This window comes from Jaculus jaculus, chromosome 14 (assembly GCF_020740685.1).
Source record: "Jaculus jaculus isolate mJacJac1 chromosome 14, mJacJac1.mat.Y.cur, whole genome shotgun sequence".
NCBI classification, from domain to species: Eukaryota; Metazoa; Chordata; class Mammalia; order Rodentia; family Dipodidae; genus Jaculus; species Jaculus jaculus.
Window position 1 is genome coordinate 21,882,154 of NC_059115.1, and position 55,415 is coordinate 21,937,568.

General features: G+C 46.7%; 2 protein-coding genes across 3 annotated transcripts in view; both read right to left on the reverse strand.

Annotated features, from left to right (window-relative positions):
- Positions 1–1,719: 1,719 nt before the first annotated feature.
- On the reverse strand, positions 1,720–29,598 carry Fut2 (fucosyltransferase 2). The gene is made up of 2 exons (XM_004672267.2): positions 29,524–29,598; positions 1,720–2,996 (listed from the first exon to the last, which is right to left on the reverse strand). The coding sequence occupies exon 2, from the start codon at positions 2,989–2,991 to the stop codon at positions 1,957–1,959; it is 1,035 nt and encodes a 344-aa protein (XP_004672324.1). The 5' UTR covers positions 2,992–2,996; positions 29,524–29,598; the 3' UTR covers positions 1,720–1,956.
- A 15,716-nt stretch (positions 29,599–45,314) lies between these two features.
- The window catches only part of LOC101596593 (galactoside alpha-(1,2)-fucosyltransferase 2-like), a 15,182-nt gene continuing 5,081 nt past the window's right edge, over positions 45,315–55,415 (reverse strand). The window contains exons 1-2 of one of the 2 annotated variants that reach the window (XM_004672268.3): positions 49,863–49,907; positions 45,315–47,423 (exon numbers count right to left, since the gene is read on the reverse strand). In XM_004672268.3, the coding sequence (XP_004672325.2) occupies positions 46,420–47,358 (939 nt within the window). In that variant the 5' untranslated portion in view covers positions 47,359–47,423; positions 49,863–49,907 and the 3' untranslated portion in view covers positions 45,315–46,419. Of the gene's footprint in view, positions 47,424–49,862; positions 49,908–55,415 lie in introns of those variants that run through there. The other variant, XM_045134551.1, reaches the window with a different exon arrangement.

Genomic DNA, 55,415 nt, shown 5'->3' on the forward strand with positions numbered 1-55,415 from the left:
TTCCCAGCATTCTCGTTCACCTGCTTCTTAATGGACCACATGAGCATGAGACACAATTCTTGCCAAGTGGACATGGGTGTTAGACACTGGAGGGTCTGGAGCGGTTTAACCCTGATACAAGGATATCTCTCAAGCATCATGTGATTGGACATTGGTCTTCACTGTGGGATGGGGGAACCCTAAGGGTATATCCAAGTGGAGAGTTCTTCTATCATTGGAGACACAGCCCTTAAGTGTTTGACCAAGTTCTGTCATGGGACCCTAAGACTGTTCTTGTACACAGGTTGTTGTAGAAAGAGCCCAGGCCCTTCCCTTGCTTTAGGTTTCTATCTGGCCATATGCCTGCTGCCTGTCACGTGCTCTACCACCATTGAGTTGCTATCACTATAAGAGCCTCATCCAACCTTTATAAGTTACCCAGGGTCAAAAGCCAGGCGTGGTGGTGCATGCCTTTAATCCCAGCACTAGGGAGGCAGAGGTAGGAGGATCGCTGTGAGTTCAAGACCACCCTGAGACTCCATAGTGAATTCCAGGTCAGCTTAGGCTAGAGTGAGACCCTACCTAGAAAAAAAAAAAAAAAAGAAGAAGTTACCCAGGGTCTTTTGATATTTTATTTATCTATTTATGAGAGAGAGAGAGGGAGGGAGGGAGAATGGGCAGGCTAGGGCCTCTAGCCACTGCAAACAAACTATAGATGCATGTGCTACCATGTGCATCTGGCTTATGTGGGTCCTGAGGAATGGAATCTGGGTCCTTGGGCTTCAAAGGCAGCTTTAACCGATAAGCAATCTCTCCAGCCCTTCATCTCTTTTTTAGCTTTTTTTTTTCTTTTTAGGTTTTATAAGGTGGGGTCTCACTCTAGCTCAGGCTGACCTGGAATTCACTATGTAATCTCAGGCTGGCCTCAAACTCACAGTGATATTCCTACCTCTGCCTCCTGAGGGCTGGGATTTAAAGGTGCCACCACACTGGGCTGCTCAGGTATTTTGTTATAGTTATGGTATAGTCATGTAAGTTTGTACTCACCCTTCAAAAAGGACCTAAGAGGCTGGAGGGGATGGTTTAGTGGGTCAGGCATTTGCCTGCAAAGCAAAGGACCTAGGTTCGATTCCCCTGGACCCACATAAGCCAGATGCACAAGGGCGTGCATGCATCTGGAGTTCATTTACAGTGACTTGAGGCCCTGGAGTGCCCATTCTCTCTCTCTCCCTCTCAAATAAATAAATAAAAATAAAGTATTCTTTAAAAGGACCTAAAGCAAGGAGAAGCCTCTCCTTATTGCTTCTGGAAGTGGTTGTCAGCACTCTTGGCACCATTAGGCAACTGTGCTAAAAAGCATTAATGGCACAGGAAGAAAACTGACAGGAAGCTAGGGACACTGATGATTTTTTGTTTTGTTTTTCAAGGTAGGGTTTCACTTTAGCCCAGGCTGACCTGGAATTCACTGTATAGTCTCAGGGTGGTCTTGAACTCATGGTGATCCTCCCACTTCAGCCTCCTAAGTGCTGGGATTAAAGGCGTGCACCACCACGTCCGGTTACTGATGATGACTTTTTATTTTAAGCTGTTTAGTTAACAGATGCTGTAGCTGGACTACCTCAGGGCTGGTAGTGCCTAGCATGTGATATGTTGTTTCTTTAATATTTTATTTATTTGAGAGAGAGAGAGAGAGATGGCCGAGAGAGAAGGAGAATGGGTATACGAGGACCTCCTGCCACTGCAAACAAACTCCAGATGCACGTGCCACCCTGTGTTCTGGCTGTACTTGGTTACTGGGGAATTGAAGCCAGATCCTTAAGCGCCTTAACTGCTGAGCCATCTCTCCAGCCCTGTGAATATGTTCTTTGAACATGTAAATTGGGACTAATCTTGTGTACAGCCCAAGGCACACTTGTACAAAAGGGAAAGCTGTCAGTGTGCATGTGACAATGATGAGCAGTCAGGGACAGGCTGTCCTTAGTGTTTGAGGAGTGGGGACAGATCTGCAGGAATGCCCACCCACTCAGGCAGGAAGGCTGCCTCTGGCTTAAAGATTTTGAGGAAGGGAGAGTTTGGAAGGGTGTAGTTGGCCAGGTAGATGGTGTCTCCACCTGCCAAGTAGGCAGCCCAGATCCCAAAGGTCCCTATAGTCATGATGGTGTGGTTGCACTGTGTGAGCAGTGCAAAGTCCTTGGCTGGTGAGCCTTCAGCACCATTGCCTGCAAACACCACGTCCCCTTGGGAGGCATTGATATTTTCCCGGCACCAGGCCATACCGTTGCTAGTGACCACAAAAACTGGTGAGGAGTAGCGTGCCCGGAACCAGTCCAGAGCCTTCTCCAGGTAGCCCCGATCGGCCACCACGCCTTTCCACACATTGGGCATGACATGTACATAGTCCCCCCTGCGTACATGGACACCCACAAAAGTGACCGGCTTGCTCCCGTTTATCCGCAGACCTCTCAGGAAGGCCTGGGCCTCCTCCCGCACGTGGTCATGTAGGCTGAACTCACGTAGGATCTCGGGGCGCAGGTGGTGGTAGAAGGTCCAGGAGCATGGGTACCCTGTGAGACGCACATAGCGCCCTGGAATGTGGCTGTAGCGCTCCTCCATCCAGTCATTGAGGTGGTAGTTCTTCCATGGGATCCTGCTAGCCGTGGAGCTGTGTAGCACAGGGAGGCTGATCCTGAAGATGGGTGCCAGTGTGCTGTGCATGGATGCGGGGATGAAGGCTGGCTGCCCATTCATCCTGGCCAGGGCAAACAGTGTGGCATACTCTCCCATCTGGTTCCCCAGGCGGCCGATGGCATTGATGGTGAACATACCCTGTGGCTGGCTGTCCACTTGCCTCTCTGAGACTGCTGCTGATGCTCCAGTCGTCGGAAGCATCTCCTCCAAAGGGAACTGAATTTTCACAAGTCGCTGCTTGAGGTGGAAGATGGTGGAGGCCATGAAGACAAAGAGGAGAAAGTGGGCCAGGGGGAAGGAGAAAGGCACCGCAGTGCTTGCCATGCTGTCTGGGAGAAAGAGAAGGAAGGGTGCTTTAGCTGGGGACTCTGCTAGGCGTGTGAATGCAGACCTGATAGTGTGTGTGTATAAATATTTGGTAGTTTGACTAGCAGCTCTGAATCCCAGTCTAAAGATATGTCAAGTGCTAGGGCTCTGCCTGGGGTTCCAGAACTTGCTTATGCTGGTGTTGGTTGCTTTTTCTCTCGGCATGGAGCTGTGAAAGGGGGCCAGCTTCTTCCATTAGTATGGAACTTCCCCTGGATCTGTAAGCTTCAAATAGATCCCTTCCTCCCTGGTTTGGAAGTTCATCCCAGCAACATAAAGCTGACTGTGACAGAACCCAAGCCAGGCATTGTGGTACTTGGCTTTAATCCCAGCATCGGGAAGAAGAGGTCAGAGGATTGCTGTCAGTGCAAGGCCAGCCTGAGACTACAGAGTGAGTGTCTGGGCTAGACTGAGACCCTACCTTGAAAAACAAAACAAAAATAATAATGATATAATAATAATACTTTGGTACCCACTTGGCTCCATGCATAGAGAGGACTGTGTATGTGTATTTTCAGACTGGATCTCACATAGTACAAGCTTGTCAAGAGTTTGAACACATGGCCAGCTTCTCATTCATGACCATTCATTTGAACTTGATTTTTGTTTTCAAGGTAAAGTCTCACTCTAGCCCAGGCAAACCTGGAATTCACTATGTAGTCCCACGCTGGCCTCAAACTCACAGGGATCCTCCTACCTCTCAGCCTGGGATTAAAGATGTGCAGCACCACACCTGGCTTCATTTGAACTTGAGACAAGCACATTTCTGCATGATGACCATGGTTTATGCCCACTGTAGGCTGCCTTTAAAAGGTGAACTGGGGCTGGAGAGATGGCTTAGCGGTTAAGCGCTTGCCTGTGAAGCCTAAGGACTCCGGTTCGAGGCTCGGTTCCCAAGGTCCCACGTTAGCCAGATGCACAAGGGGGCGCACACATCTGGAGTTCGTTTGCAGAGGCTGGAAGCCCTGGTGCGCCCATTCCCTCTCTCTCCCTCTATCTGTCTTTCTCTCTGTGTCTGTCGCTCTCAAAAAAAAAAAAAAAAAAAAAAAAAAGGTGAACTGACCCAATCCAATTCTCTCTAAGGTACTCATCAATTAGGCTTGGTGGTGTTACTTGGGAGGCTAAGGCATGAGAATCACTATTTCAAGCTAGCCTGGACAATTTAGCAAGACCCCATCTTAAAAGAAAAATATTAGAGAGCTGGAGAGATGGCTTAGCAGTTAAGGCACTTGGCCAGTAAAGCCAAGGGACCAAGGTTCGATTCCCCAGGATGCAGCTGAAATTTGTTTGCAGTGCTGGAGGCCCTGGAAAAACCATTCTCATCCTCTCTCTGTGTCCATAAATGAATAAAAATAAAATATTTTTTAAAAAAGAATAGCCAGTTGTGGTGGCACACACCTTTAATCCTAGCACTTGGGAGGCAAAGGTAGGAGGATCACCATGAGTTCAAGGCCACCCTGAGGCTACATAGTAAATTCCAGGCCTGCGCTGCAGTGAGACCCTACCCTGAATGAAAAAACAAATATGTATATATAATTAAACATTAAAAGAGATCTGGGATGACAGCTCAGTTGTTGAGCTCCTGCCTAGACTTCACAGTGAGAGGTTGGGGGCATGGCTCAGTGTTAGAGAGCCTGCCTAGAATATGTGAGCTCTTGAGTTCAACTTCCAGTAACCCAAAATGAAGAAAAAAGAAAGGAAGGTCCTGGTGTGGTGGTAGATGACTTTAACCCTAGCACTTTGGGAGGTGAGGCCAGCCTGGGACTATAAAGAATTCCAGGTCAGCCTGGGCTAGAATAAGACCATACCTCAAAATAAAAGGGGGGGGGTGGAGAGATTGCTTAGTGGTTAAGGCATTTGCCTGCAAAGCCAAAGGATCCTGGTTCAATTCCCCAGAACCCATGTAAGCTAGATGAAAAAAAAAAAGAAGGAAGAAAGGAAGGGGAAAAAAGGAATGAAAGGTGAAAAAAGAAAATTAGTTCCAGGAGTGGGGTTGTTATAATCAACACCTCTTCTGAAATATAAGACTCTTTCCTGTAATACCGTTGGAAGTGGAAGGCAGTAACAATTTCACAGGTTGGGACAGAACTTGACCTGATGGGGTGGGTTGTGAAACAGTTCATTAAGCCATTGCTTCAGTTGTCATGGGGCATATCAAAGACTCTAGAGGATGTATTTGGGCAGATGTGGCTGTTATCATTAAGAAACAGAATGTGTAGGCTAGGCTAGAGAGATAGCTCAGCGGTTAAGGCACTTGCATACAAGGCCAAATGACCCAGGTTCAATTCCCCAGAACCCATGTAAAGCCAGATGCACAAAGTGCAGCATGTGTCTGGAGTTCATTTGCAGAGGCTAGAGACTCTGGCATACTCTCTCTCTTTCTGTCTTCAATAAATAAATAAAAATAAACAGGGCTGGAGAGATGTCTCAGTGGTTAAGTACATGTCCTGTACCAGCATGAGGGCCTGAGACTACCCCAGTTCAAATCTCCAAATCCCATATAAACCGTTTCACAGTTTGAGCAGAGATACAAGAATTGACAGAGACCTAAAAGCTTCAGAAAGAGTAAAAAGAGAGCCTGTGGCTTTAAAACAAGATCAGGGGAACTGGCACACACAACCCTGCTGGCAAGTGAGCATATGGGGTGCTGTAAGGGCACATACTCATACATAGACTGCACTACCATACCACATTACCCATGTACACACACAAGCAAAAATTAAGTTAAAAAAAAGTTAATAAGGGCTAGAGAGATGGCTCTGCAGTTAAGGTGTTTTCCTGTAAAGCATAAGGACCCAGGTTCAATTCCCCAGTACCCATGTAAGCCAGATGCACATGGTGGTACATGATCTGAATTCCATTTGCAGTGGCTGGAGGCCCTGGTGCACCCATTCTTCCCATTCCCTCTCTCTCTCTCTCTGTCTTTCTCTCTGTGTGTATAAAATGAAATATTAAAAAATAAAGGGACCTGAAACTCTGAAACTGCTAGAGGAAAAAGTAGGGGAAACCCTTCAACATATTGGTCTTGGCAAAGACTTTCTGAATACAACCCCAGTTGCTCAGGCAATAAAACCACAGATTAATCGCTGGGACCTCATGAAATTACAAAGATTTTGCACTGTAAAGGACACAGTGACAAAAGCAAAGAGGCAACCTACAGAATGGTAAAAAAACCTTCGCCAGCTATATAGAGGATTAATATCTAGGATATACAAAGAACTCAAAAAGTTAAATAATAAGGAATCAAACAAGCCAATCAAAAAATGGGCTTTGGAGCTAAATAGAGTATTCTCAAAGGAAGAAATACAAATGGCATATAAGCATCTAAAAAAATGTTCTACGTCACTAGTCATCAGGGAAATGCAGATTAAAACTACATTGAGATTCCATCTCACTCCTGTCAGATTGGCCACCATCATGAAAACAAATGATCATAAATATTAGCAGGGATGTGGAAAAAGAGGAACCCTTCTACACTGCTGGTGGGAATGCAATCTGGTCCAGCCATTGTGGAAATCAGTATGGAGGTTCCTAAAACAGCTAAAGATTGATCTACCATATGACCCAGCTATAGCACTCCTAGGCATATATCCTAAGGACTCATCTCATTTCCTTAGAAGTACATGCTCAACCATGTTTATTGCTGCTCAATTTATAATAGCTCGGAAATGGAACCAGCCTAGATGTCTCTCAACTGATGAGTGGATAATGAAGACATTTACACAATGGAGTTCTACTCAGCAGTAAAGAAAAATGAAGTTATGAAATTTGCAGATAAATGGATGGATCTGGAAAGGATTATACTAAGTTAGGTAACCCAGGCCCAGAAAGCCAAGCACCACATGTTCTCCCTCATATGTGGATCCTAGCTACAGATGATTGGGCTTCTGCGTGAGAAGGAAAATACTTAGTAGCAAAGGCCAGTAAGTTAAAAAGGAGATATAAAGGGAAGAGAAAGGAAGGTTAGAAGGGCACTTAATAGGTTGATATTGTATATATGTAAGTACAATGATTGAGATGGGGAGGGGATATGATGGAGAATGGAATTTCAAAGGGGAAAGTGTGTGGGGAGAGGGAGGTTATTACTATGGGTTTTTTTTTTTATAATCATGGAAAATGTTAATAAAAATTAAATAAATAAATAAATAAATAAAAGGGCTAGAGCTTGGAGAGATGGCTTAGTGGTTAGGCACTTGCCTGTGAATCCTAAGGACCCTGGTATGGACTTGATTCCCCAAACCCACATAAGCCAGATGCACAAGGTGACGCATGCATCTGGAGTTCGTTTGCAGTGGCTGGAGGCCCTGTGCACCCATTCTCTCTCTCTAACTGCCTCTTTCTCCCTCTGTCTGTCACTCTCAAATAAATAAATAAAAATAAACAAAAAACTAAATTTTATAAAAAAGGGCTTGAGAGATAGCTTAGCAGTTAAGGTGCTTGCCTGTGAAAACTAAGTACACATGTTTGAATGTCCAGGTCTCACATAGCCAGATGCAGTTATGTAGGTATGCAGTGTCACACATGCACACAAGGGGCACATGCATCTGGAGTTCGTTTACAGTGGCTAAAAGGCTCTGGTGCATCCATTCTCTCTCTCTCTCTCTCTCTCTCAAAATTAAAATAATAAAAAAGTTAATAAATAGCGGATTCCTGGTAAGATGGCAGAGTAGGGTAAAAAAAGAGGCAGGAAAACAAACAATGCAGTCTTCTACAAAAAAGTGAAGGTATGTAAGGAATTATTAACTCGACCACAGAAGCAGAAGAGACCTTAGTTCTTAGCTTCTAGCAACCACATAAGCAGTCAGCCAGCAGCAGCTCCAGCATTTTTGCTGGTAAGAGATACATGCCCAGCCCTGCTGGAACCTACAGAAACAGAACCATGGTGAGGAGATTCTCCACTCAGACTAGCTTCCTTTCAAAGTCAAGAAACCTAAAGGAACTGAGTGATGGTACACACCTTTAATCCTATCAGTCGGGAGGCAGAGGTAGGAAGATTGCTGTGAGTTTGAGGCCAGCTTGAGACTACATAGTGAATACCAAGTCAGCCTGGGCAAGAATAAGACCCAAACTCAAAAATTCAAAAAGAAAGAAAGAAAAAAAGACCTCCAGGGAGTCTGATCTAGATGAATGAAATGACAAAGATTCAAAGAAATCAAGAAAGAAGAGCTGCAGAAATGGCTTAGCAGTTAAAGGTGGTTGCCTGCAAAGCTAAAGGACCCAGGTTTGATTCCCAGAACCCACATAAGTCAGATGCATAAGGTGGTGCATGTGTCTGGAGTTTGTTTGCAGTGGCTGGGTGCCCTGGTGTGCTCTCCTCTTTCTCTCCCTGTCTCTTTCTGTCTTAAATCAGGAAGAAAACAAAGGAATCAAAGTAGACAAACTCCTGAAGGAGAACATGGTAAACCAACTTAACAGAATAAGGTAGTCAAAACAAGACATGATAAGGAACTAGAAATACTTAAGAAATACCAATCATAACTACTATAAATGGGCTGTAGAGATGGCTTAATGGTTAAGGCACTTGCCTGCAAAGCCAAAGGACCCAGGTTTGATTCCCAAGGACCCATTTAAAGCTAGATGCACAAAGGGTACATGCATCTGAAGTTCATTTGCAGTGGTTAGAGGCCCTAGTACACCCATTCTCTCTGTATCTGCCCCTTTCTCTTTCTCTCTCTCTCTTTCAAATAAATAAAAATAAAACTCTAAAAAAGAAATAATAGAAATGAAAAACCCAGTAAGTCAAATTATAAAAAAAATCTGTAAAGCTGGGCGTGGTGGCACACATCTTTTTTTTAAAGTAATTTTATTTTTATTTTTATTTATTAGGAAGGAGAGAATGAGAGAGAGGAAATGGGTCCACCAGGGCCTCCTGTCACTGCAAATAAACTCCAGATGCATGTGCCACTTTGTGCATCTTGCTTAATGTGGGTACTGGGGAGTCAAACCTGGGCCATCAGGGTTTGCTTGCAAGCACTTTTAACCACTGGGCCATCTATCCAGCCCATCACTTCTGTTTTTAAAAGTGTGTGCACGCATGTGTGAGACAAAGAGAGACTGAGATCACACACATTATACGTATGGAGGTCACAGGACAACCTTGGTTGTCAGTCCTCACCTTTAACTTCTTTTGAGGCTTAAGATTCACCCCCCCACACACAGTTCATGGAACCCTCTCTAGTTTTAAGAGCTATTCCCACACCCATAAACACATTTTTTACACACACACACACACACACACATTGTGGTGGTTTGTCTCAGGTGTCCCCCATAAACTCAGGTGTTCTGAATGCTAGGTTCCCCAGCTGATGGAGATTTGGGAATTAACGCCTCCTGGAGGGAGTGTATTGTTGGGGGTGGGCTTATGGGTGTTATAGCCAGTTTCCCCATGCCAGTGTTTGGCATACTCTCCTGTTCCTGTTGTCCACCTTATGTGGGCCAGGGGGTGATGTCCACCCAACGCTCATGCCATCGTTTTCCCTGCCATCATGGAGCTTTCCCCTTGAGCCTGTAAGCCAAAATAACCTCTTTTTCCCCACAAGCTGCTCTTGGTTGGGTGATTTCTACCAGCAATGCGAACCTGACTGCAACACACACACACACACACACACACACACACACACACACACACACACATATATAAACATACATATATGCAGTATTTGTCTTAATGACTCTTGGTTACTTTGCTTAATATACTAATTTCCAATTCCACCTATATATCATAATTTCATTTTTATCTTTATGTCAGCGCAGACATTCTTGACTACAGAGTTATCTGACATCAACACTGAATAGGGAAAAGCCACATGTATCCAGATGATCCAGTGGGGCGGGGTGGGGGGAGAAAGGTATTTGGGAAAAGGTTGTAGAAGGGAAACTAAGAAGAATATATCACTGTGTGTGTGTGTGTGTGTGTGCATGTGTGCGCGCACACACACAAGTACAGTTTCAGTAATAGTTTACAAGTCACAGGGTCAGCAGCTTGACAATTTTCACTGGTTTTGTGGGAATTTTACTCCTTTTGAATTTGGTTTCTTTAAAAGATGACTGGAACCGGGGCTTTCCGAGATCTTGGGTAATCCTCGAACATCTTGAGGTAGAACCTGTAGAAGTAATGCGAGCAGAAAAGACCCAGTAGTACGGTGTCGGGCCGTCCAAAGAGTGAGTGAGGCTGCCGGGCAAAGATGCCCGCGGGCACCATGAAGGAGGGCAGCCCTGGGTGCCAAGCTGTTGCTGTACTTTCCATAAAGAGAAGGTTCCCCCAACTACAGAACCAGGGCTCCCAGGGTGGCCACAGCGATGCTCCCAGCCAGCACCGGGCATCTCGCTGCCAGGTTCACAGCCTGTGGCTGCCGCCCACCCGCCGAGATGTGGCACACATCTTTAATCCCAGCACTCAGGAGGCAGAGGTAGGAGGGTCACCATGAGTTCAAGGCCACCCTGAGATGACATAGGTCGGCCTGGGCTGAAGTGAAACCCTACCTTAAAAAACAACAAAAACAAGATTTCTGTAGAAAGTCTCACCAATAGAATAGATCAAGAAGAGGACAGAATATCTGAGCTAGAAGACAAGGTGGCAGATCTAGAACATTCCAATAAAGAGAAAGACAAACTAAAAAGAAGGTAGGAATGGGAATTTCAAGACATTCAGGATACTATGAAGAGGTCAAACTTAAGAATTCAGGATATAATAGAAGAAGAATTTCACTCTAAAGGCCCAGTAGTTTCAATAAGTCATATAAGAAAATTTCCCCCAAATAGGGAAAGAGATGCCACTATAGATATAGGAAGCATTTAGAGCACTAAACAGACAAGACCAGAAAAGATCCAATCTTCACCATATTATCATTAAACTACTAAACATACAAACCAAAGAAAATATATTAAAAGCAGTTAGAGAGAAAAAGCAAGACACTTATAAAAGCAAGACCATCAACATAACAGCAGATTCAGATCACTCAATCCAAACTTTAACAGCCAGCAGGGCTTGGAATGATGTAGTCCAAATTCTGAATGATTATAACTGGCAACTAAGATTACTCTGTCCAGCAAAGCTATCTATCCAAATTGACAGAGAAATAAGGACATTCCACACACACACACACAAAGAAAAAACAGACTAAATGAATATATGACCACTAAGCCAGATCTACAGAAAATACTTGAAGGGATTCTCCACATTGAAGAGAAACGAAAGCATACACATAAGGAAACAGGGAAAAATAAAACATATTCAAATAACAGTTAATACAAGGCAGTAAAGGGAACATAGGAAGCACTATAAAACAAGAAGAATAGCAAGAGTAAATGCATACCTTTCAATAATAACTCTTAATATCAATAGCCTCAATGCACCAATCAAAAGATACAGTCTTGGGTTGGAGAGATGGCTTAGTGGTTAAGTGCTTGCCTGTAAAGCCTAAGGACCCTGGTTCAAGGCTCGATCCCCAGGACCCATGTTAGCCAGATGCACAAGGGTGTGCATGGGTCTGGAGTTCATTTACAGTGGCTGAAGGCCCTGGTGTGCCCATTCTTTCTTTCTCTCCCTCTTTCTCTGTCTGTTGTTCTTAAATAAATAAATAAATGAATGAATGAATAAAAATAAAAAATGGATCTGGGGCTGGAGAGATGGAGTAGTGGTTAAGCACTTGCCTATGAAGCCTAAGGACCCTGGTTCGAGGTTTGATTCCCCAGGACCCATGTCAGCCAGATGCACAAGGGGGCGTATGTGTCTGGAGTTCATTTGCAGTGGCTGGAAGCCCTTATATGCCCATTTTCTCTGCCTCGTTCTGTCTGTCACTCTCAATTAAACAAATAAAAATTAAACAATAATAAAAAAAAACCAAAGGGAGAAAAAAAAAGCAGGATCCAGACTGGAGAGATGGTTTAGTGGTTAAGGCACTTGCCTGTGAAGCCTAAGGACTCATGTTTGAATCTCCAGGTCCCACATAAGCCAGACACCCAGTAATGCAAGTATGCAATGTTGTACTTGTGCGTAAGGGGCACATGCATCTGGAGTTTGTTTGCAGTGGCTGAAGGCTCTGGCATGCCCATTCTCTCTCTTTCTCTCTCTGCTCCTCTCTGTCAAATAATTTTTGTTGTTGTTGTTTTTTCAAGGTAGGGTCTTGCTCTAACCCAGGCTGACTTGGAATTCACTATGTAATCTCAGAGTGGCCTTGAACTCACAGTGATCCTCCTACCTCTGCCCCCCTAGTGCTGGGACTAAAGGCACATGCAACCACACTCAACTCAAATTTTTTTAAAAATTTTATTTATTTATTTATTTGAGAGCGACAGACACAGAGAGAAAGACAGATAGAGGGAGAGAGAGAATGGGCGCGCCAGGGCTTCCAGCACTGCAAACGAACTCCAGACGCGTGCGCCCCCTTGTACATCTGGATAACGTGGGACCTGGGGAACCGAGCCTTGAACCGGGGTCCTTAGGCTTCACAGGCAAGCGCTTAACCACTAAGCCATCTCTCCAGCCCTCAAATATTTTTTTTAAAGCAGGATTTTTCAGTTTGTTGCCTCCAAGGAACTCACCTTTCCATAAAAGACAGACAGACACTATCTTAGGGTGAAAGGATAGAAAATGGTACTTCAAACAAATGGGCCTAGGAAACAAGCAGGTGCTCTTCTAATATCTGACAGAATAGACTTTCAAACCAACATTAGTTAGGAAAAATAAAGAAGGTCACTTTATATTGATTAAAGGAACATGCCAACAGGAGGACATTATAATTCTAAATATATATGCACCAAACACTGGTGCTCCCAATTTCATGAAACAAACACTGTTAGATTTAAGATCACAAATAACACCAAGTACAATTGTAGTGGGTGACTTCAATACCTCACTCTCATCAATTGACAGGCCATCCTGGCAAAACATAAACAGAGGAACATCTGGATTAAATGATGTCATAAAACAAATAGACCTAACAGATATCTGTAGAACATTCCATCCAAATGCTGCAGAATAAACATTCTTTTCAGCAGCACATGGAACATTCTCTAAAACAGACCATATATGAGGACACAAAACAAATCTTAACAAATACAGGAAAAGTGAAATGATTCCTTGTCCTCTACCTGATCAGAATGGGATTAAACTATAAAACAACAGCAAGAAAGATTATAGAACATACACAGACTTATAGAAACTACGCAGTACACTCCTGAATGATGAATAGGTCATTGAAATCAAAGAAGAGAAAAAAATTGACGTAATCAGCCAGACATGGTGATGCACACCTTTAATCTAAGCGCTCGGGAGGCAGAGGCGGGAGGCACACTGTTAGTTTAAGGTCAGCCTGAGATGACAGCGAGTACCAGGTCAGCCTGGGTTAGAGCAAGACACGACCTTGGAAAAAGCAAAAAACATTCATAGAATCAAATGTAGTGATAACACAACACACCAAGACCTATGGAATACAATGAAGGCAGCCCTAAGAGGGAAATTTGTAGCTTTAAGTGCCTAAATAAATAAATAAATGAAATTAGAGGGCTGGAGAAATGGCTTAGTGGTTAAGGCGTTTGCCTGCAAAGCCTAAGAGCCCAGGTTCTATTCTTGAGATCCCACATAAGCCAGTTGCACATGATGGCTCATGCACCTGGAGTTCATTTGCAGTGGCTAGAGGCCCTGGAATGCCCATTCTCTCTCTCTCCATGCTGGGTATGCTGGCGCGCACACCATTAATCCTAGGCAAAGGTAGTAGGACCGCTATGAGTTTGAGGCCAGCCTGAGACTGCATAGTGAATTCCAGGTCAGCCTAGACTACAGCAAGACCCTACTTCAAAAGAAAGGCGAGGCAAGGAAACCTCAAAGGTGAGGCAAGTGCAAGGGTGTACATGCCCACTAGGTGGTGGAAGCATCTGGAATTTGACTGCAGTGCTGGGGTGCACCAATTCTCTCTCTTTCCCTCTGTCTCTCTCTCTCTCTAAAAAAAAAAAATTAAAACTTTAGGGACTGAGATGGCTTAGCAGTTAAGGCTCCTACCTGCAAAGCCCAAGAACCCAGATTCGATTCCCCAGATCCCATGTAAGCCAGATGCGCATGGTGGCACATGCATCTGGATTTCATTTGCAGAGGTTAGCAGCCCTGGTGTGTTCATCCTCTCTCTCTCCTTTTCTGTTCCTCTCGATAATAGATAAATAAAAATAATAAAAACATTTACAATGGCATTCTTCACAGAAATAGAAAAAACTCTTAATTAAAAAAAATTTTGTTTTTAGTTTTATTTATTTGAGAGCGACAGACAGACAGAGAGAGAAAGAGGCAAAGGGAGAAAGAGACAGAATGGGCACACCAGGGCCTCTAGCCACTGCAAACGAACTCCAGATGCATGCGCCCCCTTGTGCATCTGGCTTATATGGGTCTGGGAGAATTGAGCCTTGAACAAGGGTCCTTAGGCTTCACAGGCAACGGCTTAACTGCTAAGCCATATCTCCAGCCCTTAAAATTAATTTTGATGCACAAAAAAACTCAAATAGCCAAAGCAATTCTGGGCAACAAAAATAAGGCTGGCAATGCACAAGGGGTGCACACATCTGGAGTTCATTTGCAGTGGCTGGAAGCCCTGCATACCCATTCTCTCTCTCTGCCTCTTTCTCTGTCGCTCTCAAATAAATAAATAAAAATAACCCCCCAAAAATTAAAAAAAATAAGGCTGGCAGTATCACCATACCTGATTTTAAAATATATTATAGAGCTTGTATAAAGGAAGGGTGGGGGGAAAGATTAATCAAAATTTAAGAGGGTATGAATAATCCATGTGGAAACCTACTTTTGGGACAATGGTGCACCCAGAAGCCATAGATTATTAGTAGAAAAATTCAGTGTTAGATATGGGATACCTTCCAGTGAGTTGTTGGCCAGGGAGGTTCCTCATGCCCCCAAAACATTACAGGCCATTGGTGAGACTCTTGGTTTCCCACCAGGAATATATGGTAAGACCCTATTGCTGAAGACTCCACATACTTGGGCTGCAAGGTCACTAAAAAATCAAACTGGAGCTGAGCTGAAAACCTCCTCCATGTAGACCAGCTGACAGAAAGCTGGAAAAATCTATGTTGCATGTAGGTCTATGGGAGAGAGAGAAGTCATCAGTGGAGATAAACAGTAGACACTGCAAGTCTTAAGTTTGGCCAGCCAGGTCAACTGAGCCAATGGGTGCAATAGTGGCAGGTCTGTTATGAGGGAAACCAACCACTCACTAATTGGACTGGAGGCTCATTCCACAGGAGGGAATACATGCCTGGTATTGAAAACTTATAGTGGGGGAAGTCATGAGCCCTAGGGGTGTAATGCCTGCTGGTGTCTGGCTAAATGCATATATTATGCTCACCAAACTGCCCAGTAAGCACTTGTCTTAATGTTCATACTCATATATTAATGCTACTCTCACTTTTGGGTTAGAGAAGCTTCTCTTTTCAGATAGCAATGACCTCTGGGATGACTCAAAAGGCACCATAGTGCTGAGAAGTGACAGAGGAGTGCTCAGCACTGAAATATCTCTATCATGCCCTCCAAGGCTCAGGGTCCATGGCAGAAGAGGTTGTGGAAAGAATATAAGAGCCAAAGGAAGGGTAAGACTGCTTACAATGTAGTCTTCCAGACACAAAATAGCCCTGGATATCCATGACCTTGCAATGCCTGTACTACCTATGCAAAACCCTTATACTAGGAGGAAAAGATGATGACATCAAATTAAAAGAGAGACTAATTGAGGGGAGAGGGGATATGATGGAGAGTGGATTTGTGAAAGGGAAAGTGGGGGAGGGAAGGGAATTATCATGGTTTATGGTCTATAATTATGGAAGTTGTTAATAAAAAAGTTAAAAATTTTTATAAAGCCATAGTAACCAAAGCAGCATGGTACTGTTACAAAAATAGATGTATAGAGAAATGGAATAGAATAGAGGACCTAGATGTAAACCCAGGCAGTTATAACTATCTCATTTTTAACAAAAATAGCCAGACATGGTGACACACACCTTTAATCCTAGCACTTGGGAGCAGAGGTAGGAGGATTGCTGTGAGTGCATGGCCACCCTGAGACTACATACTAAGTTCTTCCAGGTCAGCCTATGCTAGCATGGATCCCTCCATCAAAAAAAAAAAAAAAAATCCTGGTGTGGTGGCGCACGCCTTCAATCCCAGCACTCGGAAGGCAAAGGTAGGAGGATCACCATGAGTTTGAGGCCACCCTAAGACTACAGAGTGAATTCCAGGTCAGCATGGACTAGAGTGAGATCCTACCTCAAAAAACCAAACCAAGCCAAAAACAAACAAACAAAAAAACTAGAAGACTGAGGGATGGCTTAGCAGTTAAAGCATTTGCCTGCAAAGCTAAAGGACCCAGGTTCAATTCCCCAGGACCCATGTAAGCCAAATATACAAGGTGGCACATGCATTTGGAGTTCATTTGCAGTGACTGGAGGTCCTGGTGTGTCCATTCTCTTGGTCTCTCAAATAAGTAAATGAATAAATAAATAAATAAATAAATAAATATTTTTAAAACCCACAAAAACAAAACTAAAAAGGGCAAAAATACTCACTGGAGAAAAAATAGCCTTTTCAACAATTGGTACTGGGAAAACTGGATTTCTTCATGTAGGAGAATGAAAATAAATCCTTATCTTTCTCCATATACAAAAATCAAGTCCAAATGGATCAAAGACCTTAATATCACATCTAAAACTGAAACTGCTACAGGAAAATGTAGGGGAAAACCTTCAACATATTGGCGCAGGCAACGACTTAATGTGACCCAAGTTGCTCAGGAAATAAAACCACTAATCAACCACTGAGACCTCTGGAACCTCCTGAAATAATAAAGCTTATGTGCAGCAAAGGACACTGTGAATAGAACAAAATGGCAACTTACAGAATGGGAGAAAATCTTTGCCAGCTATACATCTCACAGAGGGTTAATATCCTGGATATACAAAAAACTGAAACAATCTTAGGCTGGAGAGATGGCTTAGCGGTTAAGGTGTTCTCCTGTGAAGCCTAAGGATCGAGGTTTAATTCCATAGAACCCACGTAAACCAGATGCACAAGGGGGCACATGTGTCTGGAGTTCATTTGCAGTGGCTGGAGCCCCTGGTATGCCCATTCTGTCTCTGACTCTTTTTTTAAAATTTTTGATTAATTTATTTTTTATCAACAACTTCCATAATTGTAAACAATGTCCTATGGTAATGCCCTCCCTCCCCCCACTTTCCCCTTGGAAACTCCATTCTCCATCATATTCCCTCTCCCTCTCAATCAGTCTCTCTTTTATTTTGATGTCATCATCTTTTCCTCCTATTATGATGGTCTTGTGTAGGTAGTGTCAGGCATTGTGGGGTCATGGGTATCCAGGCCATTATGTGTCTGGAGGGAGCATGTTATAAGGAGTCCTACCCTTCCTTTGGCTCTTACATTCTTTGCACCATCACTTCTGCAATGGACCCTGAGCTTTGGAAGGTGTGATAGTGATATTGCAGTGTTGAGCACTCCTCTGTCTCTGACTTTTTCTTTAATAAATAAATAAATAATTTCTAAAAACTAAATAAGAAATCAAACAACCTAATCAAAAATTGGGCTATAATAAGGGACAGAGGAGTGTCCAGCACTGAAACATCTCACACCCTCCAAGACTCAGGGTCCATTGCAGAAGAGGTGGAGGAAAGAATGTAAGAGCCAAAGGAAGGGTACCACTCCTTATATACAACTGTCTGGACAGAACTTGGCCTTGATCTCCAAGACCTCGCAGGGCCTAGCAATACCCACACAAGACCCTCATAATAGGAGAAAAAGATGATGACATCAAATTAAAAGAGAGACTAATGGAGAGAGGGAGGAGATATGATGGAGAACAGAGTTATGAAGAGGAAAGTGGGGAAGGGGAGGGAAATACCATGGTTTGTTGTCTGTAAGTACAGAAGTGGAGAGATGGCTTAGTGGTTAAGGCACTTGCATGTGAAGCTTAAGGACCCAGGTTCAATTCTCCAGATGCACATGGTGGTGCATGCATCTGGAGTTTGTTTGCAGTGGTTAGAGGCCCTGAGGCATTCATTCTCATTCTCTCTTTCTCTCTCTGTCTAATATCTCTAATATGTAAATAAAAAATAAAATCTTAAAAAAAAGATGGGGCTGCAGAGATAGCTTAGCAGTTAAGCTTGCCTGTGAAGCCTAACCCCAGTTCAAGGTTCGATTCCCCAGATCCCACATTAGTCAGATGCACAAGGGAGCACACGCAACTGGAGTTCATTTGCCGTGGCTAGAGGCCCTGGTGCACTCACTCTCTCTTTCTCTCTCTGCCTCTTTCTCTCTCTGTTTCTCTTAAATAAATAAATAAAAATAAACAAAATAATTTTAAAAAAGAAACCTAATACCTTAAACATTAAAAAAAAAGTAATTCATTTACCAAAAAAAAAAGTGGGCTATGAGGCTGGGCATTGTGGCACACTACTTTAATCTCACCACTCGAAGGCAGAGGTAGGAGGATCACCGTGAGTTGGAAGCCACCCTGAGACTACATAGTGAATTACAGGTCAACCTGGGCCAGAGTGAGACCCTACCTTGAAAGTCCTCCCCCACCCTCCCAAAAAAGGGCTATGGAACTGAGTAGAGAGTTCTCAAAAGAAGAAATACTTATGGCTAATAAACATCTAAAAACATTTTTTATAACCTTAGCCATCAGGAAAATGCAAATTACAACAACTTTAAGATTCCATATCACTCCTGTCTGAATGGCTATTATCAAGAAAACAAATGAAGAGCCCGGTGTGGTGGTGCACGCCTTTAATTCCAGCACTTGGGAGGCAGAGGTAGGAGAATTGTTGTGAGTCCGAAGTCACCCTTAGACTACATAGTGAATTCCAGGGCAGCCTGGGCTAGAGTGAGACCCTACCTCGGAAAAAAAAAAAAAAAAAAAAAAAAGAGAGAAAACAAGAAAGAAGAAAGAAAGAGAGAGAGAGAGACAGGGAGGGAGGGAGGGAGGAAATGAGGGCATGCAGTAGCACACACCTTGAACCCCAGCACTTGGGAGGCAGAGAGGTAAAAGGATCACCTTGAGTTTGAGGACAATCCCCGGATTCCATAGTGAATTCCAGGTCAGCCTGAGCTAGAGTGAGACCCTACCTCAGGAAAAGAAGAAGAAGGAGAAGAGAAGGAAGAAGAGAGAAAAACCAAAAAAGAAAAGAAAAAGAAAATAAATGAGTCAGGTATGGTGATGCATACTTTTAATCCCAGCCCTCAGGTGACAGAGGTAGGAGGATCGCTTGGGACTGCAGAATGAATTCCAAGTCAACTGAGGTAGAGTGAGACCCTGGCTGGTGGGGGGAGGGGGGAAGGAAAGGAGGGAGGGAAAGTGGGAAGGAAGGGAGGAAAAGAAAACAAATGACAATAAATGCTGGTGAGGGTATGGAAAAAGAAGAACCCTTCTACACTATTGGTGGGGATAAACTGTTGTAGCCATTGTGGAGGTTCCTGCAAAATAGCTAAAAATAGATTTACTGGGCTGGAGAGATGGCTTAGCGGTTAAGCGCTTGCCTGTGAAACCTAAGGACCCCGGTTCAAGGCTCGGTTCCCCAGGTCCCACGTTAGCCAGATGCACAAGGGGGCGCACGCGTCTGGAGTTCGTTTGCAGTGGCTGGAAGCCCTGGCGCGCCCATTCTCTCTCTCTCCCTCTGTCTGTCTTTCTCTCTATGTCTGTCGCTCTCAAATAAATAAATAATAAAAAAAAGAACAAAAAAAATTTAAAAATAAAAAATAAATAAAATAAAAATAGATTTACTATATGATCCAGCCATACCACCTCTTGGTATATATCCTAAAAACTTTACTCATTCCCTTAGAGATACTTGCTCATCCATGTTTGTTGTTCTATTCATGATAGGTAGGAAATAGAACCAGCCTGGATGTCCTTCAGTTGAATAGATAATGAAGATGTGGTACATTTATACAACGGAGTTTTATTTAGCAGTGAGGAAAAATGAAATTATGAAATTTGCAGAGAAATGGATGGATCTGGAAAGAATTATATCACGTGAAGTAACCCAGGCCCAGAAAGCCAACAGCTGCATGTTCTCTCTCATATGTGAATCCTAGTGACAGATGTTTAGATTTGTATGTGAGTCAGAGTAAAAGTCAGTAGCAGAGGCCAGGAAGCGAGAAGTGGGCTATAAGGGAGGCAGGAAAGGGGAGGACTGAAAGGAAAGTGTAATGTAGATATGTAAGTAGAGGGAAGGTTACTGGGGGTGGAATGGTCTAGGTGGGACCAGGGGAAGAGGTTGAAGAAAGGGAGGGGGGGAGGAGGATTCATCAAAATTTAAGATGTTGTGGTGGAGAGATGGCACCTCCTTGGGCCTAATGACTCAAGTTTGATTCCCCAGTACCCACATAAAAGACAGTTGAGGGCTGAAGAAGATGGCTTAACGATTAAAGAATTTGCCTGCAAAGCCAAAGGACCCTGGTTTGATTCCCCAGGACCCACATAAGCCAGATGCATAAGAAGGCACATGCATCTGGAGTTCATTTGCAGTGGCTGGAGGCCCTGACATGCACATTCTCTCTCTCTTTCTGTCTCTCCCTCTCTCTCTACCTCTTTCTTTTCTCTCTCTCTCTCTCAATATATATATATTGCAGTTGCAGCTGGGTGTGGTGGTGCATGCCTTTAATCCCAGCATTTGGGAGGCAGAGGTAGGAGGATTACCATGAGTTCAAGGCCACTCTGAGACAACATAGTGAATTCCAGGTCAGCCTGGGCTAGAGTGAGACCCTACCTTGAATCCCCCCTCTGCAAAAAAACAGTTGCACAAGGTGGCACATGCATCTGCTATTCATTTGCAATGGCTACAGGCCCTAACATGTTCATGTGTGTGCTCTCTCTCTCCATTTCTGTATCTCTCAAATAAATAAGAGACAGAAGGCTGGAGAGATGGCTCCATGGTTAAGGCACTTGCCTACAAACCCTAACCATCTGAGTTCGATTCCCCACTACCTATGTAAAGCCAGAAACACAAAGTGGAACATGTGTCTGGAATTCATCTGCAATGGTTAGAGGTCCTGGCATGCTCATTCATTCTCTCTTTGTCTCTCTCCCCCTGCCCCCTCACATCATAAGTACATTAAAAAAATAATAAAAGAAAGGAATTTTAATGCCAGGGGTGGGCTACCTTCCAGTGAGTTGTTGGCCAGGGAGGTCTCTGGTTCCCTCAAAACATTACAGACCATTGCTCTTGGTTGCCCACCAGAATTAGATAGTAAGACCCTACTTATTTTTTTCTTTTGGTTTTTCAAGGTAAAGTCTCACTCTAGCCCTGGATGACTTGGAATTCACTATGTAGTCTCAGGATGGCTTTGAACTCAGGGCGATCCTCCTACCACTACCTCTTGAGTTCTGGTATTAAAGGCGTGGGATACCATGCCCAGCTGTAAGACCCTATTTCTGAAGATTCCACATATTTGGGTTACAGGTCATTGAGAAATCAAGTTGGAGCTGAGCTAAAAACTTCCTCCCAGTTGAGTGGCTGTTAGAAAACTGGAAAGAGCTATACTGTATGCAGTCCTTTTGGGGAGAAAAATCAACTATGGTAAACAGCAGTGGACAGTGCAAGCCTTCAGATTGGCCTAAGCCCAATGTGCCAACTGGTGTAATAGTGGCATGTGTGTTATGGAGGAAACCCCTTGCTCTCTAATTGGACTGAAGGCCCATTCCACAGGAGGGAATACACGCCTGGTATTAAAAACCTCATCAAAGCCAGGCGTGGTGGTGCATGCCTTTAATCCCAGCACTCGGGAGTCATAGGTAGGAGGATTGCCATGAGTTCAAGGCCACACTGAGACTACAGAGTTAATTCTAGGTCAGCCTGGACCAGAGTGAGACCCTACCTCAACCCCCTCCCCCCCAAAAAAAAACCTCATCAAACGTCTATGGCAGGGCTGGAGAGAGGGCTTAGTGGTTAAGGTACTTGCCTGCGAAGCCTAAGAGCTCTGGTTTGAATCTCCAGGTCCCGTGTAGCCAGATGCAGTGACACAAGCATGCAAGGTTGCACATGTGCCACAAGGAGGTACATGTGTCTGGAGTTCATTCACAGCCACTCATGACCCTAGTACGCCCATCCTCTCGCAAAAGAAAAAAAGGGGGGAGGGGCTGGACAGACGGCTTAGCGGTTAAGGCGTTTGCCTGCAAAGCCAAAGAATTCCAGTTCAATTCTCCAGGACATGTAAGCCAGTTGCATAAGGGGGCACAAGCATCTGGAGCTTGTTTGCTGTGGCTGGAGGACATGGAGGACCCATATTCTCCTCCCTGCCCCCCATCTTTGTCTCTCTCAAATAAATAAAATATATTTTTTAAAAAAGCCTATGGCAGCTGGGTGTTATGGCACATGCCTTTAATCCCAGCACTCAGAGGTAGGAGGATTGATACGAGTTCAAGGCCAGCCTGGGCTACTGAGAAACCCTTTCTCGAAAACAAAGAAAAAAGTTTAAAAATTAGAAAAAAAAAAAATACAAACAACAATAAAAATCCAACAAAGTGAAAGCCAAGTGAAGGGCACATACCTTTAGTCTCAGTATCTGGGGGGCTGAGGTCAGGGATGGCTGTAAATTTGAGACCAGCGTGGACTACACAATGGGTTCCAGGTTAGCCTGAGCTAGAGTGAAACCCTGCCTTTGAAAAAAAAAAAAAGAAAAAGAAAAAGAAAAAACACAGTGGAACCTGATTTGATTCAGGCTCCACCCAGTGCCTGACATCAGCAGACAAGGAGCCTTTAGTTATTTCTTGGCAGTGCCTCAGTGCCCCTGTGGAAGGCCATCAGAATGAATGTGAGCTTTGTGCAAAGGGCAAAGTTGGGGAACCTAAGCAGTGCCACCCAGGTGCAATGTCCAGGTGAGACCAGTAATTTCCAGAACACCAAGCCCTCAGTGTTGGGAATGAAAATGTGGGAGGAGTCAAGGGTATCAGGCCACCTGCTCCAAGGTCTTTGTGGTGTTACCACTTCAGTCCGATCACACCCATTGTTTCACTGGGGACAACCCAGTTTCCAGGTGCCCTGGCTCAAGGCCAACATCCCTGACCACAGACTGCAGCAGCAAGACAAGTGGCTATGAGTTAAGAGGACAGTGGTATCAGATGAAGTAGTTGGGTCCTAACCTGATCAAAGACATGGGGTTACCAGGCCTGTGCAGGGATGGAGTTCAAAGGCCTGCCATTAAATATTGGCACCCAGCCAGGCATGTTGGTGCATGCCTTTAATCCTAGCACTCAGGAGACCCCCCATCAAAATAAATAAATAAATAAAATAAAAAATATTTTTAAAAATGGGTTGTGCATGGTGTTTCACGCTTTTAATCCCAGGACTCTGGAAGAAAAGGTAGGAGGATCACTGTGAGTTCAAGGCTAGCCTGGGAATATATAGTGAATTCCAGGTCAGCCTGGATGAGAGTGAGACCATACCTCAACACACACACACACACACACACACACATATACAGCCAGGCTGGAGAGATGGCTTAGCAGTTAAGGCACTTGCCTGTGAAGCCTAAGGATCCAGGTGCAACTCCCCAGAACCCACATAAGCCAGATACACAAGGTGGCACATGTGTCTGGAGTTTGTTTGCAGTAGTTAGAAGCCATGGCATGCCCATTCTGTCTAATAAACAAATAAATAAATATAGCCAGGTTTGGTAGCATATGCCTTTAATCCCAGCACTCGGGAGGCAGAGGTAGGGGGATCACTGTGAGTTCAGTTCACCCTGAGACTACATAGTGAATTCCAGGTCAGCCTGAGCTAGAGTGAAACCCTACCTCGAAAAACCAAAATAAATAAAAATTAAATAGATATAAAATATATGGGTATGGTGGTGCATGCCTTTAATCCCAGCACTTGAGAGGCAGAGGTAGGAGGATTTATGTGAGTTCAAGGCCACCCCACCTTGGGCTAAAGTGAGACCCTACATCAAAAAAACTAAAATATGTATGTATGTATGTATGTGGGCTGGAGAGATGGCTTAGTGGTTAAGGCATTTGCCTGCAAAGCCTAAGGACACAGGTTCAATTCCCCAGGACCCATGTAAGCTAGATGCAAAATGTAGTGCATGTGCTTGGAGTTCATTTGCAGTCGCTGGTGGCACTGGCATGCCCATTCTCTCTCTCATAAGTAAAATAAAATAAAATAAAATAAAATAAAATAAAATAAATAAATAAAATAAAATATGTTATCCCCAGTACTAATTTGTAATCACCACAATCTCAGAGCCCATCAAGACCACCTGAGTATTACTAAAGGAAACACAGGTGGGGAGTAGTGGACCACACCTGAAATCCTGGCACTTGGGGAGGGCTGAGGCAGAAGGATTGCCGTAAGTTCAAGACGAACCTGAGCTGACGCTTAGAAAAGAAAGGAGCGGGGAGAGGGTATTACCATGGGATATTTTTTATAATCATGGAAAATGTTAATAAAAATTGTGAAAAGATTAAAAAAAAAAGAGTGAGTGTCAGGGCTGGAGAGATGGCTTAGTGGCTAAGTGCTTGCCTGTGAAGCCTAAGGACCCCGGTTCGAGGCTCGATTTCCCAGGGCCCACGTTAGCCAGATGCACAAGGGGGCGCATCCATCTGGAGTTTGTTTGCAGAGGCTAGAGGCCCTAGCACGCCCATTCTCTCTCTCTCTCTCTCTCTCTCTGTCGCTCTCAAATAAATAAAGAAAAACAAACAACAACAAAAAAAAAAAAAAGAAAAGAAAGTAAAGAGAAAAGAAAAAGAAAAGAGGAAGGGAGGTGGAAGGGAGAAAAGACAGAAGAAAGGAAAAAAAAGAGAAGAGAGGATAAATATTCAGGCTTGGTGACTTGATGCTGGGTCTGAATTGAATCTAGCTGGGGACCGGGCTCCCTGGGTCATCCTCAGGTGTTAAATCTGGTTGGGACAACCTCCTCCGGCCCTATGTGGCTTGACTGAAAGGACCTGGTGGGATGGGTTCACCTCCTAACTCAGCTATACTCATGATATTTGTGTATTTCTTTGCTTCTTATTTTGAGTCTGGGAAAGATACTCAGTGGGTAAAGTGCTTGCCTTGGAAACATGACAATGTGAGTAGGACTCCACAGAACTCACATGCAAATACTGAACATGATGGCAAACATTTGTAACCAGTGTTGGAGAGGCAGAGAGAGGTGGATCCCCAGGGTTTCCTGGCCCCACCAGTGTAGCCTGATGATTGTGCTCCAGGCCAGTGGAAAGATTGTCTCAAAAAAGGTGGATGGGAAGCCGGGCGTGGTGGCACACGCCTTTAATCCCAGCACTCAGGAGGCAGAGGTAGGAGGATCACTGTGAGTTCAAGGCCACCCTGAGATGACAGAGTTAATTCCAGGTCAGCCTGGACCAGAGTGAGACCCTATCTCGAAAAACCAAAAAAAAAAAAAAGGTGGATGGGGCTGGAGAGATGGTTTAGCGGTTAAGGCACATGCCTGCGAAGCCTAAGAACCCATGTTTGACTCTCCAGATCCTTCATAAGCCAGATGCACAAGGTGATACAAGTGTGCAAGGTCACACTTGTGTACAAGGTGGCACATGCATCTGGAGTTCGATGCAGTAGCTGGAGGTCCTGGCGCACCAATTCTCTCTCTCCCTCCCTCTCATTAAAACAAAAATGCAGATGGAGGCCAAGCATGGTAGCAGACATCTTTAATCCCAGCACGAGGGAGGCAGAGGCAGGAGGATCTTGTAGGTTTGAGGCCACCTTGAAACTACAGAATGAGTTCCAGGTGGGCCTGGGCTAGAGTGAGACCAAACCTTGAAAAAACAAAAACAATAAGTAAATAAAACCAAACCAAGACAAAAAGGTGGAGGGGCCAGGCATGGTGGCACACATCTTTAATTACAGCACTTACGAGGCAAAGGTAGGAGGTTCACTGTGAGTTTCAGGTCAGCCTGAACTAAAGTGAGACCTTACTTCAAAAAAAGAAAAGAAAGGGGCTGGAGAGATGGCTTAGCGGTTAAGCACTTGCCTGTGAAGCCTAAGGACCCCGGTACGAGGCTCGGTTCCCCAGGTCCCACGTTAGCCAGATGCACAAGGGGGCGCACGCGTCTGGAGTTCATTTGCAGAGGCTGGAAACCCTGGCACGCCCATTCTCTCTCTCTCCCTCTATCTGTCTTTCTCTCTGTGTCTGTCGCTCTCAAATAAATAAATAAATAATTTAAAAAAAAAAAAGAAAGAAAAGAAAGAATGGAAGAAACCAGGCATGGTGGTGAGTGCCTTTAATCCCAGTAATTTGGGAGGCTAATATAGAAGGAACACAGTTGAGTTCTAGGCCAGCCTGAGACTACATAGTGAATTCCAGGTCAACCTGGGCTAGAGCGAGCCCCTACCTCAAAAACAAAACAAAACAATGCTGGATGTGGTGGCGCATGCCTTCAATCCCAGCACTCTACGTCGGGGAGGTGGGGTGGGGAGAAGAAAAAGAAAAAGATAAAAGAAAAACAAGGGCTGGAGTGATGGCTTAGTGGTGGTTAAGGTGTTTGCCTTTGAAGCCTAAGGACCCAGGTTTGATTCCTCAGTACCCACACAAACCAGATGCACAAGGTGGCACATGTGTCTGGGGTTCGTTTGCAGTGGCTGAAGGTCCTGATGTGCCCATTCTTTCTCTCTCTCTCAAGTAAATAAATTCATAAACAAGTAATGAATAAATATTGAAATGAAAAAGAAAAGGTGGATTGAGGCTGGTAGATGGCTTAGTGATTAAGAGTACTTTATGTATAGGCATGAGGGCCTGAAAGAGCTTGAGTTTGCAACTCACATCCTCTCCAAACATCCTGAGTACCTACTGTGTGCTAACACAGGTTGTAATCTATAGTGGGAGAACTAACAGAAAGCAAGCGACGCTCTCCGTACCTCAGGAAGTGTGTGTAGCAAAAGCATGGAGACCTGCAGAACCCCAAGAGACTAGTGTGGGCAAAGCTGAGTGTGGTGGGTACACTTGTAATCCCAGCCCTTGGGAGCTGATACAGGAGGACCACCAAGAATTACACACTAGCCTGGGCCACTACAGTGTGAGATCAGCACATGCATGCGCTGGAACGGCTGGGTATGGTGGTGGTGGTGAACACCTTTAATCCTGGCACTCTGGAAGCAGGGGCAGGAAAATCGCTGTGAGTTTGAGGCCAGCCTGAGACTACAGAGTGAGTTCCAAGTCAGCCTGGGCTAGAGAGAGACCCTACCTCAAACAACAACAATAAAAGGCACAGGAGCACAGGTGCACACCGCTCAGCCTCAACCCAAGGCCTTCAGCATGCTAGGTAGATTCCAGCCATATGCTCTGCTCCTCAGCCATGACCCCAGCCCTCTTTGCTAGTATATAAGAGAGAAGGAGGGAGGGAAGAAAGGAGGGGACTTGCCCTTCTTTGATCATGGGCCTTGACCTCTCTGTGTTTCTGCCACATGTTCTGTAGGCTGAGGGAGCACAGTGCTGATTGAGGGATCCCAAAAGCTGTTCCTGGTGTCACAGACTTATGCTGACCCCATCCTAGAATGAGCGAGTGATGTCATTCTTGCCTGCTTTATATATAGTAAAGACAACTGAAGCTCAGGAGTACCTCAAATGCTTAAACTAAGAGAGAAGCCTGGGTGAGCTGGAGGAAGCCAATGGCTGTAGGGGCAGCCAAGGCCCCAGGGCACTGGAAGGGCTGCAGCCTGGCCCCAACCAGAGCCACAATCCCCAGCCTGGGTTGAACTGTTGCTGGCAGTGGAAGAAACTGGATTTCCCCTGGTTCTCTGAGGTCAGGAAGTTCATCAGCTATCTACCATCCGCTCCTGCAGCTGCATTAGGGACCTTAGGAGGGCCTCGGGGGAGGGGAGAGAGGCGAGGTCAAGCCTGTCTCTTCCTCCATCTGGGTCTCCTGGGGTCTTCCCACCCATGAGGAGGGGAACTGTAGGGGAATGAATTCTGTCCTCCCTCCATTCCACGTCAGGGTGTGTCTGTCTGTCTGTCTGTCTCTCTCTCTCTCTCTTTCTCTTTTTTCTTGGTTTGGTTTCGTTATTCAAGGTAGGGTCTCACTGTAGCTCAGGTTGACCTGGAATTCACTATGTAGTCTCAGGGTGGCCTTGAAGTCACAGTGATCCTCCTACCTCTGCCTCCCAAGTGCTGGGATTAAAGGCTTGCTCCACCACACCGGGCCCCAATCAGGTTCTCTCTATGTAGCTCAAACTAGCCTTGAATTCATGGCAATTCTCTAGCCTCATCTTCCCATGTCCTGGGATAAGAGACATGAGCCAACACGTCCCCTCTGCTCCTCACCATGTCCCTTCTGCTCAGCCTCATTCTGATCTCCAGTCCCCCCTTCATATCCAGAGTGGCAACCCCTCTCCCCCCAGTCATTCCCCTGTGATCCTACCTCTGCCCTGGCCCTCCGGGTGCCCAGCCTGTCTCTCAGCTCTGCTAGTCCCTCCCTATGCCAGGCAGGATGTTATTCTGATCTCCATGGCAGGGATGTGACAGAGCTTATGCTCCACTGAAACCCCCCAACTTCAACATCCAACCAAACAGAATGGGTGCTAAGGGGCTGGAGAGATGGCTGAGTGGTTAAAGCGCTTGCCTGCCGAGCCTAATGAGCCAAGTTCGATTCTCCAGTTCCCATGTAAAGCCAGATGTGCAGAGTGGCACATGCATCTGGAGTTCCTTTGCAGCAGCTGGAGGTCTTGGTGTATCCATTCTCTCTTCTCTCCTCTATCTTTCTTTGCTTGCAAATAAATAAAATAAAGGTAAAAAAGAATGGGTGCTAGGATTGGGAGAGGGACTGAGCAGAGACCCCAGCATCCCTATGGGTGGCCACAGTGAGCCTCGGAGGACCCCTGGGCCCTAGGTAGAGATCCAAAGGCCACAGGGAGGAGAACAGGAAAATCCAGTCTTGCCCAGCCCAGCCCAGCCCAGCCCTGCTCTGGCCTCCATCTACAAGATGATTCCCAGGTGGTTTCTGGGGACTGAGGGAAGAGGCCCGTGGCCGAGGGTGGGGCAAAGGAGAGAGGGGTAGCTGGGGTTCAGGAGCTGATCTGTAGGTTGGGACAGAAGACGGAGCTGAGCAAGCCAGAGCGTGGGGGACTGGTCACACAGGAGCTGAGGACACAGGAGTTGAGGGCAAGCACAGGAACTTGAGGATACAAGAACTGGGATCCAGGAGCGGGGAGCACAAGATTTGGAGGACACAGGAGGACAAAGGAGGCGGAGAGCAGGAGGTGGGGGCTCCAGGAGTTGGGCAACAAAGAGCTAGAGATCCTGCAGGAGGTGGGGAATGAGGAATTGGGGATCCTAGGAGTTGGGGTACAAACAGCTGGGAACCTAGGAACTGGACCCTGGCTGCCAGCAAAGGTCTCTCTTCCCTGGAGGTCCCGGGGTGAGTAGCCAGGGACAGGAGCCTCCACTTCCCTGATTCGTGGGTGGGTTGGGGCCTGTTTTGGTGTGTGGGTGCGCGCTGGTGCAAAGTAGGAGGGCTGTCCCCTTTCTCTCACCTCTTCTGGCTGCAGGGGGGAATAATCCAGGAGTGTGTGGCAGGTAGCTCTGCTAAGGCAGCTCAGCCTCCCTCCAAGCCTGCTCAGGTTTACTGGAACCTTCCTGAGCCTGCCTGAGTGCCAGGTTAGAAACCCCGCCCAGGGTGTGCCAGTAGCTGCTGGGGCAGCGCAGAGGAGGGGAGGGAGGCCAGGGGGAGGTGGGCTTTCACTCACAGCCTGCTGAGGATACTGGCCACAGGGAAGCCTGGAGCAGGGAGAGGGGTCAGAGTCAGCCCTCCTCGCTCAGGCCTGCCTAGCCCTAAGAGCATTTATTTCGGTAAACAGCTATGCCAAACTCCTAGCTGCCAAACTTACTTACTGGTGCATACTTTTTAGTCTTAGTTTTGCCTTAGGATTGAAGCTGCCAAGAATTCTTGAAACACCCAGATAGGTTAACCTAAGGAAAACCATCTTAATATACCCAGCCATTTTCATAATAATAAAAGAAGGCCTCACCAAGGTTTAAGTTCAACACAGAACCATGACAAGAATGAGGATGTAGTCTCAGTTAAGACATCTAGTATTTGCTCCATACCCTGAGCTAACCACAAAATTTCATTTTTTTTTAAAAAAAAAAACACACTTGCTTGCATTATAAAATAAGATTGTTGAGGGGGTGGGGGAGGAGGTTGCTGGGCTGCTGGGGACTTTCCAGAGCATTGTAAAAGAATGTGGTTTTGTTTCCTGACTATTGTAAAATAATGTCTTTTGTTTCTTTTGTGTTTTTTTTTTTTTTTTTTTTTTTTTTTTTTACTTTGCCTTTATAAACTCAGTGTTAAGAAATGGGGGGAAATGCTCCCCTCAGTGACTTGCTGTTAGGGACAGTCGCCAGCTGGCTAATAAAGATTCTCCTTTTAAAATCCTTATTCAGGCCTGGAGAGATGGCTTAGCAATTAAGGAGCTTGCCTGCAAAGACAAAAGACCTTGGTTTTATTCCCCAGGACTCACATGAGCCAGATGCATAAGGTGGCACATGCGTCTGGAGTTCATTTGCAGTGGCTGGAGGCCCTGGGGTGCCCATTCTCTCTTTCAAATAAATAAATAAAAAAATTTTTAAAAATCCTTACGCAGGTGGTCTTGAACTTGATTTCTGGTCTGGGACTTGCTACATTCTACCACAGAACTACCCTCAATGCCCCACATAATAGACATTATGGTTTTTTAAAATATTTTATTTATTTGACAACAGACAGAGAGAGGGAGAGAGAGAGAGAGAGAAAACCAGGGCCTCTAGCCACAGCAAATGAATGCCAGACACATGTGCCACATTGTGGCTTTATGTGGGTGCTAGGGAATTGTTCTTGGGTCCTCAGGCTTTGCAAGCAGGTTTGCTTAACCATTGAGCCATCTCTCCAGCCTCGACTCAGGTTTTTTGTCTGTTTTTCAAGATAGGGTCTCAATCTATCCCAGACTGACTTGGAATTCACTATGTAGGTTCAGGCTGGCCTCAAACTCAGAGTGATCCTCCTCCTTCTGCCTCCTGAGTGCTAGGATTAAAGGCATGTGCCACCATCCCCAGCTCCACAGCCAGGTCTTTCTTTCTTTCTTTCTTTCTTTCTTTCTTTCTTTTTTTTTTTTTTTGACAACTTCCATAATTATAGACAATACACCATGGTAATTCCCTTACCCCTTACTTTCCCCTTTGAAACTCCACTCTCCATCAGTCTTTCTTTTATTTTGTTGTCATCATCTTTTCCTCCCATTATGATGGTTTTGAGTAGGTAGTGTCAGGCACTGTTAAGTCATGGATATCCAGGCCATTTTGTGTCTGGAGGAGCATGTTGTAAGGAGTTCTACCCTTCCTTTGGCTCTTACATTCTTTCCACCACCTCTTCTGCAATGGACCCTGAGCCTTGAAAATTATGATAGAGATGTTTCAGTGCTGAGCACTCCTCTGTCACGTCTCAGCACTGTGGTGCCTTCTGAGTCATCCCAAGGTCACTGCCATCTGAAAAGAGAAGATTCTCTAACCAAAAATGAGAGTAGCATAAATATATGGGTAAGAACATTAACAGAAGTGATGACAGGGCAGTTTGGTGAGCATAGTATATACATTTAGGCAGACACCAACAAGCATTATACTCCTAGGGCTTATGACTTCGCCCCTCATAGGCTTTCAGTCTCAGGAATGTATTCTCTCTTGTAGAATGGGCCTCCAGTCCAATTAGAGAGTAGTTAGTTTACCCCATAACAGATATGCCACTATTGCACATGTTGGTTCATTTGGCCTAGCTGGCCAAAGTTAAGGCTTGCAGTGTCCACTGTGGAGAATCTTCACTGGTGATTTCTCTCTCTCCCATTGAACTTCATGCAGTGTGGCTTTTTTCCAGCTTTCTGTCAGCTGGTCTTCATGGAGGTTTTCAGCTCAGCTCCAGTAGTATTTCTTAGTGACCTTGCAGCTCAAGTATGTGGAGTCTTCAGCAATAAGGTCTTATCTATTCCTGGTGGGAAACCAAGGGCTTCAGCAATGGCCTATATTGTTTTGGGGCATCAGGAACCTCCCTGGCCAACAACTCACTAGAAGGTATCCTATCCCTGGCACTGAAAATTTTCTAATAACAATCTATGGCTTCTGGGTGTGCTATTGTCCAAAAAAGTAGGATTCCATATGACTTATTTATATCCTCTTAGATTTTGATTAGTCCTCCCCCCACCTTTCCTTTACTTAATCTCTTGTCTTGACCTTGCTTAGGCCTATCCCCAGTAATCTGTTCTTTTATTTACATATATACAATACCATCTGTGGTGGTTTGATTCAGGTGTCCCCCATAAACTTAGATGTTCTGAATGCTAGGTTCCCCAGCTGATGGATATTTGGGACCTCCTCAGTGCTAAGATCAAAGATGTGCACCACCATGCCCAGTTTGCATAGTTTTTTTTTTTTTTTTGTCACACATGCATGTATGTAAGTTCATATTTGTGTGGACACATATGTATATATGTGCTGTTGCATATGCACCTGTGTGTGTCGAGTCTGTGATGGTTTGATTCAGGTGTCCCCCATAAACTTAGGTGTTCTGAATACTAGGTTCCCAGCTGATGGAGATTTGGGGATTAACTCCTCCTGGAGGGAGTGTATTATTGGGGGTGGCCTTATAGATGTTATAGCCAGTTTCCCAAAGCCAGTGTTTGGCACACTCTCCTGTTGATATTGTCCACCCTCTGCTCATGCCATTGTTTTCCCTGCTATCATGGAGCTTCCCCTCAAGCATGTAAGCCAAAATAAACCTCTTTTTTTCCCCACAAACTGTTCTTGGGTGGGTGACTTCTACCAGCAATGTGAACCTGACTGCAACAGTAAAGTGGTACCATAAGTAGGGTTGCTGCTAGACATCTGACTGTGTGGCTTTGGTTTTTTGGAGATGATTTTCAAAAGGAATATAGAAGGGTTTGAAACCTTGGCCTAAGAGACACCTTACAGTGCTGTAAGTACAGCTTGATGGACAATTCTGGTCAAAGTTGAAATACCTGAATGTAGTAAGAGCTATGGACTGTGAGGGTTGCCTTATGAGGATAAGAAAGAGCTTTGCCTGCACTGGGCTAGCAGTTTGTGTGAGAAGCTTGCTGTTATGCCCATGTCCTCAGAAGTTGTGCAAGGCTGCTTTGCATAGAAATGAACTGGTATGAACAGAGGGATATGGCACCGAAAGAAGGTGTCCCCCATAAACTTAGATGTTCTGAATGCTAGGATCCCAGCTTATGGAGTTTTGGGAATTAATACCTTCTGGAGGCAGAGTATTGTTAGGGGTAGGCTTCTGGGTGTTATAGCCAGTTTCCCCATGCCAGTGTTTGGCACACTCTCCTGTTGCTATTGTCCAGTTTATGTTGGCCAGAGAGTGATGTCCACCCTCTGATCATGCCATTATTTTCCCTGCCATCGTGGAGCTTCCCCTTGAGCCTGTAAGCCAAAAAAAACCTTATTATTAATTATATTAATATCAATGGCATTGAGGCCATTGATATTAATAGTTATTGCTGAAAGGTGTGTATTTATTCTTAGCATTCTTTGTTGTTGTTGAGGTAGAGTCTTGCTCTAGTGAAGGCTGACCTGGAATTCACTATGTAGTCTCAAGGTGGCCTCAAACTCATGGCGATCCTCCTACCTCTGCCTCCTAAGTGCTTTGTTCTTGCCATTCTTGTTTTGTAGTTCTTACAGTTTTACCTTTGCTCTCCTGTGTTAACTAGTATATGAGTATGGTTTGTTTTTTCCAGTTTCCTTATATGTGTGCTTTTCTTTCTCTTCAGCATGGAGGATCCTTTCAAGTATTTTTTTTAATTTTATTTATTTATTTGAGAGTGACAGACACAGAGAGAAAGACAGATAGAGGGAGAGAGAGAGAATGGGCGCGCCAGGGCTTCCAGCCTCTGCAAACGAACTCCAGACGCGTGCGCCCCCTTGTGCATCTGGCTAATGTGGGACCTGGGGAACCGAGCCTCAAACCGGGGTTCTTGGGCTTCACAGGCAAGCGCTTAACCGCTAAGCCATCTCTCCAGACCTGAATGTTCTGGAAGATAACAACTGCTAACCAAGATTACTTTATCCTGCAAAGCAAATAGATGGGGAAATAAGAACATGCCATAACAAAAGCAAGCTAAAGGAATATATGAAGACTAAACCAGCTCTACAAAAAAAAAAAAAAAAAAAAAAAAAAAAAAAGGGCTAAAGCACTTTAGTGGCTAAAGTGCTTGCTTGCAAAGCCAAAGGACCTCAGTTTGATTCTGTAGGAGTCATGTAAGCCAGATGTACAAGGTTTGCAGTGGCTGGGGACCCTGGCATGTCCATTCTCTCTCTCCATCTTTCTCTATCTCAAATAAGTAAATGTAAAATATTTAAAAATATATTCAAAAAATAAAAAAGGAACAAATGTGCAAACCAACTTCTAGGCTCAGAAGTCAGCTGATGCTCCCTTCTCTGCATATCTGATGTCTACACTGTTCAAAAACCATAGGGGGTGCTGGAGAGATGGCTCAGCAGTTAAAGGTGCTTGCTTACAAAGCCTGATGGCCTGGGTTCGATACCCCAGAACCCATGTAAAGCCAGATGCACAAAATGGTGCATACATCTGGAGTTTGTTTGCAGTGGCAAGAGGCCTGGAGCACCCATACTTGTTCTCTCTGCTTACAAATAAATTAATTACACTTTAAAAAAAATAAAATCCACAGGAGCTGGGCAGGGTGGCATACACCTTTAATGCCAGTATTTGGGAGGCAGAGGTAGAAGGATCACTGTGAGCTCAAGGCCAGCCTGAGACTACATAGTGAATTCCAGGTCAGCCTGGGCTACAGTGAGACCCTACCTTGAAAAGAACAAAAAGAAAAGGCCATAGGAAGCTGGGCATGGTGGCGCACATCTTTAATCTCAGCATTTGGGATGCAGAGGTAGGAGGATTGCTGTGAGTTCGAGGCCAGCCTGGGATTAGAGTGAATTCCAGGTCAGCCTGGGCTACAGCAAGACCTTACCTGGAAAAAACAAAACAGAACAAGTCCATAGGGAAAGCCAGGCATGGTGGCTTATGCCTGTAATCCCAGCACTTGGAAGACTGGGACAAAAGGATGACTGAGTTTGAGGTCCTATCTCCTCAAAAAAGAAAAAAAGGAAAAAAAAGTCTCAGGAACATGTGACAATTCTTTATTATGTGATGTCTTGCACTCCCAGCTTCCATTCAACTTCTGAAAATGCTTTGGCAGCATTACGGCAACTAGGGATGTTTCTAGTGACCCCAGGAACAGCACCTTTGGTTGAAGACAACTGTTCTGACTCCTTTGTTCTCCTGTTTTAGAAATGGGGTCTGCTGGTAAATGCTAACACACAGCTCTCTGGAGACCTACAGTCTGCATGAACAGCTTCTGATTTCAGGGGTGTACTCTCCCTGTGTCTAGCATGGCATTTGTAGATGTGAAATGGGAGAGAGATGCAAGGACCTGGAGCTGCCTCTGTATAAGATGTAGGAAATAGGGCTGGAGGGATGGCTTGGTGGTTAAGGCACTTGCCTGCAAAGCCAAAGGATCCAGGTTTGATTCCCCAGAATCCACATAAACCAGGTACACAAGGTACAGCATGCATCTGGAGTTCATTTGCAGTGGCTGGAGGCCCAGGCATGCCCATTCTCTCCCCATATCTTTCTTTCTGCCTCTGCCAAATAAATAAATAAAAATAAAAATACGTATTAAAAAAACTTTCAGGTAAAAAAAGATGCGGGAAATAACTAGGGCAGAGAACTTCTGCCCTTCCTCCTGCTGTCTTATTTTACTTTATTTTTATTTATTTATGAGAAATAGAGAGAGAAAGCATGGGCGTATGGGCTCACCAGGGCCTCTAGCCACTCCAGTCAAATTTCAGATGCATGCACCACCACGTGCATCTGGATTACATGGGTTCTGGAGGATCGAACCTGGGTCCTCAGGTTTCACAGGCAAGCCGCTTAACCACTAAGCCATTTCCAGCCCCTTGTTAAAAAAAAAAAAAGGAAAAGAATTCACTCTTATTTACCTGCTTTGGTTTTGAGCTGCTACTGAGAGCAGGCTGACCTTAAACTTGAGATCCTCCTGCCTTGGTCCCCACCGTGCTGGGATCACAGCCTATACCATCACACCTGATCACAGTATTTCCTTATAGATCAAGGCTGCAATTACCATCAACTTGCAACACTGATAGACACTTCACCATCAGTTCTTGCTGAACAATGCTGATGCCAGCCATCCCAGACCTGCTGCCAGAATGTGTCCCCTCTAAGCCCCAGGGTTATCTGTCACTCCCCTTGTCCCCTGTTCAACACAGTCCTTAGACTCTTCCTCCCTGAGAGGCTCTTCACCTCACTGGCCATTCTATCTGGTCAATGGATGGCTAACGAAGCACCTGCTATGTGCTGGGTATCATGAGGCTGAGGGAAGAGCAGGAGATCTCCAACTTCAAGGACTGTAAGTAATTCCTATCCTGTCATAATCCCCTGTGTTGAAAAGGAGGGGAGAACTGAAGACAGATGATGGGCAGGAAGGGGGGACTTGGCAATTCTACTTTGCAATCTACAATGCCATAGGACTCCATCAGTGTATGTTAAATAATCAGGCTCTGGGAAGATGGCTCAGTGTAGATGAAAACACTTGCCATGCAAGCATGAGTTCCCTGAGTTTGATCTCCAGCATCCACATTAATGCTGGGCATGGTGGGGCATTCTTTTACACCCATTGCCCTGGGGGGTGACCCAGCAGAGAAACCCCAAAAGCAGCTTGGCCTGGCTTTCTCTAGAATCCATAGCTCAGGAGTAGCTGGCAAGCCTCGGTGAAGTCTGAGAACGTGTGTCATCTGCCCTGCACCTCAAGCCCTAGAGCTGTGCAAATCTTGCTTTGCCTCTAGCTTCTCTGGACACCAAGGCAAGAAAGGCTGGGGTACAGCCATGCACTACTTTGCTTTCTTGGCCATTTTGTTTTTGTTTTTATTGTTTGTAGTGGGGGTGGTGCTGCTCTCTCTCTGTTTTTCTCCAGGCAGGGTCCCACTGTAGCCCAGGCTGACTTGGAACTTACTCTCAACAATTCTACCTCTGCATCCTGAGTGCTGGAAATAAAGATATGCACCACCTGCCCAGCCAGATCACTTTTTAAATTTTTTTCATTTAAAAAATTTTTTGTTTGTTTATTTGAGAGAGGCATATATATATATATGTATATATGTACATATATATATATATGTATGTATATATATATGTATATATATATATATGTATGTATATATATGTGTGTGTGTGTGTGTGTGTGTGTGTGTGTAGAGAGAGAGAGAGACAGAGAGAATGAGAAAGAGAGAGAGAGAGAGAGAGAGAATGGTCATGTCAGGGCCTGTAGCCACTGCAAACTCCAGAATCATGCACCACCTTGTGCATCTGGCTTATGTGGGTACTGGAGAATGTAACCTGGGTCCTTATGCTTCACAGGCAAGCACCTTAATTGCTAAGCCATCTCTCCATCCCAGATCTCTCTTTTTTTAAAAAATTAAAAAATATTGGCTGGGTTTGGTGGCTCACGCCTTCAATCCCAGCACTTAGGAGACAGAGGTAGGAGGATCACCATGAGTTTGAGGACACCCTGAGAATTTCAGGTCAGCCTGGGCTTGAGTGAGACCCTACCTGGAAAAAAAAATGTGTATTTATTTATTTATTTATGAGAGAGAGGGAGATTGAGCATGCCAAGGCCTCTAGTCACTGCAAACGAACTATAGACACATGCACCACCTTGTGCATCTGGCTTTACATAGGCACTGGGGAACTGAAATTGGGTCCTTTGGTTTTGCAGGCAAGTGCCTTAACCACTGAGTCATCCCCTAGCCCCTCTTTTTTTTTTTTTTTTTTTTAGCATTTATTTTTATTTGTAAGCAGAGAAAAATAGAGAGACAGAAAGAATGGGCATGCCAGGGTCTCCAGCTGCTGCAAAGGAATTCAGATGCATGTGCCACTTTGTGCATTTGGCTTTCTGTGAGTACTGGGGAATCAAACTTGGGTTGTCAGGCTTTGAAGGCAAGTGCCTTAACCACAGAGCCATCTCTCTGGCCCCAGATTTCTTTCTTTTTTTTTTTTTTTTAAATATTTTTTTATTCTTTCTTTATTTGGCAGAAAGAGAGAGAGAGAGAAAGAATGGGTACACCAGGGCTTCCAGCCATTGCAAATGCACTCCAAATGCATGTGCCACTGTAGCAGACAGCTTCAGGCTCACTGAGATGAACCTCCAGACCAGGCACAGTTATGGAGGAAGGGAGATTAATTGAAGCTTACAGATCTAGGGGAAGTTTCATAATGGCGGAAGAAGCTGGCCTGCCTTCACTGGTCCAAGGAGAGAGAGAGAGAGAGAGAGAGAGAGAGAGAGAGAGAGAGAGAGAAAGAGAAAGAGAAAGAGAAAGAGAAGCACAAGCCAAAAATCAAAAGCCACACAGCACAGTATGCTTTAGGAAGTCCAGCTAGGCACACTTTGTATATCTTTAGATTAAAATCTCAAACCACCATCACACCTTAAGATCCTCCACCCAGAGCCAGGTGTGGTGGTGCACACCTTTAACCCCGCCCTCAGGAGGCAGAGGTAGGAGAACTGCCGTGAATTCGAGGCCACCCAGAGACTCCATAGTGAATTCCAGGTCAGCCTGGGCCAGAGTGAGACCCTACCTCGGAAAAAAAAAAAAAAAAAATCCTCCACCCAGTGACATGTCTTCAGCCAGGTGGCTACAGATGTAAACTACAAACTAATAAAACATTGAACATATTGGGGGCCATCTATTTAAACTATCACAGCCACCTTGTGCATCTGGCTAACATGGGAATTGAACCTCGGTCCTTTGGCTTTACAGGCAAACACCTTAACCACTAAGCCATTCCTCCAGCCCTAAACAAATATTTTTATTTGCAAGCAGAGACAGACAGAAAGAGATAGACAGAAGAAACGCGCCAGGACCTCCTGCCACTGCAAACAAACCAAATGCACTCACCACTCTGTGCATCTGTCTTTACATGGTTACAGGGGAATTGAACCTGGACATTTAGGCTTTGGAAGCAAGCACCTAAACCGCTGAGCCATCTCTCCAGCCCCAGATTTATTTTTTATTGTGGAAATGACATGTATGATATGTGTGTTCAAGTGTGAGTGTGCATGGGCCACAGCAGATGTGTGAAGGTCTCTGGTACAACCTAGGTGTCCGGCCTTGCCTTACATCCTGTTTGAGGCAGGGTCCTTTTTGTTCATTTGCATAAACCAGGCTAGCTGGCCTGAGATTTGGGATTTTTCTGTCTCTGCCTTCCTTCTCACTGTAGACGCACTGGAATGACAAATGCTTGCACAATGTGTCTGGTTTTACATGAGTGCTGGGGAGCCAAACTTGGGTTGTCAGGCTTGAACAGCAAACACTTTACCCATGGATCCTTTCCCCAGCCCTTTCTTGGCTGTTATTTACATTTTTATGATTTATTTGTATGTATATGTATGTGTATGTATATGTATGTGTATATGGATGTGCAGATGTGGTAGTTTGAATGGATGTCTCCCAGTAGATTCAGGGGTTTTATTTTTAGATCTCCAGCCGCCTGGCTGGAGGGGGTATCACTGTGGACACATCCTGGGGTCCAGCCCTAAAGTGTTACTGGGGGCAGATCTGAATTCTAGGCTAAAGGTAATGATGCTGAGTGCTTAAGCCCTGCCTGGGGTTCCTGAAGTGCGCTTGCTTTTGGGTGGTGGTTGCTTTTCTCTCTGAATGGACCTGTGAAAGGAGGCCAACTTCTGCCATTATGCAACATCCCCTGGATCTGTAAACTTCAAATAAATCCCAACACCCCCATAAACCATGTCTGGTTTGGAGGCTCATCCAAGCAGTGGAAAGCTGACTAGGCAGCAGGTGAATGAGGGGAGATCAGGGAACAGTCTTAGAATGCTTCTCCTCTCCTTCCACCTTCATGTTTTCTTTTTCATATTTTTTTGCAAGCAGAGAGAGATAAAGAGCGAATGGACACACCAGGGCCTCTAGCCACTGTAAATGAACTCCAGATGCATGCATGCGCCAGTCTATGTATCCAGCTTTACATGGGTGCTGGGGAATTGAACCCAGGTTGTTAGGTTTTGCAGGTACACGCTTTAACCATTGAACCATCTCTCCATCCCTCCTTCCACCTTCTTTTTAAAATTATATTTAAAAAATATATTTTTTTGTTTGGGGGCTGTAAGAATGGCTTAGCAGTTAAGGCACTTGCCTGCAAAGCCAAAGGACCCAGGTTTGATTCTCTAGGACCCACATAAGCCAGATGCACAGGGTGACACGTGTCTGGAGTTCATCTGCAGAGGCTGGAGGCCCTGGCATGCCCATTCTCTCTCTCTCCCCCTCTATCTGCCTCTCTCTCTCTCTCAAATAGTAACTAAACAAAAATAAAATATTTCTAAGATATTTTATTTTTGTCACTGGGCATGGTGGCACACGCCTTTAATCCTAGCACTAGGAAGGATGGCTGTGAGTTCGAGGCCAGCCTGAGTGAGACCCTACCTTGAAAAATAACCCCCCAAAACAAAAATAAATGCTTTTGTTGTTGTTTTGAGGCAGGGTGTCACTCTAGCCCAGGCTGACCTGGAATTCACTATGTAGTCTCAGGCTGGCCTCAAACTCATGGCGATCCTCTTACCTTTGCCTCCCAAGTGCTGGGATTAAAGGTGTGCACCACCACGCCTGGTTTCTTTTTATTTTTTGTTTTTCAAAGGTAGGGTCTCACTCTAGCCCAACCTGACCTGGAATTCACTATGAAAGAAGTCTTAGGCTGGCCTTGAACTCACAGAAATCCTCCTACCTCTGTCTCCCAAGTGCTGGAATTAAAGGTATGCACCAGCATGCGTGGCAAAAAGTTTTATTTTTATTTATTTGAGAGAGAGAAAGAGAGAGGGAGAGAGGAAGAATGGACACACTAGGACCTCCAGCTGCTGGTCCTGGGGAATCGAATCTGGGTCCTTTGGCTTTGCAGGCAAACACCTTAACCGCTAAGCTATCTCTCCAGCCCTCCACCTTCTTTGGCTTTTGTTTGTTTGTTTGTGTGTGTGTGTGTGTTTGTGTGTGTGGTTTTTCAAGATAGGGTCTCCCTGTAGCCCAGGCTGACCTGGAATTTACTATGTAGTCTCAGGGTGGCCTCGAACTCATGGCCATCCTCCTAACCCTGCATCCCCAGTTCTGGGATTAAAGGTGCATGTCACCATGCCCAGCTCCATCTTCTTTTGAGACAGGGTCTCTCTAGCTGTCACTGCTGCCTGGGAGCTTCTGGATTCTTGGGGCCCTGCCTCCCATTGCCCTAGGTACACTGGACTCACAGATGGGTGTATCACTTTTCTTTAAGTGAATGCTAAGGAAGACTGAATTCAGGTTACCAGGCTTGTAAGCAAGTGCCTTTAACTGCTGAGCCATCTCTCCAGCCCTTCTTGGCCATTTTTGTGTGCATGGAGGGGGGGAATTTTTGAGGTAGGATCTTGCTTTAGCCCAGGCTGACCTGGAACTCACTATGTAATCTCAGGGTGGCCTCGAACTCACAGTGATCTGCCTACCTTGGCTTCTTGAGTGCTAGGGTTAAAGGCATGCGCCACCACACCTGGCTTCTCTTGGCCATTTTTAGGTTTGTAGTTCTCTAAAAGAGGCGTTCACACTGTGATGCAGCCAATCTCCAGAACTTTCCCATCTTGCAAAACTGAAATCCTGTACCATAAAACAGCTCCCCACTCACTCCCAGGGCTTAGCACCTGTTTCCGTCACACATTTCATCCAATTTTTATTTTTCCTTTGGCCAGGCCCTGTTTTCATGCTCAAAAAGGTACAGTCACTTGCTGAGAACCACACAGTTAATAAGTATATAGCCTGGAACAACAGCTGGTGTGCAGGACATGCACAATGAACCACATGACACTTGAGCACTTGTCCGGCCCTGGCTCAACACCCCACCACGCGGAGCTCTTCCGGCCAATGTGAAGGGGCTTCAGAAGGCTATCTACCCTCAAGGCCATTTCTGGTTGGGCCCAACACCTGGATGCACCAGCAGATGGGGTCCTAGCAGCAGGTGAACAGTGGTTTCATCCTGAAAGCTCTCTCCTGAGTTCCATGGGCCCTGAGGTCAGTTACGCACACATCAGAGGCAGGGAGGTTGTGGCAGTCCCTCCTGACCACACCTGCCAAATTCTAGCAGCTCCACACCTTGTTTGACTAACCCAAATATTCTCTTTATACCACCCAATTTTCATACTTTGAGTGGAACACTGCTGCAGCCAAGTCCAACAGGAAACTTTGTGTGTATGTGTGTGTGTTGCTGATGATAGAGCTCAAGGCCTCCATGAGCCAAGCACATGCAGTGCCACAGAGCTGCATCCCACACCCTCCAGCCATCTTGTCAGCTAAGCCATGAGACTCTCTTGCTCTATCATTTAAGTGGTGTGTATGAAACAGCCTCTCAATCCTTGGGCTACTATGATAGAGATGTAAATAGGGGGCTTAAGGGATTGGTGAAATGGCTTAGTAGTTAAGGCGTTTGTCTGCAAAGCAAAGGACCCAGGTCTGATTCCCCATCATCCACATAAGTCAGAGGCACAAGGGGGTGCATGCATCTGGAGTTCATTTGCAGTGGATCAAGGCCCTGACGCACCCATTCTCTCTCTCTCTGCCTCTCTCTCTCAAATAAATAAATAGATAGATAAAATATTTTTTTAAACTAGGGGGCTCAGGGACAGAGCACTAGTCTCTCTTAGCTATAGAAACCCCCAAGTCTGTCTGTGCTTTGCCATCTTGTGGTGCTTGCCACTGCTCACTGGTCCTAATAGATCAAAGGCCACCTGCTCCAAGGTGTCTTCATCTTAATTACATCTGTGGTAACCCTATTTCCAAGTAAGGTTACACATTCTTGATACAACATGGGCATTTGGAGAGGAGATACTGTGGGTTCCATGCTGTCAAACGCTGTCTTCAAGGGATCTAAGCGATACCTGCCCCATTCAGCTTCTGTCCCACTGCCGAGAGATGAGGTGTCTTCAGGACCTGGCCATCTGTTGAGCTTACTCATGGGCTAGATAAATATTAGCTTTGGTAAAATAAAAAGCTATCCATTTCCTCATTCAAGCAAGGCCAGGGACATACAGGGAGCCGGGCACGGCGCCCTTTGTCACATACAAAGCACACAGCTCCCAGGAGCCTGCATGGCACCTAAGGGTGGGGGACAGTGAGGATGAGCCTCCAGGAGTGCTCCTGTACCCAGTCTCTGTGATGCAGCATGTAAAAGACAGGATGGACAAAGTATCCAGTGCCTGGGTCTCAAGCCTGGGGGTGGGGAGGCTGCTAAGGAGTGTGAGGAATGCCTGCCATTGTGGCCACTGTCAGAGGAAATATCATCTCGGTATGAATCCATTTTTTTCCCTCCTCTTCGCCTTTCGTGTCTTCTTTCTATATATATATATTAAATTTTTATTTGTTTGCAAGGAGAAAGGGAAGATATCAACGGACACAGGGCCTCTAATCCCTACAAAGTAATTCCAGATGCACGTGCCACTTTGTGCATCCACTTACACGGGTACTGGGGAGCTGAACCGGTGTTGTTAGGCTCTACAGGCAAGCATCTTAACTGCTGAGCCATTGCTCCAGCCCTAGTTGTCTCTTTAGTCACATCATATTGTCCCCTGGGCTGGCCACTAGCTGTAGGGCAAATGTTAATACAGCAGCTTGGGTTTCCACAAAAATTCTTATGTCAAAGTCCTGGCCCCCAGCGCTTCAGAATATGGTTGTTTGGAGCTTTCACTGAAAATGAGGACTGTACCCCCTTCCAGAAAAAAAAAAAAAGTAAAATCCGGGTGTGATGGCACACACCTTTCATCCCAGCACTTGGGAGGCAGAGGTAGGAGGACTGTCGTAAGTTTGAGGTCACCCTGAGACCACATAGTGAATTCCAGATCAGCCTGGACCAGAGTGAGACCCTACCTCAGAACCCCCCCCCCCAAAAAAAAAAAATCACAAACCAACTCATTCTGCCAGGCTTGGTGGCGCACGCCTTTAATCCCAGCACTCGGGAGGCAGAGGTAGGAGGATCACTGTGAGATCCAGGCCACCCTGAGACTACATAGTGAATTCTAGATCAGTCAGCCTGGGCTAGAGTGAGATCCTAGATCAGGGGAAAAAAAAAAAAAAAAAAAAGAGGCCATGAAGGGGGAGGGGTTCTCTGATCAAGTGAAACTGGTGTTTCTACAAAAGGAAATGTGATGCACGCCTGCAAACCCAGCACTCCTCAGGCCGATACAAGATGATCACTGCAAATTAGAGGACAACCTGAGCCCACAGTGAGACCCTGACTCAAACAAAAGAACAAAAACACGAGGAGGGAATCTAGGCACAGATACTCAGAGGGAAGCCAGAGAAGACAGCCATGTACTGGCCTGGACAGATGGAAAGCAGCCCTGCCCACCCTTAGTCTAAGGCCTCTAGTTGCCAGAACTGTGGAACCAGACCTTTCTATGGCAGAAACTGCCCAGTCTGCAGGGCCTGGTACCCACCAGCCACAGGCAACTTCCACTAGCCTCCCAGCCTAGGGCTCCAGTTCCCTCCCATGTAGGCCAAGTTGCTGTGTGATTAGCAGGGTGTGGCTGAACGACAGCATGGGACTGACTTCTCAGGCCAGGTGGTAAAGGGTGGCAGCTCTCCCAATCTCTCATTAGTAACACAGCTGCCATTTTCTCTGCCTGGTGGTGACCATTAATACTGGCATGAACTTGCAGTGTTGTGAAGATTCTGGAGCAGCCCATGTGGGCTCACATCTAGGATCCACACTTGCTGCCAGCTGAGAAGCAGACCTCCAGCCCAGATAGCCCCCTCAGATGCCCACAGCTGAGTGGACAGAGACGAAACAGTGATAGCACTGGTGCCTACAGGACCAGTCCCTCCAGTGACTGATTAGAGACAAAGGGCACATGGTTGTCACTTTAAGCCACTAAATCTCAAGAGTGATTTGTTAGGCAGCCAGAGAGCTAAAAGGCACCCTCCCCAAACACTAATCCTGAGTTCCCACCCCATGACAACTGTACCAAGGACTTCAAGATGACACCAAGGCCAAAAATAGCTGAGGGTAGAGGCACTCTTGTGACCGTGAAGGAAAGGGTGCTCAGCCTTGGAGATGAACCAAGGGTACAGAGATTCAGTTGGAGCCTCAGACCAGCTTGTGATCTATGGCAAGACCCTGTCTTCCAAAGACAACATGTGAGCTGAAATACGCTTAGAGCAGAGATTTCAAATGAATGATAATGACTATATTCACATTTTTTATATCCACAAAGGAAAATCAAACAAGTAATGAAAAATTCTGACATTTCTATGCTTTCAAATGCCCTGAACACAAGGAAACCAGCCTTATGCTCACTGACTCATCTTTGCCTGTGCTGTGGTTTGAATGTCCTGTGGAAACTAGGGCTGGAAGCTGATTTCCATCATGAAGTAGTAGACGGTAGAGAGGTGAGTATGTGCTTGGGGTGAGGCATGGAAGATGGTGGCTACAGAGGCCATAATACAGTGGCTTTGACTTTACGGAAGACTGGAGCTAGGATGCTGACCCTGTACCCATCGCAACTCAGCATAAATGCAGAAGCGAGTGCCACATCCCAGGACTTTTGAGCCTCTAGAACCTCCCTTCTTTGTGAACTAACTATGATGTGAAATCAGTGACAGAAAATGGAGCAGGTAGCCCATAGGGGGCTTACCAGTTGGTGGGAGGTATCACCAGGCATTGTCCACGTAGGCTGTGGACTGTCTCTGCAGCCCCATGGGGTCAGACTTCCCAGACATGTACCCTGAGGTCTTTGCTGCACATGGAGGCCTGCTGTTGGTTCCTACTATTTCCTGCCCAAGGTGCCTGCCCTCCCCCCTGCTCCTACTTGTAGATGATGCCTGCTACCTGGGCACTACTGTGAGACCTAACCCTTGCATCCTTTCCTGACAAAGCCTGAGCTTCCTGCTGTACCTAGCACGTGGTCCCTGTGACATCAGGGTAGAGTCCCTGAGCGCCAAATACTTCCAACAAGCATATGCAAAATACTTGGAAGCATATGCAATGTACCATGATGTAGGAAGGAGGGCGAGTTGGCCTCTCTACAAAAGCCCCTCAAATGTGGTCTTCCCCACCTCAAGTTTCACAAGGAGCCCTGGGCTCACGTTTTCAGGGAGCATATGAAGGCACAGAGGTGAAGCCACTTGCCCAAGTTTACTTAGCTACAACACAGATAAGGCTGGATTTGAATTCCACATGTGATCCTAAGTCTCTGCACTGAACCACACTCCTATCCTCTCAGGGAGCCTGGGACAAAGGACACATATGTACAGGGCTACATGTTGCTGTGCTGAGCCTACCCTAGGTTAGCGGCAATGCCCACCCACTCAGGCAGGAAGGTTGCTTGTGGCTTAAAGATCATATGGAAGGGGGAGTTGGGCCGGGTGAAATTGGCTAGGTAGATGGTGTCTCCACCTGCAAGGTAGGCAGCCCAGATCCCAAAGGTGCCCACAGTCATGATGGTGTGGTTACACTGTGTGAGCAGTGCAAAGTCTTTCGCAGGTGAGCCTTGCTGCCCACTGCCAGCAAATACCACATCCCCGTGGGAGGGTTTGATGCTCTTCCGGCACCAGGACATATCATTGCTAGTGACCACAAAGACTGGTGAGGAGTAGCGTGCCCGGAACCAGTCCAGAGCCTTCTCCAGGTAGCCCCGATCGGCCACCACGCCTTTCCACACATTGGGCATGACATGTACATAGTCCCCCCTGCGTACATGGACACCCACAAAAGTGACCGGCTTGCTCCCGTTTATCCGCAGACCTCTCAGGAAGGCCTGGGCCTCCTCCCGCACGTGGTCATGTAGGCTGAACTCACGTAGGATCTCGGGGCGCAGGTGGTGGTAGAAGGTCCAGGAGCATGGGTACCCTGTGAGACGCACATAGCGCCCTGGAATGTGGCTGTAGCGCTCCTCCATCCAGTCATTGAGGTGGTAGTTCTTCCATGGGATCCTGCTAGCCATGGAGCTGTGTAGCACAGGGAGGCTGATCCTGAAGATGGGTGCCAGTGTGCTGTGCATGGACGCGGGGATGAAGGCTGGCCGCCCGTTCATCCTGGCCAGGGCAAACAGTGTGGCATACTCTCCCATCTGGTTCCCCAGGCGGCCGATGGCATTGATAGTGAACATACCCTCTTGTGGCAGGTGTTTGGGGGCCAGGACCACACGAGCTGAGGAAGCCCAGGGACTGGGCACCAGGGCCAGGCGCTGGTGGCAGTGGAAGATGACAGACACCATGAAGACCACAAAAAGGAAGTAGAAGGTAGAGAGAGGTGGGCAAGAGGCCTTGAATCCCCTGATAGCTGTGGGGAGAGAGAAGACACAATCAGGAAGTCTGTCTGGGATCCAAGATCGTTACTCAGTCCTCAGAGGAGAGTGGCAAGGGCAGGAGCACAGCCACTCTGGGGCTTTCTATCTGCCCCCACCTTGCTAGTGCTGTAATGGGGGTTTCTGCATCTCTCTGCATATTTTGAACCTGGTAAATGAGGATGACTATGTTTAACTGTTGAAAATGGCTAGTTGACCATATTTCTACAGTCTGCCTGACTAAACAGCCTCAGGGACACTGGAGAATTAAATGTGACACAGCAGCCTCTCCTATCCATGGTCTCACCTTCTAGCATTTGTTACCCACAGCCAAGCAAGATATGAAAATATTTAATAGATAATTCTAGAAATAAGCCATAAGGTGTTTTTTTTTTTTTTTTTTTGGTTTTTCGAGGTAGGGTCCCACTCTAGCTCAGGCTGACCTGGAATTCACTATGGAGTCTCAGGATGGCCTCGAACTCATGGCAGTCCTCCTACCTCCTACCTCTGGCTCTCAAGTGCTGGGATTACAGGCGAACACCACCATGCCCAGATCGTAAGTTTAAAATTTTGTGCTGTTCTGATGAAATCTTTCACCATTCCCATCCTGCAAGCCATCCTATGCCAATGGACCTTGCTACTTATGCTTCTGCCCATTTAGATCACTGTATCAGATGCACTGCACAGAACTGTAGCCCTCTGTGTATATAACCCTATTTCATTTCAGTGATACTGGTGATTCAAATGTGCTAGAGAGAAGCCATACAGGGCTCTTTCAAATAGAAGTAAGAGTACAGGAAGACATGTACAGTGGGAAGAGATCACCCCAACCTTGGGGCTTTCTTAGTGGGTTGTCATTAGTACTCCAGTTACTGTAATTGTTCACTTCTTGCTGTACCTGACCTGTAAGTGCCACAGGTATGGGCAGATGTGAAAAACTGTGAAGGCGGTGCTCTGTCAGGCAACCACTAGGGAACTGGAACATACTTCACTGTGGATGACTGTATCTCTGAAACATGCTTCTAGAGTTTCCACTACATTCCAGGAGCCAACTGGAGGTAGCAGAGCATCAGGAGGACAAAGGACAAGAACCTCACTCCTGGGCAGGGCATGATGGCGCACGCCTTTAACCTCATTATTCGGGAGGCAGAGGTAGGATGATGACCATGAGTTCAAGGCCACCCTGAGACTACATAGTGAATTCCAGGTCAGCCTGAGCTACAGTGAGACCCTACCTCGAAAAACAAAAGAGAGACTCACTTTTACTAATAATGCAGAGGCTAGGAGCAGGGATCGTGTTTGAGTGGGTCAAGCTAGCGCGTCTGTGGCTCTGCCCCTGTGGGCTATGTGGCCTTAAGTACGTGGCTTAGCTATTAACTTTCATGCTTCAGTCTTCCTCTCTGCAAAATGAGATTGGCCATAGTGCCCACAACGCTAAATGCTAAGCATCCTGTCATTGTCAGTATGACACATCCAAGCTGCCCAAAGTCCTCAGTTCTCCCTTGACCTGGGTAGGATCCTGTCTGCTATAACCAAATATGGTAAGTGATGTAGTGCCTGTTTCTAGGGCAGGCCTCAGGGGGGTAGCAATGCCCACTTCCTGCCTATGCTACTTCTTCCCACCAGGTGAACTAGAAACGTCTTCTTCACTGCTTGTTTCCACACATTGTTTGAATTAGCTCTATTTACAGCTTCTACACTGGCTCTTGTCCAACTGAGGGTCTTGCCCAGGAGAAGCCCAGCTCTGCAACCAGGTAGACCCCTGGTGGGTCCTCATCCTGCACTAACAAGCAGAGCAGGGACACAGCCTAGACCAGCCGAAGGAGAAAAGGCTGAGGACCAGAACGTGGTGTGTGTATGATTCACACAGGCTCCTGGCAGCACTCTGCTGCTGTCACCTTGAGGTTCTACGTGCAGGGCTTTCACCCTGTGGTTCTCAGCTGCTGGTACTGTCTCAAGTGCTCTCCCTTGTGGCTGTTCAGCCCCAAAGAGCAGAAAATCTTGCAGAGCAGAGTGGAGGCTGCAGTCTTATCCTGCCATCCCTTTTCTATAGGCAGGTGGCAGACTCTTGATCTGGACTGACTCTGCTGGACAACACCCAGTCAGCACAGACAAGTGGCTGACTATGGACATCACTTCTCCAAAAGTGAACTCCTGTGAACTTAGATAAAAAAAAAAAAAAAAACCAATGTGTTTGATCATGGGGTACAACCCAGGCCCTGCCATGGGTATCATGTCATTCAGTCTATCCACCCCACAATGGTGCCCAAGCCTCCCAAAACAAAGAAGGTTCAGAAACCTGTGTGGTCTAGAAAGTTTGAAATGGATACATGTTGACCTGTCTTAACTCATTCTGTCTTTACGGATATCCCATGAGATTTCTTTACCCTAATTTAGCAGATGAAAACAAGGCACAGAGAGGTTAAGAAACTTACTTTAGGTCACACGATGACAGTTCAGTATTCTGTGATGTCCTTTACTGTCCCAGACTTCCAGTATGTCTTCTTTTGAAGTGCATTTCCAATATGTCTTAAGAGAAGTGTAGTCCCCACTTAGCCATACTCTGCCCATCCACCAGAGGTTTGACCTCTTGCCTTTGAGGCCAGGTCACTCGCGGGTCCTTGAGGCAGAAGCACAGACCTGAGCCCCTCTGAAGCCAGACTCTGTGAGGCTGAAGGTCCCTGAACTTGGGGAACCCCAATAATAATGTCACCTTTCAACTGTGGAATGGACATTTCACTCAGTTTGGTTCTTCCTCTCACTGTTCCCAGCTGCCCTTGCCCTGCCCACCTCAAGGTGCTCATCTTGGAGCCAGTTCAGCCTATTAGAACAAAGTGGGAGTCTTGTGTGGTGGCATACGCTTCTAATTCCAGCACTCTGGAGGCTGGGGTCGGAGGATTGTTTTGAGTTCAAGGCCAACTGGGGTTACAAGTTAGTCTGGTTAACAGTGAGTCCCTGCCTCACAAAAATAAAACAAACAAAACAGAACAGAACAAAGTTGGGGTCAGCTTAGGGACTTTCCCCAATGGGCAGGTAAGACCCTACAGCAAACCTCCCGAATGTCCTCTGGTAACCAAGGCAAGGTTTCTGCCAACCATCAGGTCTCGCACATCTTTCTTCTACCCCACAGAAACCCACAGCACTAAGTGTCCTGACTCCAAAGTGCATAACACCTAACATAGAATGGTGTCCTGCCTTTCTGTCTGGAAAAAGACCTGACAGGCCCTGGGTTGGGAGCCCTGCTTGACATGGTGTCCCCCACATAGGGTGTTGGAAAGCGCTGGGAGGACCTGCTGAATCCATCAGTGCTATCTATGCATCATCCTGTCACTCACATACCCCTTGCCCAGAGCTGACATGGCCCCCTGACACAGAGGTCTCAGACCTGGCCCCTTCTATTGTCACCTCACATTTTTCAGAATCAATGCTTGTCTTCTAGATCCTTAGGGTCACTGGAGCCATAATCAGTCATAGGGCATCATTGCAATAAGCAGTGAATGCAGTGGGCACTCAGGGCCAAATAGCAGACTGGTGTTATTTTCCTAGTCACAATCACTCGTAAAGTAGCATGATAGTTGCAAGAGAACTTCAAGTCAAGGCCCCTAGATATCAGCTGCTGGTAGGGATGCTGCTGCCTCAGCTCTTCTCCCCGCCTTTCTCCCTCTGCCCTAGAACCATCCAAGCCCAGGTGCTCTCACAGACAGTGCTGCTCTCTGGTTCTTCCCAGGCTGGTCTGAGCCTTCCAAGAATAATTTTAGGGCTTGAAAGCAACTGACCCTAACACTCAGTTAACCCATTGCCTGCAGGAGGCTCCAGCAGGACTGGAAGGGGCTTGATTGAGATCAGAGGTAGGGGGACAGCAAGCAGAACTCCCAAGGTATATGCCCCACCCCAGCCACACTATAGCTGGGGGCTGGAGGGGCCCAGCAAGTGGGAGCACAAGAGGACTCTAGCCTGGGGACCTCCATCTGCAGCTGCCCTCCTGCCTATCTGGAACCTCCTAGACCAATCTGGGCTGAAGGCCTGCTGGGGTTAAGGGTGCTCCTGTCCACAAAATCTCCTGTGGTGTGGGTGGCAAGGGTCCTTATGGGGTGAGTGTGGCTGCCTTTGGTGAAGGGTTAAAAGGGGAGAGCAGTGGTGTTGGATTTGCAGGCTCTGCTCTGAGCTCCCGCCCAGAACCCCCACTAGCCTGGGCCTGAGAACAGCCACTCGTCACTCCCTCCCAAGAGCCCACCGCAGCACTGCTCCTGCAGGAGGAACGTGGGAGACGACTGCCTGAAGGACAGCTTTTCTCCGGGAAGGTTTGGCCAAAGTCTGGGTCCTACGAGCTGGGTGGGGGATGCATGTCAAGAGTGAAGAGAGAGGTCTGAGTCCCTGACGGACCCCACCCCCCAGGCAAGGTTGACTATAAGCCTGTGGAGTCCTATTGGACCTGCTTCTGAGAGGTGGGGTGGCTACAGGTTACAAAGGAGCAGGAGCTGGGCTCTGAGCCCTCAGAAACAGTAGGGACTCACAGTTTGGGTCCTCAAACCTGCTAGGGGTGGGACTCCTGAGCTACTAGCAAGAGTGTTTATGTGAGGGGCCAGGCTAAGAGACTAGCCAATACCGCCACATGAGTTCACAATGACACCAGAGTTCTGGGCCAGGCTGGGCAGGGTATATGCCTGCAATAGCACACAAGGCTGTGTGGCCCACCTTCCAGGACAGAAGACCTTCAGCCCAAGTGGAACTTTGGATGTTAGGGCCCAGGCAAGCAGCCCAGGAAGGTCCTGAGATCCACAGTCTTGGAGGGAGACAATTGAGGGCCTTCCAGCTCCTGCCATCCCCTGGGTTCCTGGATGTCCTGGCATTTGACACACGCCTTGCCAACATCCTGCTTCCTGTCTCCCCTCTTATTAACCATACCCCAACATCTGTTCCCCCATCTGCTCTCCAGGCCTGAGCCCTGTGAGTAATGCAGGGACTTGGATCCCTGGGTCTGAGGCCTAAATTACAGATGGTGCTGAACTGGGTTTCAGAAATCTAATTTTAGGGTCCTTACACCCCAACTCCTAAAGGGAGGCTAGGCTCCTGCCTTCTTATGGCCCCATGGTTCCACTAGTTTCCAGCTCTAGCCCCCATCGCCCTCAGCTCTGTTCTCTGGCTCTACATCCAGTGGGGAAAGAGTTAAGGATGGAGAGCTGGGGTGGGTGGTAGGGAGGCCAGGGCTGTTTGTCGATGATAATCCCCCTCCGTGCCCGGGGTGTGGAGAACAAGGTTAGGGCCCCACGTGGGAAAGAAAGAGGCCTCTGCTCTGATTCAGTGGGCCTCCTCTGCCTCTGCTTCTGATCTCCCGCCGGGCACTGTCAGCTCTCCCTCCCCTCTGGGGCCAGGACATAGGCTGCCTGTCCTCTGACTCTCCGTGTCTTTGAATCCACTGCTTGTCCCCCAGGGTCTATGATCTCCTAGCATCCATATGTCCATCCAGGTCATGGCTTCCCCAATTCTACCTTGCCCAGCACTCTGGCCTTTCCCCTGAGCCTGTGCCTACTACTCTTGCTGTCTACCAACCTCTCCTTGCTGGCTGTCTCTTCCTGAATCCTCCAGCCCCCTCTAATCCCACTCCTCCATCTTTCCCTTGACCCCTGACTTTCTCTAGGTTTCCACATCTGTTGACTCTGCTGGTCCCTCATCTATCCCTCATTCTCTCCCCAGGGCCCTGCCCCTCTACACTGACCGATAACTCTGGGGTGCTAAGCTCTGGATTAGTTCAGGCAAAATTCTTGATTTTGCTTGCGTTCTTTCCCCTCTGGGTTATGTAAACAGTAATTCTCCCCAGATGGAACTATTTTCCTCGCTTCAAAGCAGCCAGGGAGGGGGCCTGAGTAGGGCTGGGGTGGCATGAGGGGTCCACAGGGAGCCTTGGGGTAGAGGCTGACCAAGGCCCTACCTGCCACCTTTCCTCTGCAGGTGCTGTGACCATGCCCATTGCTTTTGCCCTCTTGCTCCTCCTGAGCCAGGCCACCTCGGACCCATGCTACGATCCGGGGGGACGCCCTCGCTTCTGCCTCCCACCAGTGACCCAGCTGGCTAGCGGGGCGGTGGCTCCCTGCCCTCAGGCCTGTGCCCTTCCCACAGCTGGCCCTGGGACCACCTGTAATGGTAGTCTGACCATGGACCTGGCAGGCCCCTTTCTCTTGACATCTGTCACCCTGCGCTTCTGTACCTCAGGGCCCCCAGCCCTGGTCCTTTCTGCTGCTTGGGCCACTGGGGGACCCTGGAGGCCACTGTGGCGCAGACCTGCCTGGCCTGGGGCCCTAGGAGGCCCTGAGAAGGTAACCTTCCGCTCTTCACCAGGCTCCAAGGCCAGGGTGGTGGCCAGCCACCTCCGTGTGGAGTTTGTGGGCCGGGCAGGGCTGGCAGCTGCTGGGGTAAGAGGCCGCTGCCAGTGCCATGGCCATGCTGCACGCTGCGCAGTCCGGGCCAGGCCCCCCCGCTGCCACTGCCGCCACCACACAATAGGCCCAGGGTGTGAGAGCTGCCGCCCATCCCATCGTGACTGGCCCTGGCGACCTGCCACACCCCGGCACCCCCACTCATGCCTACGTGAGTCCTGGGCCCCACCCCTACCTGTCATCACTCACCCCCCCCCCATGGCCCAGAGTTGGTTCCTCCCTGTCAGAACTGCTCCTTCTTGCTTCTCTGCACTGTCCTGCCACCTGGTCCTCTGTGGGCCCCTCTCCGCTTGACTCTAGCATGTCAGTCACACACAAGCTCTAGGTTTTCCCTCTACTCACTGGAGATAACCATGTGACATCATGACAAGCTTGAGCAGACCAAGCAAAATACAACCCAGATTCTAGTGTGGTATAGGGGCTACAGCAGGGGACAGGCAAGGTACTTTGGGAATCCTGGAAGTTTCTGCATGGGAAGAATATTCAGTCAGGAAACATGTGCTCACTGACTACCAGCTACACGCCTACTGTCCAAATGAGGAGGCTGATGCTGAGGCCAGAAGTTCCTTACCCAAGAACACAGCTTCCAGGCATGGAAGAGCCTGGATCTTAGCTCTGAGCTTTCCTGCCCAGCTCCTGTTGAGTGCTGTCACACTAGGTGCTCCAGGACACAGACAAAAGCATGGCAGCTTTAGTAGCTAGTCTACCAGACAGCCTGGACCTAATTCCAACTCCTCTGCTTCCCCAGCTAAGACCCCAGGCAAGCGACCAGATCGCTCTCTTTTGTAAAGAGGGGGCAATGCTCTTCTTTGAGGCTGCAGGGAAGGCAGTGAGCTGCAGCACAAAAGCCCCAGTGCGCAGCCCTTCCCTCCCTCCCCTTCTCCAGTCCCAGGGAGGAAGGTAAGTAGAGAAGGACACAATCCTGAAAGCTTTCTCTGTCTTAAGGGCTCAGGTCTTCCTAGATGTGCCATTGTCCACAGGCAACCCAGCCAGACTGGTGCTCCAGCACCCACTTGGGCCTCTCCCTCTAGCTGCAATATCAGCATCATCCTTCCTCCACCTGTGACCTCAAGAAAAGATGTGGGTGCTTTCAGATCCAGGAAGCAATGACCCCTTAGCAAGTACACACACATAACCTATCATGTAGGCCCATGTCTTGGCCCTTTTCCCAATCACTCCAGGGCCCAGTAAGGGAGACTCACAAGTCCTGAGGCTGGGGTAAGTTTCATCTGAGGCCTGGAGAAGCTGTCCTTGAGGATAGCCACAGCACACAGGCTGAGTAGACTGCTACCCTGAAGACTTGGGTAAGAGACTGACAGCACCATGGTGAAGGGTGTGTGGATGGTGACATAATCCTATGGCTGTATATACAAAGTAGCTTGAATGTCTGATGCCTGTCAAGAATTATTTTGTTGCTTATTTTTATTTATATATTTGAGAGTGACAGACAGAGAGAAAGAGGCAGAAACAGAGAGAGAAAATGGGCACGTTAGGGCCACCAGCCACTGCAAAGGAACTCCAGATGCATGTGCTCCCTTGTGCATCTGGCTAATG

Excerpts from the sequence above, each read along its gene's own strand:
- Fut2 (XM_004672267.2), bottom strand. The coding sequence starts at position 2,991 with ATGGCAAGCACTGCGGTGCCTTTCTCCTTCCCCCTGGCCCACTTTCTC.